Source organism: Lycium ferocissimum, chromosome 11 (assembly GCF_029784015.1).
Source record: "Lycium ferocissimum isolate CSIRO_LF1 chromosome 11, AGI_CSIRO_Lferr_CH_V1, whole genome shotgun sequence".
Lineage (NCBI taxonomy): Eukaryota > Viridiplantae > Streptophyta > Magnoliopsida > Solanales > Solanaceae > Lycium > Lycium ferocissimum.
The window spans coordinates 31,299,033-31,358,218 of record NC_081352.1 but is presented as its reverse complement, the minus strand read 5'-3'; the positions used below and the strand labels follow the sequence as shown (position 1 = coordinate 31,358,218).

The 59,186-nt window shown below is 34.3% G+C and overlaps 3 protein-coding genes and 1 pseudogene across 5 annotated transcripts; all 4 read left to right on the top strand.

The window, feature by feature from the left end:
• The first annotated feature begins 8,330 nt into the window (after positions 1-8,330).
• On the top strand, positions 8,331-14,419 carry LOC132038237 (protein NRT1/ PTR FAMILY 4.5-like; annotated as a pseudogene).
• A 3,632-nt stretch (positions 14,420-18,051) lies between these two features.
• LOC132037301 (oil body-associated protein 2A-like) lies at positions 18,052-20,723 on the top strand. Its single transcript, XM_059427796.1, has 4 exons — positions 18,052-18,397; positions 18,965-19,047; positions 19,543-19,657; positions 20,024-20,723. Exons 1-4 carry the CDS (start codon positions 18,130-18,132, stop codon positions 20,278-20,280), a joined length of 723 nt encoding a protein of 240 aa, XP_059283779.1. The 5' UTR covers positions 18,052-18,129; the 3' UTR covers positions 20,281-20,723.
• Positions 20,724-22,267: 1,544 nt separating this feature from the next.
• On the top strand, positions 22,268-27,191 carry LOC132037305 (cyclic phosphodiesterase-like). Its single transcript, XM_059427799.1, has 3 exons — positions 22,268-22,874; positions 25,678-25,732; positions 26,830-27,191. Exons 1-3 carry the CDS (start codon positions 22,473-22,475, stop codon positions 27,033-27,035), a joined length of 663 nt encoding a protein of 220 aa, XP_059283782.1. The 5' UTR covers positions 22,268-22,472; the 3' UTR covers positions 27,036-27,191.
• A 3,747-nt stretch (positions 27,192-30,938) lies between these two features.
• Positions 30,939-43,503, top strand: LOC132036329 (integrin-linked protein kinase 1-like). Of its 3 annotated transcripts, none has more exons than XM_059426649.1 (12): positions 30,944-32,400; positions 36,045-36,119; positions 36,710-36,805; positions 37,423-37,508; positions 37,643-37,763; positions 38,477-38,556; positions 38,762-38,821; positions 38,943-39,061; positions 39,745-39,830; positions 40,123-40,244; positions 41,295-41,406; positions 43,095-43,503. In XM_059426649.1, the coding sequence occupies exons 1-12, from the start codon at positions 32,086-32,088 to the stop codon at positions 43,200-43,202; spliced, it is 1,380 nt and encodes a 459-aa protein (XP_059282632.1). In that variant the 5' UTR covers positions 30,944-32,085; the 3' UTR covers positions 43,203-43,503. The 3 variants fall into 3 exon arrangements, 2 of the variants coding, with proteins under 2 accessions (XP_059282632.1, XP_059282633.1); XM_059426650.1 differs by lacking the exon at positions 30,944-32,400 and adding an exon at positions 33,976-34,037; XR_009409562.1 differs by lacking the exon at positions 40,123-40,244 and having other exon boundaries at positions 30,939-32,400; positions 43,095-43,123.
• Positions 43,504-59,186: the final 15,683 nt, after the last annotated feature.

Sequence of the window (59,186 nt, the reverse complement as noted above, 5' to 3'; positions counted from 1 at the left end):
CAAATACTTAATAATTAAGGCAGAAAATCGCAAAAAAAAATATATGATACTTTAGGCGTGTTTTTGACAATTGTCTCATTTTTAATTGAAATTTACCTGCCATGTTAGCTACAACAATAGTACTTCTCCCTCCTTTTTGCATTTTAAAATTATTGCAATTGCAACTATGCATATCTGAACCAGAAGAAGGTGAGAGACAAGAAAAACTAGCTCTGTGAATTTACTTGAATCAATTTTATTTTAACAAAAAACTGGAATATGACAATTGTTAGGAATATAGTATACCATTCAACTTTCGCGCTATTTTCTTATTCATAAAAATTGAGTGGGATGGTGGCTTTTTGGACTCTTTGTTAATACTTGTCACACCTCTTTTTCCAACCCCCGCGCAATAATCACACAAGGTTTTATTTATAAAGGGTTTTTTCAATTGAAGTGACGGTTTTGAGTGAGAATTGTTTATTTACAGAGTTCTCACTTAGAATTGAGTTTTGGTGTTCCAAGTCACCTTATGAATCCCTAATCAAAAGCAAATGACTTTTATTATTGGTCCGCAAAAATAAAAGACCCGGTAAGGAATTTTGTTGACCGGGGAGAAGGTGTTAGGCATTCCCCGAGTCCTGTGGTTCTAGCACGGTCGCTTTATCGACTTAGCTTAATCTAATTTTGGATGAATTATGCTCCCGATCCTTGATTTGCTGGTACTTTTATTGTTGAACTTTTATTAGTCTTAACACGGATGCGTAACCACATTCCGGATCTTTTAAGTGTCTCAAAATAAGATGCGTAAATGCATTCTCAATAGAAACACAATTAATTATTAAAACAAGTTTGGCCAAAGTTCATAACCGCATCCTTGAGTGGTTTAAGGCGTCTCGAAATAAGATGCGCAACCGCATTCTTAATCGAAATGAACATCTTCAAGTATGCCTAAAGCTCATCTAGCGTTCAAAGTCGCCCACCTTTTCAAGCAAAGGGAAAAACTTAAAGACCACAAATCTAAGGGCAAAAATTTAAAGAGCACAAATATAAGGGCCAAAATTTAAAGACCACCCCAAAAGAAGGGCAATCTGCGCAAAAAAAATGTTATTAATTTTCACTTTTTTGACACCGGGCTTCGAAACATGTTACCAACCCATCTCGCTCCTTTACAATTGGTTTTATTACTCTTTTCTTTTATATTTGACAACGAGGTTTCAAATAATTCGCACCTCATCGCGCTCATCTCACAAGTAATTAATTAGTTAGGCCTTGAAAATCAATCTACGCCCAATCTATTTATCGGAACAATTGAAGCAAGTGAAACTTACATAAATAGCTACCTTTTATTGGCTTCTAACTAAATATAACTATAAAATGCAAAATTACCAAGCGTAACTACTTTTCTTTAAAAAACGCGTGTATTTCTATTTTTTTGAAATATAGAGAAATGCAGTAACAAAGAAACACACCTCCCGTTGAAATCAGGAGCTATTTATGGAATAGTTTTTTTGAAATACAGTGAAATACACAGAAATACAAAATCTGGTTGAGTAAAAATAGGCTATATTTTTTTTAACATATTTTTTTCTTTTTAAATGGCAAGTTAAATTAAATCAACCATATTTCACGCATTCCATAACAGCTGACGAATCTCTCTCAACTTTTATCACAATCAAAACTTTTTGAATTAAAAAACCACTAAAGATCTGAAAACTTCCAAATATTGTAAAATATACGCTATGAAATATGGTTGATTGTTTAAGAAATATAAAGTTGTAATATGCGTATATATAATGGAATACAATGAAATATATCAGAAACTATTTCATAAATTAGAAATACAAAATGCAGAAATACATTGAAATACAGTGAAATACAAAACTCGTGAAAACAAAGTGGAGTAAAAATAGGCTCTATACCAAAAAAAAATATATAAATACATTTAAATACAGCGAAATAATACACTGAAAAATTAGATATACTGTTTGTTGATACACAGAAATATACTGAAACATTTTATCCAATACTTGGTGGGCATGAAGCTCCACAACTCTCATCAATGGTGTTTCTACAACAACAACCTATTCTTGCTCCTAGATGATGCTACAATATCATATTGCTATAATCAATACTATTCTTCATCACTCATATGATAAACAACACCACATGATTAGCAAACATAAGAAGGATTTTCCTCTTATTTCGGCCTATGCATGGAGATTTAGCAAACGAATTGTTATGGCTGACCTTTGGCCATTGGCTGGAGATCCTCCACTTCTTTTCTTGTTGCCACTGGTGTATTTTTGCTTGGAGTATCAATATAGTGAAGGTAAAGACGATGAAATTTATGAACAATTGAAGAGAAATACAACAAATAACATAACGAAAATTAGTTACCTGTAGAGATTGGTAACTGATAAAGAAGAACAAGAAATCGTGCTAATTATGGTGAAGAATAATGAGAGTAAAATACGGTTATGAATCGAAGATGTGAGAGAAAAATATTTTAAAAAAAATGGAGATTGTGGGTAAGTGGGAGAGATGTACCTAATTTTTAGGGAAATACACTGCAGTTACAAAAACAAGTTATAGATGGTAATTTGATAAATAATTAAGCTATCAAAAATAATTAAAAAAAAGATAGCCATTACTAATAAATAAGTCTTAGAGGTAGTTATGGGCTATAAATTTTCCTTCAAGCAATTCTCGTATGGCTCAATATCGTATGGTCAGCTACTAGAAACAAAAGCTCAAAAAGAAACATTACTGTAAACTAGATCTATGCTAACTTTATTATAAAGGTCCAAACTTTACATCAAAATATGTACTTAATTATTCTCTTGAAAATATGCCTAAAAGAAACCAACTTAAACTCTATTAGAGATGATCATTAAAGCAATTCTATTATGCATGGAAACATATAAAATCCAACTCAGCCCATTAATCCCCTCAATCAGACAAAACCAACTTTAGACCAACTTACGTAACCATTCTTTGACATTAATTGTTTTCTCATCATTTGAGTGCACTAACTTAAACATGTAATACAACTATCAAGTATCAACATGCAGCTAGTAATTTTCAAATGTAAAAATACATGTTAAAGTATTAAGACGAACGGAAACAATCAATACGGCAAACATCATTAATTATCAAAATGAAACAGGAAACAAAGAATGAACCTGGAACAAAGCCGAAATATTCTTGTGAAATTGGTTTAATAATAAACCATTATGAATACAGCAAAGTCAAGCTCTTTTGAAATCTCTTAACATGGTTTGAAAGAAATAACTATGGCATCAACCCCTTGCTAGCTGCTAAAGGTAGTAGAATCAACAAGCATCATTTTTTCTATAAAAGAAAAGCTAGCAGCTTGGTGTTGCGGCGCTGATGGTGTAGATTCTAGGTGTATTCTCTTTTTCTTTGAATAAATTAGGTCTAAGTTGCTATTTATGTTGTGCCACTTTTAGCTTAACCTTCCCAAAATATCATTGGACATTCTTTTCTCCAAAATGAAATATGCCATGGATATGGATAGGGTTATATTTTGCCATATGGTGGGCTATCATTGGTTCAATTTTTCTTTTTTCTTTTGATTAAATAAAAATACCAAGATAAAATATTAATCAACCTCTTTTAAATCATAAAAAGAAAAAAAAAAACTTAAATCATTGCACTAAGGAAAAAATTAAAAGATAATTAACTAAAAAAACTAGATTAAAAGAAACTTATTTTTTGTTATTTTTCTTTCGTTAAAACACAAAACTTGTACTTTAACAATAGTGAATATTTTTGTTCTTTTTTTTTTTGGTATATAAACTTACTAAATAAAATAGAATAAAATCGACACATCAAAATTAAAATTAAAAGAAATGTTTAGACACTAGAAGGTGAAACACCCTGGAGAGGGTAAAAAATCACGTGTCTACAATACTTGGCCGGGTTAATAATTTTTTTGGTCCATCAATTATTGATAAATTCTAATTTTAATCCTTGTGATAACTGACTATGCACATTTTGCCTCAATTAATTGAAATTTAGTTCCTCATAAAAAATTATTGACTGACGAGATATAGTAATATGGAGAAGAATACACTTTTGATCCCTTTGCTCGAGAGTATTCAAGAATTTAGATAAGATCACCAAAACATTTATCCTCACCATATCTCATCATCTTTAATAGATGCAACAAGGTTCTAACTCAATTAGGCAACACAACCATAAATTTTACATAACCTGGCAAACCCCTTAAAAATCGAATCCTGATGAATAGTGAGTACTAGCACACTAGTCAAGCATAGAGGCGGATCTACGATTCACATTTTATGAGTTTTGAATTTCACAATAACAAATTCAAGTGCTAATAATTGGACCCCAAATTCAAACTTTGTACATATTTAGTGAATTTTACACCACAAATACAACATTTAGGATAGACCTTCTGCGTTCAGCCGAACGTGTAACGCGTAAGTCTCCTTCTAGCTCCACCCCTGAATGGTTTTGATTGAGCGCTCTTTCTTAAGAATCCTCACGATTGTAGACATGGTCGGTCTGAACGGCGGTGAATCTATGCATTGGATTGCTAATTTTAGAATCATCTCCGCTTCTTCCCAGTCATAATTCAGATTATGATCGACTAGTTCCATTAGAGTTCCCATCCTATCCTTCTTTTGTGCCTATAGTAGTCCATAAAAGCCAATAACTTTGTTTAGTTTTGCTGGATTTCAACCGTAAAATGTTTATTCACGTATATGTTATGAGCTGAGCAATTAAATGGAAATACAAGAGTATCGAGAATATTAATACACGTGTAAGGTCAGATCTTCGGGAATTAATGAACTGGAATGGTGGAGATTTAATTCGAAGCTCTCTTTTCTGCTACTCTTCTTCTTCCTCTCAACCACTAACCTGGCAGTGCTACAGTAATAACTAATTTGTTTATCCCTCTTTCCTCAGTTAATATAAAACCTGGGAAAATTTCCCCAGCTCTCTTTTCTCACCACCTGCCCTTCTTTCTTCCACTGATAAGTATAAGTGTGAGACAAAGCTAACCATTCTTCTTCTTCTCTTACGCAGGTATTAGTCAACAATGTATTAATTTATTTAACTTCCAGATTATCTTGTTTAGTTACACTAATATCCTATTTAGTTGTAATTGTATAGTTACAAATATTATGACATTCAGTTAATATAAAACCTAATTTTTTTAAACATGAAAATTGTCCAAACAAATTAAAATAAAACTCTTTGTTTTAATTATTATTTCATTAGCTTGTTGTAGTACATAACTAGCAGTTAGTTGAGTTTCACTCACCTCATCCACGAGGTATTCAGTTTCACCACCTGCCCTCAGGGTCATGACTTTCCTTCCACTGATAAGTATAGAGCCAAGGAAGTGACAACTCCAAAGCTATACACATCTGCGCTAGCTTCTAGGAGGGGTGATCTTTAACTTCAGTATTTGTGCGAAAGCTGTATATGACCTGCAAAAGGCTTCCATTAGAGAGAAGTACTCCTTCATACTACTTTGAATAGTATTAATTTATTTAACTGTTAAGGAGGATTTTTATATTTTTTTAAAATAATTTTTATTGTATTTACACAAATATTATGGCATGTTTATATTTACAAATTTCAAAAATTGTATAGTCATACAAATATTATGACATATTATGATTACAAATTTAAAATCTTCTAATTTTTTTAAACCATGTTACAAGTTATTTCATGAAACCATGTTAAATGGAAATTATGATTACCAAACAAATTAAAATAGAGGGAGTTTTACTTTCATTTGAGACTTTGGATCCTTACAAAAAAATTTCAAGGTGTTTTTGGCTGACGGTAATTAATGTTAAGGGATAATAGTATTTTTGGTCCTCCGCTTATTGCTCAATTCTAATTTTGGTCCTTAGGAATTAAGATATTTGGTTAAGCACATTTAGTTTTTAATTAATTTAAACGTGTGATTCGGAGGTTCCACGGGTTCCACATGGAGTCTATATATTTAGTGATTTTGTTCCATTTATATATATAAAAAAAAATCTTGCATATCAAATGTTTTCATAATATTTCATGCTATCAATGAATTTCAAGTCAAATTATATTTTTTGATTTATTTAAATTGATCATATAGATTATATTGATGCCCATGTTGATAAGCAAGCCATGAGGTTCGCTCGGACACGTTTTTAAGGCCGAGTGCAAATCCGAACAAATCTAATCCTAAAATAGGTATTGTATGCCGAGTAGATTTTTTTTTTTTTTTTTTTTTTAAAATAGTCCCCATTCATCTAACAAAACATTTAAATGGTTATTTTGCTTTCAAGTGTCCAAAATACATGGAGAGTTTGTTTTCTCCGTCACTAAACTGGACTAGCTTGTTTGCCATATTAGAAACACGTTGGGAAGTTGCCAAAAGAGATTAAGAAAGCAAACATATTCTATTAATTTAACATGGACCCTCAAGGAATATAATTCTTGATAGTCCATAATCATCATCGAAGGTTGTGATAGTAAATTTATGCTTAATTACATGTCTCGAGTTCTAGCTATACAAATGAAATCGTCTTTGGTATGAATCATTTTAACCCAAAATAGAATATATATTTTTGGCTCAAATTTATCGAGATTATTTGAGACCCAAAATAGAGATTGATTATGTTGCTCGGACTCTCCAGAAATGTTGTCGCATCCGTGTTGGATTCTTCAAAAATGCCCTACTTTTGGAAAATACCACATGCACCCCTCGACATTTTTGAAGAGCCGAGCGTACACCGAATTTAATTAAAAAAAAAGAAGTCACATTCTTCTAACAAAACATTTAAGTGGTTATTTTGCTTTCACGTGTCCAAAAATAGATGGAAAATAATTTAATTTGTTTTCTTCTAATTAGATATTTTTAAAATCGAAATTTGAAATTATCAAGTTGATATTTTCAAAACTACTACACCATAACGTACCAAGAAAACTGCTAACTGTAAATGTTAATTGAGGTAAACTTGACGTGAAATTAAATGCAGTGAAATATTATATAGTTTTTGTCTTAATCTAAAATGAGTAAGCTATAGCTTCTTGCTAGTGTTCATTTTCGTCATGGACAAAAAGGTCTTCTGAGATATTCGAGCCATTTGTTTTTTATTTCCTTTCAGTATTATTCGTTCCATGATTTAATTTCACTTCTAAGTATGTGCAATGAGAGAGATTCATTTAACATATTGAACAATCTGAAATTCTTTCTCTATTATTTCCAAATTAATACTCCCTTTATTTCGATATATATGACAAAATTTAATTGGATACGAAGTTTAAGAAAGAAAAGAAAATTTTAAAATATGTGATCTTAAATATTTCATAACATCTGTGTGGCTATAAGTCTTTTAAAACTTGTCTTCTTAAATATGCCATAATATTAGCATGTCGTACGTAAGATTTTTCATAAATAGTATTAGCATTCGAAGATTTGAACAGAATAACAACAACAACATATCCAGTGTAATCTCACAAGTGGGTCTGGAGACGGTAGAACGTATGCGGACCTTGCCCTACTCGTAGAGATAGAGAGATCACTATAATAACAAATAATGTCATTTTTAGATTTATATCCACTATTTTTATTTTTGACGGACTTGATTGCTTATTTCATTCCCTCTCTGCTCCTGGAAACAAATCAAGATCAAGGATGTTAAAAAGACAGAGTCAACCGATAGATCAAAGAGTCACAAACCTTGCTACCACCTAATCGATTAATCTTGTCCCCCTTTTGTGGCTTTAGCCCACTTCTTGTTACCATTCTTTCGTGTTTCAACAGTAACATATTCTTCCATGGAGCTAAGGTCCAAAATATGAAAGAAACAAGCGTTTCCATGACATTACCACCTTTTATTATCTATATATACTTAGTTTAATAAAAAATCAATGAAGTGGAACCCCATGACACTTGGAGCAAGGTATATTTGCCCTTGAATTATAAAAGCTTCTCATTAATTAGGAGTCAAATTATGAGAAGTCCAAGTTAAATTGTTGATAAATTCATAAATGCATCATTCTTTTAGTAAGACACTAATAAAGAAATAGTCTCAACAAACGATGGAGTACTTTGATATAATTAAACTTATAAATCCCTTTTAGTATCCTAGGCTTTAATTTTTATTGTGCGCCATACACAGAGGCGGATCCATGATTTAGTTTTATGGCTTTAAACTCATTATATTATTAAAAGTATGGGTTCAGATATACTATCTGTTGCAATTTTAATTAAGTTTTACACATAAATTTATACTCTGCGTCGAAGTACTAGGTTATATTTCATTTTATATTGCCAGTGTAAGTTGATAGTATGATTTAATATGTCATTTTATATTGCCAATGTAAGTTGATAGTATGATTTATTGTCACCTTCTTCTGAGCATGTATACTTTAACTTTTGCATTCACAGTTTGCATTATTTTGAATATGTCATGTACTCATGAGAATCTCTCTATCAAAGTCGGCAGCATAAGATGGTTTCTTTTGATTTTGTCTCAACTCGTTAAGTAGCAAATACCTCTCTTAATAAATAGTACTAGCATTCCTACCAATTCTTGCCACTCTAACATTTATTCCATTTTGCATGCATTAGGATATCAGAATATCTTAATAGCTATGGTACGTACTAAGTTTGCCATTTAATCCATTTCTCAGTATCTCCATAATGATTCATAGAATATGAATTTTATTTCTTCTTGTTTTCTTGATTTTTTTGTAGGAAAAGAGTCAGCTTCTTGAAGGAAAGGTTGATTGGAGAGGAAGAATAGCTACTAAGGATAAACATGGAGGACAAGGTCCTTCCTCACTCATTTTAGGTAATGAATTGACCCAATGCTTTAGCCAAAACATATACTTAACTAATTAAGTTCGCACAATTTTTTTGCAAAAGGCTTCGCATATATAATTAAGAATATTCTGACACCTTAGATGCAACTTCTTTTTCTTATCAGCTTCGAACGTAGACCGTTGTTTTTACACCCAACAATATAATCTCCCAATGGAACTAACTAACCACATAGCCAACATATTACCAAGATTTATGGGCTTATCTGGAGTTTCACTGTATATTACTCACATCATTAAGTATTTAAGACCATCAAGCCCACATACTTCTCTTTCTGTTTGTGTCTCCAGAGCAATGGTGAAATCGAGAATTTCTCTAAGGGTGTTTTCAACTTAATATATAATCTTGGGCCACAACATAAGAGCTTTTCAGCTATTTTCATATTCGTCACGTCAAACCATCAGTTTAAATACTAGTTTGATGGGTTAAGTCAGTCCAATGATATCCTTAACATAATGTGGTATTATTCACTCTGTATCAAGCTGCCTCACGGTGTTCTCCAAAAGTCCTCACCCTATCAAGAATGTTCATACGGGGGGTCTAAAATCATCACCATTAAGATCTAAATCTAAAATCATCACCATTAAGATCTAACATACCAATGCCATTATAGTTTCAAGTTACATTCTTTTAGACCCTTCATATCTTAATTCATTCATTACAGTTTTGTGTACTATATATTGAATATATATAGGTACATTTGCTTGTGAGAACCTGGCATCATTTGTGATAGGAGTAACCTTGGTGACTTATTTCAATGGAGTGATGCATTATGATGTAGCTGATGCGGCAACTCAAGTTACAAATTATTCAGGAACCAGTTATATTCTAACTGTCCTTGTGGCCGTCCTAGCAGACACTTATATTGGCAGATTCAAAGCTGTTCTTATTTCATGTTGGATTGAGTTCTTGGTAAGTACTGCATATTCAACTGATGCTTAATATACATATCAGAATGAGTTTTTAAGTACTATGCATGAACGGTGTAAAAAGTATTTGTATAATCATATTACTTATAGGGTAATTTAAGATAAATTTTTATGATTAACATCAATTGATAACTTGATAAAATTGGTACCTAACATGTAGAGTTGGAGCAGCATTTCAACATTCGGTTCATTTGAAATGATCAGTACTTCGATGCAAAACATAATTTTACATGTAAAAGTCCACTAAAATTGCAATAAATAGTATACAGTGGGTTCAAGGGCGGAGCCAGCATAGTATTTGCGGGTTCGGCCAAACCCAGTAACTTTGGTTGAACCCTGCATTTGTTTTGAAAAATTTATTGAATATGTATAAATTGTTACGTTAGAACCTAGTAACTTAAACGAATTAGAATTCCGAACCCACAAGCTTCAAATCCTGGCTCCGCCTCTGAGCGGGTTCAATGATAAGAATCTTAAATGTTGCATTGATAAAAATTAAATTCTAGGTCTGCCTCTGCTATCTTAGGTTCATTTAGTAAGAATAGCAAAAATTGAATGGATAATATTGTATCATGTTAACTATTCCAGAGCAAGACATATACAGATTTATGTAGTGTTTTTTCCTCTACATATCATTTGTGAATGGCATCTAATTATATTCTGATAAATTACGTCAAATACCCTCTTTAATATGATTCAGATACAGATACACTCCTTATAATCTAGAAACCATACACTTATATCATATGTTGCTCGGACACTTCAAAAATATCGACAAGTGTGTGTCGGATCCTCCAAAAGTAGTACATTTTTGAAAGATCCGACACGGGTGCGTCATATTTTCCGAGAATCCGAGCAACATAGCTTATACTCCTTGTGTTATGAAAATCTTACACTAATGAACTATTTGACAGGGACTAGGACTGCTAGCATTTCAAGCACACTTTCCCAAATACAAGCCACCACTTTGCAACATTCTTGATCCAACTTCAACATGTGAGAAAGTTGATGGAAAAAATGCAGCTCCTCTTTATTGCTCTCTATTTAGTAGCACTTGGCTCAGCCGGAGTTAAAGCAGCATTGCCTTCACATGGTGCTGATCAATTTGATGAAAATGATAAGAAAGAAGCAATTCAAATGTCAAGTTTCTTCAATTGGTTATTGTTAGCAATATGCATTGGTGGTTCAATTAGTACAACATTTATTGTGTGGATTCAAGAACATAAAGGATGGGATTGGGGATTTTTTGTGAGCACATTGGCTATGTTGTTTGGTGCAATAATATTTTGTGTTGGATTACCATGGTATAGGATATTTGTTATTAAGGGAAGCAGTGCCATCACAGAGATTTTCCAGGTATTTGTGAAATTATTTTAACATAAGTATTAGTACAACACTAATTGCGTGGATTCAACAACATAAAGGTTCTTGTGAAAGTTAAACCTAAGTCTTACTGTGTTGCTTTATCCTTCAAAAATGCTGCCTAAGATGTCTCGGATCCTCTAAAAGTTACTCGTTTTTGGAGGATCAGACACGGGTTTGGCACCATTTTTTAGAAGATCTGAGCAACATAGATTCTTGCCATCGCAAAGATTTTCCGAGTTCCTGTGAAAGTTAAACATAAGTCATAGCTACATGTTGCTCGAATCCTTCAAAAATGCAACCGGATTCTCCAAACAATATTCATTTTATGGAATCCGGCACAGGTGCAACCGCATTTTTAGAAGACGAGAGCAATATCCAGTCTTAGTACTCTTATAGTTCTCTTTCTGTGACAAATATCTTTCTAATTTTTATTTGTTTTTCTTGTGTTGTTGATAGGTGTATGTTGCAGCCATAAGAAACAGAAACCTTCAACTTCCTGAGGACTCTGCCGATCTCTATGAGATCGATGAAGACAAGGAAGCTGCAATTCCAGCAGAATTTCTAGTTCACACTGATACATACAAGTTAGTTATCATTCTGTTTCATTCAACTAAGACTCTTACTTTGAACCGTCGCAATAACAAAGGATATAGTCAATTAGTAGAAGCCTTTATCTTCTCTACAACAGATGGTGTAACAGAATTATTATACTATCTAGTCACCTGAAAGATCTGTAGATACGGACTGTAAGAAGCAGAACTAGTAACCTAGAGAATAAGACGGATGGATGATTTTTTGATTACCTTACTTACTTTCCTTTTCCTTATATCAATAACTCAATCAAAATGCATTTATCTCCAAGAATAAAAAGTTTGTTATGCTAATACTTTTAGTCTGATCGGTATCTGTCTTAATTCGATCATTAATTCGAGTAGTTTTTTCTTCAACAAGTTGCCTGAGGCCGATGCGTTTTTTAATCCAACCGTAGATATTATGCCAGTCATACATGTTTTTTTTTTTTCTTATCTTAGCCTTGTTTGGCAAGCTGTTGTAAATTATTTTGTTCGGATTCTTCAACAATGTCAACAAGTGTGTGTCGTATCCTCCAAAAGTAATGCAATTTTGAAGGATCTGACATAGATTTGGTAACATTTTCTACGAGTTGGGGCAACATAAGTTGTAAGTTTTTTATGAGATCCTTAACAATATCCTAGAAAATTCAAGATTTATTCGAGAAAATATCAGATAAGCTATACTGTTTGAAACCTCGATTCAAACATTGAAATTTTTGGATAGGCACGAGAAATCCGATATAACTGATTTCCTTATTTTTACGCTTTTAAAATACACTAATATGGAGAATCCTCATTTTATGGTAATCTTCTTCATCAGGTTCTTGGACAAAGCAGCTATTATTCAGACATCACAACAACAACAATCTTCAAAACCAATTGATCAATGGAGGCTTTGCAGAGTCACACAAGTAGAAAATGCAAAAATCCTACTAAGCATGATACCAGTCTTTTGTTGTACAATTATCATGACACTTTGCCTAGCTCAACTTCAGACATTTTCAATCCAACAAGGCTTCACCATGGACACAAGGATCACAAATTCCTTTCACATACCACCTGCATCACTACCAATCATCCCCATTGTGTTCTTGATCATCCTCATCCCCGTCTACGATCAAATCGTCGTTCCAATCTTGCGCAAGTTTACAGGCATTCCTACAGGTACGGGTCGAATGGGCAGGTTTGACTTAGTTTAGGGCGGGTCAAAACGGGTTGAGTTAATAAATGAGTGGGTGATTTACTCGACCCGCCTGCAAAGGTTACTTGGGCTGAAATGATCGGGTCAAAATGGGGAAAAAATGCGTCATAACCTAGCCCGCCCAACTCTTACCAAGTTTTAACGCATATGTTTATTTTCTTATAATTTGTTTAATTACCTAATACAACTTTTTACCATAATTATGACTTTATATAACATTTGAAATAAAATTAAAAATATTTTGACAAGATTTCTCAAAAAAAAAAAGTCGCGGGTTATCTTATTGGGATATTACTATTAACCTATACCCGCTTTTTAAAATTGTTTTGCACGCCTACTCACTTCGGAACAACTTTGGCGTGCGATATGTCTGAAATTAGACTTCATAGACAAAAGTGTCTATAGTTACATATGACTAAAGTTCAGACATTTTTGTTTGAACTTTAGACAATAATGGCTGAAGAGTCAAAAATGGCTATAGTTCAGATAAAAATAACTGAATCCAGCCACATATGGTTAAAGTTCAGACAAAAATGGATGAACTTCAAGCATAGCAAAATTGACTAAACATCAGCTAAATAAAGCTTCAGACATTTGTCTGAAGTTAGACTTGACACCGCATGTCTGAAGTTGTTTCGAAGTAGGTAAACTTGCAAATTTTTGCGCATTACAGGTATGGTTTAAATAGTAATCTCAAATTCAGGTATCTATGCACTTCTGCCAGTTTTCAAATTTGAGCTACATTGATAGCCAACTTTTAGATGAGCTGAATTGGACGGATCAAAATAGGTTGAATTAATAAACAGACAGGTCATTAATCCATCCAAACTTGAACATGTCATGTTTTATGGGCTAATTTTTTTCACCTCTACCCACAGGCATAACGTACTTACAACGAGTCGGAATTGGTTTAGTCCTCTCCGCTTTATCTATGACAGCAGCATCCATCTTAGAAGTCAAGCGCAAACAGGTAGCGCGAGAAAACAACATGCTCGACGCAATCCCGGTCTTGCAGCCATTGCCTATTAGTGTGTTCTGGCTTTCAATTCAATTCTTCATCTTTGGAATTGCAGACATGTTCACTTATGTGGGACTTCTTGAATTCTTTTACTCACAAGCACCAAAGGAATTGAAATCAGTGTCATCTTGTTTCCTTTGGACTTCAATGTCAATAGGGTACTTCTTGAGTTCAATTATTGTCAAGGTTGTGAACAAGGCAACTAAAAAAGTTACAAATAGTGGAGGTTGGCTGGCTGGGAATAATTTTAATAGGAACCATTTGAATCTATTCTACTTGTTGTTGGCTGTGTTATGCGTGTTGAATTTTGGGATTTATTTGATTGTTGCTAGTAAGTATAAGTACAGGGTACAGAAAAGTGCTAGTAATCAAGATGATAGTAGAGTGCATGCTTTAAAGGATCAGATGAAGAAGTCACAAATGGAAACTTGATGAAGATTTAAAAGTCAAGTTGTATGTTTTTTTTGTTGTTGTTGTACTTGGGAATTCAGTTGTTTGAAATATTAATTTTTAGCTAGCTTCAAGAATATTAAAATTACTGTCTATCCTAAAGTGAGCTAGAGCAGTATTGTTTGTTGTACGGCAAAAGGGGTCGAATTTCCCTCAGTACTATTCAAAATTGAGTAACTTTGCCCTCTATTAGACTTTTGATCTAATTTTATTCCTCTTGTTAGGCAAAAAAATATCGTTTTTGCCCTTTACTTCCTAGCGAAACTCCGATCCGAGTGTAATTTTAAACCACAATCAAAAGTTAAGGGGGTAAATTTGGAAATCTTTTCTCAAAGAATTTAGACACGTGGAGGTCACCCATTTCGTGCTAGAACTTCTCTAATGGAAACGGAAAATTTGATACGATTTACTAACAATAGACAATGACGAAGTCAGGAATTTCGTCGACAGTGTTTATGTTTATTATATATGTATAAAAAGTAAGATTTGCCTTACATATGCAGTATAGTTTTCCGATGAAGGGTGTTGAACTGACCTTCTTTCGATCTATGTGACTCCAACATTGATGGTAGAGATATGAATGGACCAAAAATGTGTCCATCTCGTTTTCTCTGGACTTCAATGTCAATAGGCTACTTGTTGTGTTCATTTATTGTGTTGTGAACAAGGCAACTAAAAAAGCTACAAATAGTGGAGGCTGGCTACCTGGGAATTATTTTAATAGGAACCATTTGAATTTATTCTACTTGATGTTGGCTGGTTTGTAACTACTAGAAATAGAGGTTTGTCTCACCGACATTCGGTGGGAAATTTGTGCTATTAAACATGATTTTCCCACCTCATTCCCACCGAACTAGATCACTGGGAAAATGCATGATGGGAAATAGGTTCCCATTGAAACACTAGGAAATTTTCTAATTTTTCCATGTGAAAACACTACTATTTAGATATTTCCCACCGACATTGAGTGGAAAATACCCACTGAATATTTTTCAGTAGGAAAATAGATGGTTTTTAGTATTGTGTGCTGTTTGAATTTTGGAATTAATTTGATTGTTGCTAGTAAGTATAAGTACAGGGTATAGAAAAATGCTAGTGATCAGGATGATAGCAGAGTACATGCTTTGCGGGATCAGACGAAGAAGTCACAAGTGATCTTATGAATATTTATTAGTGAAAGTTGTGTTGGTCTTTGCTAAATTAGCAAGAAACTTAATTTGCTCTTTCTTTTTTAACCTTCTTTTTTGTTCTTGGGAATTCGGTTGTTTGAAGTATTAATGAGCTAGAGCGGTGTAATTGGTTCTCTAGCAAAAAATCTTTCTATTTTATATCTTGATTTGCTCCATTCACATTTTTGGTGAATTACATCTCATGACTCTGTTCAAAAAAAAAAAAAAAAAAAAAAAGGGGGGGGGGAAAATTGGTAGGGTGTTGAACTGACCTTCTTTCTGACGAAGGGTGTTGAACTGACCTTCTTTTGATCTATGTGACTCCAACATTAATGGTAGAGATATGAATGGACCAAAAATGTGTCTATCTCGTTTCCTTTGGACTTCAATGTCAATAGGCTACTTCTTGTGTTCAATTATTGTGAAGGTTGTGAACAAGGCAACTAAAAAAGTTACAAATAGTAGAGGCTGGCTAGCTGGGAATTATTTTAATAGGAACCATTTGAACTTATTCTACGTGATGTTGGCTGTGTTGTAACTATTAGAAATAGAGGTTTTTCCCACCGACATTCGGTGGGAAATTGGTGCTATAAAATATGATTTTTCCGCCTCATTTCTATCGAACTAGATCGCTAGGAAAATGCATGGTGGGAAATAGGTTCCCATTGAATCACTGAGAAATTTCCTAATTTTTCCGTGTGAAATCACTACTATTTAGATATTTCCTACCGACATTTAATGGGAAATACCCACTGAACATTTTTCAGTGGGAAATTTAGTGAGAAAATAGATATATTTTAGTAGTGTGTGCTGTTTGAATTTTGGAATTTATTTGATTGTTGCTAGTAAGTAGAAGTACAGGGTATAGAAAAATGCTAGTGATCAGGATGATAGCAGAGTACATGCTTTGAGGGATCAGATGAAGAAGTCACAAATGGGAGTCACAAGTGATCTTATGAATATTTAGTAGTAAAAGTTGTGTTTGTCTTTGCTATGATTTGCTCTTTCTTTTTTAACCTTCTTTTTTGTTCTTGGGAATTCAGTTGTTTGAAGTATTAATGAGCGAGAGCGGTGTTATTGGCTGTCTAGCAAAAAATCTTTCTGTTTTATATCTTGATTTGCTCCATTCACATTTTTGGTGAATTACATCTCATGACTTTGTTTCTCGAAAAAAAAAAAAAAAGGGGAAAGGAAAACAGGCAGGGAGGTAAGAACGAGTAAGACTAGGTTATGTCAAGACAACAGAAATTAGATAGCCCTTACCGGAGGAAGAGGGTTCAAGTCACTCGTCCCCTTAACCCAGACATGAACTAATCCTTCTCTCTCGCGAATGTATGCCCCATTGTTGATCTTCTAGAATTGATAGGACATTGTTTATGTGTGTTGTGGTCAGCAACAAGCCTTTCAGCAACAAGCCTACAAGCAGACCATTAGAGGAATCGATACATATAACAACCCTTTCATATTGTGTCCTCTAATTTCATCTCGCGGTCTATTGCTCTCTAAAAAAAATTGAGCGAAATTCGTTATTTCGTGTTTTAAACAATTATTGATTTTATCTTTTTTTATTTAGTCATATGACCTCGACACATACTAAAATTACTACGATGAACATAATCAAAATAAACTTTTCATGAATTATCAGGTAACTGGAATACTATACCTATATAAGGCCCTCTCGAACTTTCAATACCTAAATAAGGAACAATCTGTCCAGTTTCATCCATATATAGTATTACTTTCTTCTAATGCAACTTTAACTCCTTTTTTATTTTCCTCTTCTAAATTTGGGGTTTCGTTTATCCTACAATATATATATGACTATGGTTGTTAGATTAACATAGAAAAATTAATCTTACATTTCCTAAATGTTGATTTAAAACTAAAGTAACTAACTTTATACTAATAAAAAAGTGATACGCTTATGACGGCACTTTAAGATACAGTAACCTTTAATTCTGGTTGCTTGCAAACAAGAAAATAGACTAGATATACATCTTTGTCATGTGAGTTTCTAGCTCAAACCAGTCGGTCTATAATTCCACTTCAAACTCCCAATTTGTTTGACTCTTTTCGCTTTTCGAGAGTCAAATAAGTGGTTTTTTAACCGTAATTTTTTCATGTCTTTTAAATATTTTAAATTATTAATAATGGTGACTTATAATACTTTTTACGTAATTTCTAATTAGGTAAATTTTATTTCTAAAAATTTAAACATATTATGTTCAAATACACGTCAAAATTAAGAAATTTGACTTTCGAAAAGCGAAAAGTGTCAAACAAATTGAACGGAGTATTATGAAAACGTGTCTATCAAAATAGACCAGCTTCCACATTCAACTCAACGTGTCAACATGTCCCATCCATACCAGCCACCTCAAAATTCATGCATGCTTTGTGGCTACTCCTATTCCCTCCACGTCATCCATCTCCACCGCTCCACGTCATCCATCTCCACTCATCAAAAAACCCTTCATAAAGGAGCTCAACAAAATCATCCATTTCAATTACTACTACAATTTATTTCAAGAACCACTTTTAATTTCATCAACTCAATATTTTTCTATCACTATGGCTGCAACAACAAAAACCCATGGTGGGGAGCAAGTTCCACCAGGAGCATCCATGTCAATGGGGCAACACATGATAGACCAAGGGGCACAAATGTTGCAATCTTTGACACCCATCAAGCAAATGAGCCAACATGTTTGTACTTTTGCCATGTATAGCCATGACATGCACCGTCAAATTGAGACACACCATTACATTACGCGTGTGAATCAAGATTTCCTCCAGTGTGCTGTTTACGACTCCGATGAATCCACCGGGCGCCTTATCGGTATTGTTTCCTGAACCTTGTGGCCACTTATGTATAGGCCCTATAATATACGTGTTCGGCAAAATCAATAATTTTGATTCATTTTTTGTTTATTTGAAAAATTTGCTAAATAAGTACAATTAGTCAAATTCAGTTACCAACAACTGAGGTCGTTGTCCAAATATCACTACTAAAAAATCTCTATTTCCCATCCAAAAAAATATCGGTCGCTATTTTCCAGAGTACGCCGTTGGGAAAAACTTTTATAGTACAAATTTCTCACTTGAATGTCAGTGGGAAAAATCTTTATTTCTAGTAGTTAGTAGTGTATATAAAACCCACTAATTTCCCACTGAAAAAATATACGTCGGTGGGAAAAAAATTTATAGCACAAATGAATGTAAGTGGAAAAAATCTTTAGTGGAGTAGTTAGTAGTGTATATAAATTCAAGTTCGTCGTCGAATCAAGAATTAATAAAGTTTAAACTTTAGATAGGATGTCCTTAAACTAGTAGTGTTATTTGGTAGCGTTTTCCTTAAAGAATTCATAGGGTTTATTGAAATTGTTGTTATATGGATTACGTGCAGGAGTGGAGTATATAATATCTGATCGTATCTTTGAAAGTTTGCCTCAAGAAGAACAAAAGCTTTGGCATTCTCATGCACACGAGGTTTGCTCCTTTTCACCTTTTTTCTCATTATGAGTTTATACCACTAGACTGAGTGCTCTGTCCAGTGGCCGTTTTATTAATAATAAAAATTAATCCTCAAAAGGGGGTTGGACCTTATATAACCTCACCAATCCTTTTCACCTTTTGTTGTGCACCTAGTTTAATTTTTGGTTGGACATGAAGTTTATCAAAGCAAATAAGTTTTCGTTAAATATTGTGATCTTAAATTGAAGATATATGTGATATACCAAAATTTTCTTGGAATATTGTGGTTTTGAACGTGTTAACTGGGATCTCCTAATTAAGGAGTTATTAGAAGAAGGTGATATTAATTTTGAGCCAGAGTGAGACATTAAAATTGGAGCTGATGGGGTAAACATGTGTACGATTTTTCTTTAGCTTATGTAGTATCGAAGTGGGCTGGCAAGTAATTATATTTACTTCATTAATTAGCATGTTACGGTGACGCTGATTTTTGTGAAAATATGTATCTAGATAAAATCAGGACTTTGGGTGAATCCTAGAGTTCCAGAAATGGTTGTAAGGCCTGAACTAGAAAGCCTTACCAAGACCTATGGCAAATTCTGGTGTACGTGGCAGACTGACAGAGGTAAGTCTACAATTTCAAGACCAACTTTAAATCATAATTCTAAACGGTCTAACTAAACATCTAAACACCTTTGTACTATGACTCTGTTAAGGATTAAAAATCAAACACTTATGGTCCTAAGGACTATGAAAATCCTACCGTGTAAGTGTAGGATTTTCATAATATAGGGCCCCTTCTATAAAGGGGTGTAAGTGCATTATAAAGGGATGTAACTGCAACAGTTTCATAATAAAGGGGTGTAAGTATTTGAAATTAGAGTCATAATACAAGCTAAGTGTTTGGTGTAGTTAATTTTTTTCCTTGTAAGGTTAAAAAAAATAAATCAAAGTGAGATACTAATGATTAATTGAACTTGCAATTTCAAAGGTGACAAGTTACCAATTGGGCCTCCATCACTAATGATGTCTCCACAGCCAGTGGATTTGGGCATTGTGAAAATAGGGCTAGTCAAGAAAAGAGATGACAAGTATGGCATATCGACCGATGCCATAAAAACTACGAGGGGTGATATACCCGAGCCCACGCATCTCAATCCCATGGCGGATTATTGGATGGAGCACCACAAGGGTTTCGCGATTGATGTTGAAGATGTTGAGATGAAGAAGAGAGCACCATTTCCATGAGTCTAAAAAAACTAGCACATAGTTTGCATCTATGTTTAATATTTTGCTGGTTATGTACAATATAGGCATATTGTAATGTTTATGTTGGGATGAAACAATATGTTTATGTCAAGCTTTTAGTAATATTGATAGGTTGTATCCTACGTATAATCATATTTGTGGATTATTGGATGGAGCACCACAAGGGTTTCGAGATCGATGTTGAAGATGTTGAGACGAAGAAGAGAGCACCATTTCCATGAGTCTAAAAAACTAGCACGTAGTTTGCATCTGTGTTTAATATTTTGCTGGTTATGTACAGTATAGGCATAAATGAGTGTATATATATGTAATGTTTATGTTGGGATGAAAAAATATGTTTTATGTCAAGCTTTTAGTAATATTGATAGGTTGTATCCTACGTATAATCATATTTGTATTGATAGAGGTTAAGAGAAACTGAATTTAAGTTCTACACGAGAGCAAATTTCTTTATCAAATTACTTTTGGAACAATGGTAAGTAAATGAGTTTTAATTTTATTTTTAGCAATTTATGAACATTTTAGGTCATGATTGGTAAAGGTTCGGAGAAATTGAATCTAGGTTATACACAAAGCTAATTTTTTTTAATCAAATTACTTTTGGAACAACGGTAAGTAAATGATTTTTTCATTTTTTCTTTTAGTAATTTGTGAACATTTTAGATCATGATTTAGAATCATGACTTTTGTGAGTTAACAGAAGGAATACACTTCACCATAAAACGGGGTTTCCAAACAAATATGAAGTAAAAAAAGCTTTCAAGTATTTATCTTCATGTTATTAATGATTTTGACAAGTGTATTTCTATCAAAATTCTTCCACCAAAGAACTGATACATAAATTGGATTAGAATTCTTCCAACAATATAATCGATACATAAATTGGAACAAAGATTATATTGCTTAATACAACCCATTCTATGCATGTTCTAATTGGATATTTCAACTCCTAATATACCGTCTCCTAATAAAATGTTCCAATTAAATATCACTTTCGGTTTAAATGTAACTTTTTTTGCCTGTTTTCATAATAGTTAAATTAATCACATAAAATATGTCATCTTTTTTAAATATACGCATTCAGCTCAATAAGTTGTAAAGTTCCATACATTTTCTACTTGAGATTGATATATATTTCTTGAGGTTTCATGAGGTTGATACGTATAATTACAAAAAATGACATATTTTTGTGGTTAACTTAATTACCTAGCTAGATGAATAAAAATACATGCATTTTTTTTCCCGAAAATTTGAAATGAAAATATCTAATTGAAGCATTTTATTAGATGTTGAGGTGTTTAATTGGATTAATAAAACTTAGTTGGAGTGTCCATAGGAGTATAATAAGGGACTGTCTATATATTAAGCCAAAATATATTGATCAAAATCAAGACTACTTTAATGGGTATTTACGTATTCTCCCAAAAAGAATACATCTTTTTGAGCGGATTTGCCTTCAAAGGCGTTGGTCTTTAATTTTTGGCCTTCACTTAAAAAAGTAGTCAAAAATATTTTGAGGTTCTAAATTCAAATTCCCGCTCAGTAAAAAACAAAAATCGCAAGGCAAGGCTTCACAAATATGCCTTATAAGACAGAATTTAGTTATGTCTTAAGATAAATTCTGATTTATAAGACAGAATTTCACAAGACATGTTTTTTTTTTTTAATTCGTCTGGGATTCTACAAAAGTTAGGCCAGACCTAATTTGCTACGAAATTGCGTTTTGCGATTTTTTTTTATACTCTACTAAAGTTCAAACCAAAAATCACAAGAATAGTTTTGGCCACTTAAAATGCCAAAGAACAAAAATTAAAGACCAGTAATTTCAGGAGCGAAAATTAAAGACCACCCCCGAATAAGGACATTTGTGCTAATGACCCAAAAGAATAAATACACACAATCATGCACAAATCACAATCAATATTAAAACAACCTTTGTACAACGAATCATGTTCCCCACTTCTTCAGCATATATTATAGTACCATTAATAAACTATCAAAACCCAGCTAAAACATCCCTGTAAAATTCCACCAACTTCTCAACCATTACCTCTAACAATATACTATTCAACTCAATACAAAAGATTCCACCAAATTTTATTTAGAAATATAAAAATCAAATCTTTTTTTAAAAATGGGTTCTTTACTATCCCTTAATCATCTTCATATTCATGCTCAATAACATTTTTTTCATTAGATTTCTTGGTTTTCTTGGACTCATTGGTATTTCTTTACTGTTCTATTCAATCCTCATGGAAGTACCACATTCAATGCAAGAAGTACAACTCCCTGAAGCAGAAACACAAGTTTATTCAGTGTGGGCGCTTCCATCAGAAGAAGTAACGGGTCGGGTCAAGAAATTGATGGGTGGGCTCAGATCAGAGTTTGGTGGGCCCCAATTTGAGCCTCACGTGACTGTCGTCGGAGCGATTCGGTTAAATGAGGTTGAGGCACGTGACAAGTTTAAAAAAGGATGTCAAGATGTTAACAAGTATAGTGCTACTGTTAAAAAAGTTGAGACGGGCACTTTTTTTTACCAGTGTGTTTACCTTTTGCTGGACCCCACCACTGAGGTAAAAAACCATCTTTTCTTTAAAGATTTTTATTCGTTTTGAAAATTAGTATTACTATTCTTTTGATTCATATTGATTGTTACAGAAATCGGTGAGATAGGTGGGGTAGGGGGTGGGATTAGATAGTTGGGGTTAGGCTCAGGGGTGGGTGGAGGTGAGTGGATAGTGTGGGGTGGGTTGGGGGTAGGTGGGGTCGTGGGGGTAGGGGTTGCTAGAGTAGGCACGTAGGGGGTGGGTGGATAGTATGGGTGAGATGGGATGCATTGGTGTGTTTTTATTGATCCGAAAACTATTTCACCTCAAAATTTTAAGAAAAACATTTTCCGTTATACCAAAACACACCCTTAATTATATATATTTATGCGACTATAAATTTATGAGTGGGCTCCGATCGGAGTTTGGTGGGCCCCAATTTGAGCCTCACGTGATTGTAGTCGGGGAATTGGGTTGACGGAGGATGAGGCACGTGCAAGTTTACAAAGGGATGTGATGGAGTGAAGATGGTGTATACTGTATAGTGCTACTGTTAAGAAAGTTGATAACAGGCACTTTCTTTAATCAGTGTGGTTATCTTTTGGTTCATCCAACCAGAGGCCGATGGAGCACTATAACTTGGGGTTCAATTGAATCCCAAATTTTTAATGTGGGATATAAATTTATATGTAAAAATTTATTAAAATTACAATAAATAGTAGATATGAACTCATAACTTTAGAAATATAATGGTTTAGTGCTAAAAAATTAAGATGTTGAACCCCTAAATTTTAAATCATAGATCCGCCTCTGCATCCAACCACTGAGGTAAAAAGTTGTTTTTGTTAATGCTGTTTTGTTCTTTGTTTGATTTATAAGCAAAGCTTGATACAGAAATGAGTGAGAACTAATAAGTTTTGTTGCTATATCAGTTGACTGATGCAAACTCTTTTTTACTTTTAGCTAGCTTAGTTAGTATTATTGCTGTCCTAATTTATGTGAAGGTTGTTTGACTGAGCACAGATTTTAGAATTTTTTTTGAAACTTGTGGTCTAAAACAAGTCATATTATGTGATTGTAAATCATTCCAGTAAGTGTAAAATGAGAATTTTAAAGTTAAATTGCTATGAATATTCATCCTTTTTGGGACTGACTAACAAGGAAAGAGTGTCATATAAATGGGGACAGAGGGAGTACTTAGTACCCTCGTTCTAGTTCATGTGACACTTTTCGTTCTTGATGTGTTTGACATACATTAATAGGCTTTCTCATTTTCTTAAAATTTAATTTCGAGTGATATTTAAGCATCATGTAATGGAGGTTTAGTATATTATTGATTTGGTATTCCTTGCTGCCATTTAATATTGTATTTAGTAGGCGTTTGGCTATAGATTCCAAATATTTTCACATTATTTGGAATTTACGGAGTTGGAGTTGAAAATGTAGTTGCAAAGAATATTTGGAATAATGTTCTGATTGAATTTGCTTATAACTTCAAAAGTGAAAAGTGAGTTGGAAAACAGGTTATAACTTGTTTACTTAATTTGAAATACAACTCAAGTTTGGATTTGGAATTTTCATGGCCAAAAAAGATTTTCAAATAAAGTGAAAAAATATTCTGGAAAAATGTGATCAGGGTTCTTAAACAATCCATCCGCTTTTTTTTTTTTTTTTTTTTTTTTGGATAAGTTAAGAATCCCTGTTGGAGATGGTAAGACAACAGAAGAAGTGAATTCAAGGCGAAACATTTAGAATTGAAGACAATAAGGTTGTGATAGAGCTCGAAATGCTAAAGTCCTCCTCTCTATGATGATAAGTGGAGAGTTTCATGAAGAAGATAATTATATAAATTTGATAGAGATATATGAAAAAAGAGCCAAATTACAAGGAGGGGGAAATTCTTCTATTGTTATACACTTATACTCCCTCTGTCCCACATTAGTTGTCTTGTCTCGCTTCTCGTGGGTCAAGTTGACTAATCTTCGGAGCTAAATTGAATTAGATCAACTCAAAGTTTTAAAACTAAAATTTAGATATTCAAAAACTACACGAAAAGTACTACAAGTTGCAATTCTTCTCATATCAGTATGGTGAAAGAATATATCTCAAAATGTTGTCAAAGTTTGTATACTTTGACTTTTAAAAAAGGAAAGTGGACAAGTAATATGGGAGTGAGGGAGTAATTCTTTTGTCTTTCATCTGTAATCAGGGGCGGGGCTATATAGATTCAAGGGGGTCCAATTGAATCCCCTTCTACCGTTTAAGTAGAGTATAAGTGAATGTTTTAATTATATGTAAACTGTTGAATTCCCTTGATGTAAGGTGATTCTAGTGTAGCGGCAAATGGGGTTCAAAATTTGCTTTAGGTTATAGGTCCAAATCCCAAGTATGACATTTTAGGAACTTTGAATCCTCTTACATAAATTTCTAACTTTACTGCTGTTGGTTATAGCATGCTCTATATTGAAATAGTATACAATTTTCGCTTGAAACCTGAAAACTAGAAAACATAAGAGAAGTACCAAATAGCATGGAAAGTTGGAAACTAAGGTTGCATGGAAAAAAGTAGTAATATATCAGAGGTCAGAACTTGGAAATCTAATGTGTTTCCACTTTTGAAGGGTCTAAAATGCCAGAGTTCTTAAATTATCTGAAACCTCAGGGAAATCATGTTTAACTGGCAAAACTGTCGGTTTAAATGTCTATCGTGCAACTGGATGAACAGGGAAAGCAAAATCCATATTTAGGAATTATGAAAGTTCTACTTATTCATTAACATGATTTTCTTTTAATGTATGATAAATTAGTGATATGAAATTCTTTCTACCAGGTTGTGGAGGCTAGTGCACGCTGCTGCAGCACCTTTGGTTTCAACAGCTCAAGTCGTAAGATATAGATTCTTTCTTTGGATTTTCTCGCCTTTCGATTTTCATAATTTATTCACAAGAAGCCTTTGCCTCTTTTGTGGATACAACTGGTCTTTGTTTCTGCATCTTGTTACATTATAGAAGTGAGGATACTTCTCCAGTATACTAGTAATAGAAAAAGATAGTAGGGAGGATAACACCCCTGTTCCTTTTGCTTAGAGATAGCTCGTTTGGAACATAGAACTCCACCATTTCTTAGAGATATCAATTGGAATATTAAACTCCCCAATTCCATATACAATATGTTTGAGAACTAAATCGAAAGCTATGTTGCTCAGACTCTACAAAAATGTTACTGCATCCGTGTCTGGTCCTCCAAAAATGCACTACTTTGGGAGGATTCGACTGGCACCTAATAGCTTCTTTGAATAGTCTGAGCAACATAGATTGAAAGACTCCGCTTGCCTGAAACTTGGAATTGGTGTTGATTTGTCGGCAGTTGGCGTACACGAGGTTCTTTGTAAAAGTCGGAAAGTCTTAAATGTCTGGACCTGCTATGGTGAATGACTCATGTCTTTTCATAAGTGGTATTTGCTGGATTGTGATTATGTTATTGTTATGCTTATATGGTTCTTGAAGAAGAACAAGGAAGAGCTTATTTCTCCTGTTGGGGGGATAGGGGGTGGCAGGATACAGAGTGCGCCTAAACTCTAGGATAAAGCAAGATGCTATAGCTATTCTGAAAGCAGCAAATTCGTACAATTTGTATCAGACCTAAACTTACTCGTCGAGCTGTCAACGCTTTGTTCTCTTTCTACCAACTTTCAAGTCCTTGACCAATTTAGTGCATGAATTCTTTCTGAGGGTCATTGGCTTCTGAAGTTCCAGCTTTTACTTGCTGAAAAATAGAACCAATTCTAGTTTAAAATGTGGATGTTCACCTTCTTAGAAATCAATCTTTAATCTTTTATGTTACATATGTTTCTCGGAGTTTGTATCATGGGATTACTTGCCTGACCAGCCCTTCCCCCTTGTTTTGATCTTCCTATGCTATTGTTCTTCCTATCATGAGCTAGGTTCTCTATTGCCGATGTTTAGTTTTTGTGATCATGCAGCGTATATGCCTCATCTGAGCCTGCTTTATGCCGATTTGACCGATGAAGAAAAGAAGAAAGCTCAAGAAAAAGCTTACACCCTTGACGAGAGCATTGGCAGCCTGAGCTTCCAAATAACTCGCCTTGCATTGTACAAAACAGACACTGAAGACAAAAGCCTCAAATCGTGGGAGAAGATCGAAGAGTACAATCTCAGCACTAACTAGTTTTAACAACACTGTTAACTCGAGTAAATGTACTGGTTTTAACGACACTGTTAACTCGAGAAAATGCTTACTTTATCTTTACCTTAATTTTGCATTGCCTGTAATTTTTGAGTATTTTGGATTTGCCATACATAAGAACTGTGCTGTTGTGGCCTCCCTTTTCTGTATACTTTTTGGGGTTTTTGCAGAACTTCCGGAAGTTAATAATACAAGCATATAAAGCTTTGTAATTACCATACTTTGATCTTTGCTTACTCTGCCAAGAATCTCAGAGTCAAGTCCAGCTCCATGGAGTAGCAATCAACATGTTCTCTTTGATTCTTAATATTTAAGGAGGGAAAACACTAGGCGATTCCTTACCATCTGTTGCAAGCTGGATGAGCTTATTCGATACATGTCTTGTTGGAGAGTAGAGGTATCCGTCGAATTACCAAGCGTGCGCGGCAAAAGCTGCCCGTACACTATGGTTATTGAAAATAAAAGACACTAGCTAATAGTGGAGTCCTCTTTGAACCTAATGAGATAGTTACAACACCATAGGTACGACTCAAACCTACTTGTCAATGTGAACTCTTGGGCTCGCTAACTTCACCTGCCTCTACCGGAGGCTCTTTCCATGCGGTTCTGGATCACTTGCAATATACAGGCTCTACGAAGGAAGGGGCTGGCTTAATAGCTTCTTCAATATGAATTTGTCAGTATTTGTTTGATGAGGAATGCGGATCTGCTTGCCTAATCAGAGCACAACACGTGCAGTGTGAGTTAGGTGTACACAAACCCAAAGCTAAATGGCCAAATCAACCTAAACCAGAAGTTCCAGTATTCTAACTCATGCCCTACAACTTTGGTTCGGTGGTAATTAAGTACACGCAACATGTGATTTGTGGATTAAGCACACCATACAGTCATGAGTTAAATAAAGATCAAGTTGACGTAACGAAAAACTAAATGAAAAAAGAAGAGAATATTCATGAATACATTGCTTTGACCTTACATATACATTAGAAATAGCCCAACATTATTATCCATTTAGTACCTACAGAAGAACAAGTCTAAGTGCCTATAATTAGTTGCATCCTCTTTAAGTCTTATCCATGTTCCTTTGGAGTAGTTTATAGTTAATCGATGCAACTATACAAGTTGGAAGACCTAAAAACTGGTTGACTCCTAATAAAATGAGTGCATGTTGATTATCTACCTACCTTTGACTCAGCATTGATTGCCAATTGGAGGAAAGCAAGAATAATTTCTTATTCTCTCGGTCATTTATCACACTGATGGTAATCTTTTCTTGTTTGTGAAGTTTCTATCAGAGCATTGACTACTTTTAATAGGTCATGAATTAGATCAATATCATTCTCAATGAGTCTATAAGAAGTGATCCCATTTTTTCTATAGATCAGGGCAAAGAGCAAAGATTTTGAGCGACCAATGCAGTAGAATAACTAAAAAATTAAAGAAGTATCATTAATCTCTTCATGCTCGTTCTAAGCTACAAGTACTATTCTGTACAAATAAGAATCCCTTCACTACCTGATTTCTTCACCATATAGATAAGATAAAAGATCAGTGGGCCAATCAATTAGAAGTACATTTTGTGCTACAATCCTTCTTATATTATGGAAAATGATCTTATGATCTTAAGGGGTCGTTTGGTAGCTGGTTTTGGAGGTTAGTTACGCAGGTATTAAATCGTGCATAAGTAATATCATATTTGGTAGGTGGTTAATAGGAGGTAAGATATTCATATATAAAATTAATTCGATGTTTGGATTGCAATTTAGAAAGATGCATAAGTAATAGGAATAGCACATGTATAAGTTATAAGAAAGTTTATTATTTTATGCGGCATAGAAGGTGAAATAACTAAATCCCGAATAACTAATCCCTACATAAGATAATACATAAATTCCTTCAAAACTAATACATTATACGTATATTACTAATATCTGCATAACTATAATCGGCTACTAAACTATCCCTAAGTGGAGTAAAAAACCAATTTGCGCCATCACAACTAATGAAATTTTCCTCCATGTAGGGGTAGTTTAGTAGTCGATTATACTTACGCAGATATTACTACTATGTATAAGAGCAAACTTAGGGACTTTTGTAGTCCTCACAAGAATTTCCAATTTTTTTTAAAACTTTTTAATTAATTACTTTTAGGTCCTAATCTTATTTATTTAAGTCAAATTTTGTTTTTTTTTGTTTTTAAGGTCTACTTTTCAAAAGCTATCGAACCTCCTACCTCATTTTTCATTTTCTTTGGTTTTCTGTTTGGTGCTCGATATCCGTATTTGAACCCAATTAATCCAGATGATTCGCACCGTATAGCGCCCATTCTGGGAAGCGTTCCTCCAAAGATTTTTTTCATATCCATGTTCGAACCCCTAATCCCTAATTAAGGGAGGAAATGCCTCCATCCGCTGCACAAGTTAAATTATGTATTTGTCATAAAAGTTTATTAACTATGTATAGATTATTTATTTAGAACTAAATAACTTCAAAAAATTAGGATACATAACTTATAAATGTCAAACTCTGGCTCCGCATTTGATTTGAAGTAAATAATTTCATCAAAATGGAAGTTGAAATATTAAAGGAGTGGAATGAAAGTTTTGCTTTCATCTATTAAAAATATACTTACATGAAATTTAATTATTACTAACGTAATTATCACTAGTGGGACTACACCGGTATATATTCGTCTTTTATTATTATTAGACACTTATACTAACACAAATTATATTTCTTTAATTAAAATATCTACTTTTATATCTTGAGTTTGGGCCTGGGCTTAGCACAGGCCTCACATAACTAGTTAGTAATATATGTATGATGTATTAGTTATGAGAGAATATTTATTCCTCCGTTTCAATTTATATGAACTCATTTGACTGGACATAACATTTAAGAAAGAGGGAAGACTTTTGAAACTTGTGGTTCAAAATAAGCCTCAAAAATTTGCAGAACAGAATCATTCATAAAAGATTTGTTTTCAAATTTAAAAAAAATTCATTCATTTCGACACCTGATTAAAAAGTTTAAATAGGTTCAAACAATGAAACAGAGGGAGTATTATTTTATACAAGGACTAATGAAATTATTCTCCACTTGCATCACTTAGCGCGTGCCTCTACACTCCTTCAATCCAAAAATGTCAACATCTCCTAAAGTACCCAACCCCTAAATCCCTCATATATATTTACATAGTATGTATATACACACACACAATAGTACTTCCTCTATTCATTTTTATTTATCCACTTTAGACTTTTCATGCTATTTAAAAAATAATAAATGGAGTACTTAATTTACTAATATACCCATATTAATTGATGTATAATTTACCAACATACTCGTATTAATTGATGTATATTTTTATTGGATTTAAAAAATGATTTGAAGTGAGTAATTAATACTATGAGTAAAACAGAAAAAAATAAATTATTTTCTCTTGATATGCTAAAAGTGATAAGTAAAGTGAAAATCTATTTTTAGAATATTGGATAAGTAAAAGTAAACGGAGGGAGTATATTTTTGTTGCTTCTAGAGTTTCTTTCTTAGGCCCCGTTTGTCCATAGAAACCAAAAAACATTTCACTTTTTTTTGGAATTTTGGAGTTGGAAATGGGTTAAGGTGTGTTTACCATAGTTTTTGAAATTATAGTTTTTGGTGAAATGTAATTGTAAAAAAGTGAATTTTTAAAAAAAATAAGTTTTTGGGGTTTTTGGAATTTCCGAACATAACTTCGAAGTTCTTATGACCAAATGCTGAAAAGTGAAAAAAAAATCCGGAATAACGTGAACAATTCTTATGGCCGGACCCTACTTATATTCCTCATTCCTAATTTTTGTCTTTCATTCCAACAGTCCATCTGTTTCTGACAACAGCACACTTTTTTCATTTCCCAAATTTAAAGTTACTTTTTTTTTTCTTAATTTAGCAAATTCTTACATTAAAAAGTGGACCCTACCCCCTTATTTGTAAAGAGGTTCTTGTTTAAACCTTTAAATTCTCAAAATTTACTATTTTTGGCTAATACCCTTTTTCAATTATGGATTCTTGAAGCAGTTTTTTGGTACTTTTGCCTAGTTTTGAGCTTTTTTTTGTCGTTATTTACTCAATTTTATGTTTCAAAAAACCCTCTTTAAGAACAATTCTTGCAGATTTAATTGTTAGGGTAGTGTAATTTGTTGTCATTTTCTAAAAAAGAACACTTTTTTTTTTCTTTTTTCATTTCCCAAATTGAAAGTTCACTTTTTTTCTTAATATAGCAAATTACCTGTAAAGGGTTCTTGTTTAAACCTTTAAATTCCTCAAAATTTACTATTTTAGCTAATACCCTTTTTCAATAATGGATTCTTGATTTTATTTTTGGTAGTTTTGTCTAGTTTTGAGCTTCTTTGTTATTCAGTCAATTTTACGTTTCAAAAGCTACCCTTAAGTTAATTATTTTTTCAGATTTAATTTAAAGTTCACTTTTTTTTTTCTTAATTTAGCAAATTACCGATAAAGGGTTCTTGTTTAAACCTTTAAATTCTCAAAATTTACTATTTTTGGCTAATACCCTTTTGCAATTATGGATTCTTGATTTTTTTTTGTTTGTTTGTTACTTTTGCGTAGTTTGAGCTTTTTTGTTGTTATTTAGTCAATTTGATGTTTCAAAAAGCTCTCTTTTAGTTCATTATTTTTAGATTGTTAGGGTAGTGTATTTTGTTGTCATTTTCTCGAAAAGAACACTTTTTTTTTTCATTTCCCAAATTAGAAAGTTCACTTTTTTTCTTAATTTAGCATATTTCCTATAAAGGTTTCTTGTTTAAATCTTTAAATTCCTTCAAAAATTTAGGGTTAGTGTAATTTGTGTTCATTTTCTTGAAAATGGAACCCAAATTTGTTTTCATTTCCCAAATTTAAAGTTCACTTTTTTTTACTTCTTAATTTAGCAATTATACTTACCCTTTAATCTGTAAAGGGTTCTTGTTTAAGTACATTTTTTGCAGATTTAATTGTTAGGGGTAGTGTAATTTGTGTGATTTTATCGAAAATGGAACCGAATTCACCGGTTAGATTCAAATTAGGTAAACAATCATCATTAGCACCAGAAAGGGAAGTAATTGGAGGTGAAAAAGATGATAGTGAATTTGTTATTGATCCGAGGGTAAGGTTGATGTATTCGGCGAATGAGGGTGATATAGAAGGTATAAAGGAGATTTTGGAATGTGGTACTGATGTGAATTTTAGAGATATTGATAAGAGGACTGCACTTCATGTTGCTGCTTGTCAAGGTTCAAGTGATGTTGTGCAGTTGTTGCTGGATAATGGGGCTGAAGTCGATCCGAAAGATCGATGGGGAAGCACGGTATGATGGCCCATTCACTTTCTTTAATTACATGTCTATTGGTTGGCGTGTTTTTGTTGCTGTTTGATTATTACTATTGAGCTTCTGTTGGTTTGTTGTTAGAGGTCTTTTGGTTCGAAGACAAGTATGATAATCAATTTGGTTTTTGAAGTTTGATTATTGCTACGATCTACTGTTGGTTTGCTGTTGTTGGTACATTTAGGGGCAGAGGCGAATCTAGGATTTCTGGAATATGGGTGCACCACTAAAAAAAAAAGAATGAAAAAACGTATTAAGTGGGAATTGATCCCTAGTCCTCTAGGTAATAACTCAACCTTCAACCAAGTGCACCATTTGGCCCTTTTGCAGCATTGGTTCAGCAGATAATATTATCCCAATTTTAGAAAATATATTCATAAAATACACCATGGGTCATGTGCCCCAAATTTAGTTTGTAAATTCGCCCCTGTTTAAGGGTTTTTTGGTGTGAATACAAGTTATGCTGGGATTAGTTATGCTTGCATTATTTCTTATCGACTTTTGGTTTGTTGTATTAAAAATAACATGCATTGCATTATCAAGAATAGTAGTACTGAATAGGGTGTATAAGTATAAGAACAGTACTGGTCTTGAAAAAATACCATGGTTTACTATGTGTAAGATTGATACTGAATAGGGGTGGGAGGTGATAGGGTATCCCGTGGAACTAGTCGAGGTGCGCGCAAGCTGGCCTGGACACCACGGTTATAAAAAAAAACAGTACTGAATAGGGTGTATCAATAGTACTAGTAGTAGTTTTACATAGAACAGATGAGATATGCAACCAGACATTGTACTAAAATTTTATACCAGCATTATTCTACCTAATACACCCTTACCAAGCGACCCTTACTTCTTGGTATCTAGCTTATGAAATAAATACAAAAAAGGTTCTTTTTTGGGTATGTAGTTGGTTATTTAGAGTAGTTTACTGTTGTTGGTACAGTTACTTGTTATCTAGCTTATCAAATAAGAAAAAAAAGTTCTTTTTGGGTGATGTAGCTTGTTGTTGAGAGTAGTTTGCTGATGTTGGTACAGTTACTTCTTGGTTTCTAGCTATGAAATTTAAAAAAAAAAAAAAAGTAGTTCTTTTTTGGGTATGTAGCTGGTTATTGAGAGTAGTTTGCTTTTGTTGGTACAGTTACTTCTTATTATCTAGCTTATGAAACAAAAAACAAAAAAGGTTTTTTCTTTGGGTATCTAGCTGGTTAGTTAGAGTAGTTTGCTGTTGTTGGTATGGTTAGTACTTGGTATCTAGCTTATGAAATGAACAAAAAGGTTATTATTTGGTTACCTAGCTGGTTACTGAGAGTAGTTTGCTGTTGTTGGTACATTTACTTCTTGGTGTATAGCTTATGAAACAGAAAAAAAGGTTCTTTTTTGGTATGCAGCTGGTTATTGAGAGTAGTATTGCTCAATTGACAGCTATTTCTCTTCACTTAGGTCATCTTACCTTTGCGGTTATTATTTTGTGTCAGGTTAGATTTGTTGGCACTGTACTTATCCATGGGTATTTCTTTATCTTCTACTAGCATAGGTATTGGGTAAGGGTAACTCTACGTAGCAATTTAGGCATATAGATGACAATCAAAGATCCCAAAGATCGTTGGGGAAGCACGGTATGGATGTGGTTTCTTGATGTTTGATTATCACTATGATCTTCTGTTTGTTTGCTGTTGTTGGTACATTTACTTCTGGGTATCTAGCTTATGAAATGAAAAAAAGGTTCTTTTTTGGGCATGTTGCTAGTTATTGAGATTAGTTTGCTTTTGTTGGTACAGTTACTTCTTGCTGTCTAGCTTATGAACTTAAATAAAAGTTCTTTTTGGGTATGTAGCGGTTATTGAGAGTAGTATTGTTCAATTGGCAACTATTTCTTCCTTTAGCCCATCTTATCTTTACGATTATTATTTGATGTCTGGGTCAGTTTGTGGACACACTACTAATCCATCGGGTATTTGCTACCTTCTACAAGCATAGGTACGGTAATGGTAGCTCTGCCTAGCAATCTTTAGGTGGATAGAAAGAATTTACTGAGTGTTCCCTCTAGTAGGATTTGAACCTTAGTTCCCAGGATTATCACTCTAGCACTTCAATTTTTAGGCCACCCTTGGGGCCTTACTGTGATATGGTGACAATCCCATTTGGTTTGTTGATGTTTGATTATCGATCTTCTGTTGGTTTGCTGTAGTTAGTACATTTGTCTTAACTAGCTTATGAATTTAAAAAAAGTTATCTTTTGTGTATGTAGCTGGTTATTGAGAGTATTATTGCTCAATTGACAGCTATTCCCTTCCTTTAGCCTATTTGGTTTATTGATGCTTGATTGTCACTATTGATCTTCTATTGGTTTGCTGTTGGTGCATTTACTTCTTGGTATCTTGCTTCTGAAATTTAACAAAAAAAGGTTCTTTTGGGTAGCTGGTTATTTGAGAATAGTATTGCTCAATTGATAACTATTTCCCTTCCTTTATCCCACTTGGTTTGTTGATGTTTGATTATCAGTTTATCACTATGATCTTCTGTTGGTTTGCTGTTTTTAGTACAGTTACTTCTTGGTATATAGCTTATAAAATAGAAAAGGGTTCTTTTTAGGGTATGTAGCTGGTTATTGAGAATAGTATTGCTCAATTGATAACTATTTCCCTTTCTTTAGCGCATTTGATTTGTTGATGTTAGATTATCACTATGATCTTCTGTTGGTTTACTGTTGTTGGTACAGTTACTTCTTGGTATCTTGCTTATGAAATAAAAAAAAAAGGGTTCTTTTATGTAGCTGGTTACTGAGAGTAGTTTGCTGTTGTTGGTACAGTTACTTCTTGGTATCTAGCTATGGAAGTTAAAAAAAGAAGGTTTCTTTTTTGGGTATGTAGCTGGTTAGTGAGAGTAGTTTGCTTCTGTTGGTACAGTTACTTCTTGGCATCTAGCTTATGAAATCACAAAGAAAAGGTTCTTTTTTGGGTATGTAGTTGGTTAATGAGAGTAGTTTGCTGTTGTTGCTACAGTTACTTCTTGGTATCTAGCTATGGAAGTTAAAAAAAGAAGGTTTTTTTTTTTTTTTTTTTTTTTTTTTTTTTGGGTATGTAGCTAGTTATTGAGGGTAATTTTTCCGAATTGACAGCTATTTCCCTTCCTTTAGCTCGTCTTACCTTTACGGTTATTATTTGGACACGCTACTAATCCATCAGGTACTTGCTACCTACTACCAGTATAGACATTGGGTAAGGGTAACTCTGCAAAGCTATTTTAGGCAGATAGAAAGAATTCACTTTTGGTTTTATTCGGTAGAACGCAGGTTTAAGTCACTTTTGGTTCATAATAATGCTTTGCAATCTCATGCTCTTGATTATTGCACCTCGGAGTTATTTATAAAGGAAATTTTCCTTCATGTATCATTGAAAATCTAAAGAATGTAGAAATGACAATGTTATTATCGTGAATCACCAAAAAAGGGTAATTTGATTTCTCAAAAGTATCATAAAAGGAATCACCAAATAAAAGGATAATTTGATTTCTGAAAGTATTAAGGACACACTTTTAGTTGAATGTTATCTGAAAAGTTTGAGTGTCCTGTTTTTCCCTATGGGTTTACATTTTTGGCAACAATCTAATCTTTGCTTGAACAGCCCCTGGCAGATGCGATACACTATAAAAATCATGCGGTGATTAAGCTACTGGAGAAACATGGTGCCAAGCCTCCAGTAAGTTTGCTATTCCGTTCTAGCTACTGATCAGGAAAAAGCTTTTATTTCATGTTGTGACTTGGCTCGAGAGAAAATGACAAAAATGGTCTGTTATGCTTGAGGTAGGTTCAAGACAGTCCTTTAAGTTTGCCAAAAGTAACACTTTTAGTCTCTGTAAAATATTTACCGAACTCTGTTTGTTAGATTTGACGGAAACAATAGAAAAGAAAGATTTAACTGTAAACACCAAGAAAGTCTCATGAAATCCTAAAATATGCAACACAAAAAGTTGCACTGGACACTAAAAAGATATAAAAAATAGCAGAAATTACAGCTCAATAAGCTGCACCAAACTCTGGAAATAAATTAAAAAAAGGCAGAAACTACAAAAATGATACCTCTAAATGTGAGTTCCCGCTTATTTTTTGCCATAGTTCCTGTTAAATCTAACAGGCAGAGTTCGGTAAATGACTAAAGGTGTTATGTTTTGGCAAACTTAAAGGACTAAAACTGTTAAGTGCATACTTAAGGAACTATTTTGAACCTACCCTCAAACATAAGGGACTATTTTTGTCATTTTTGATTGTCTAAACTAATTTTTCCTCCAGATGGCTCTCATGCATGTTAACACCTGCCCTGAAGTTCCAGAATATGAGATTGATGCTAAAGAACTTGATTTCACTAATAGCGTTGAGTTGAGCAAGGTAATATATTTTGTTTCCACTCTTGTGTCTTGTAGAGATTTATGCATGCTATTTTCAGTTGATTCGCTAATCCTTATTTTCCCTATGGAATTATACATCAAAATCCATTGTCCATCTCTCCCATCATTGTTAGTTTCATTCTCCAACCTGAGACTTTGTACTGACTTTTTCTTTTTCCTAGTCTTATCTATTTAATTGTACTGTTGTCATATTTCTCATCCATTTGCAGTCATAAATGCTTTTTCTTTGGTGATACTTTGCCTTTACGATATCTGGTTTTAGTTTTTGGTAGTCATTAATACTGATGAATTGATAAGGGATATGTTAATACTTGCTGGGGTTTTCTGTTGATGATTTATAATAGAAACATCTGTCCAGGATAGAATTTTGGCTCCTGTTCTGAATATTTATATGATTCAAGTTATATATTTTCTCTTTACTTATATTTACATCTAATGATGAAAATTTGTCCTGCAAGCTTAGTAAGTTATAAGGGTCAAGTCTCCTGTTAGGGAACACATTTTATTGCTTACTTAAATGCCCTAGTATATCTTTTTTTATCCAATATAGAATTTGTTTTTCTCTATACTTCTCTGCTGATCCCAAATATATTGTAGGGAACGTTCCATATTGCCTTATGGCGTGGAATACAAGTCGCTGTAAAAAAGTTTGGGGAGGATGTGATTGCTGATGAGGATAAAGTGTGAGTAAATTAAAACTGATATTGCTTCTATTTTTCTATTAAAAAAAGCCTTAGTTGCTACTTCACATTGTTTAGCTCTTCTCATTTATTTATTTATTTTTGATTTATGTTCTCTAATATTAGAGCTTCTGCAGGAGCGCATTTCGAGATGAGCTTGCGTTGCTCCAGAAGATACGACATCCTAATGTGGTCCAATTTCTTGGTGCTGTAACACAAAGTAGTCCTATGATGATAGTGACCGAATACTTACCAAAGGTCTTACTTATTAACTACACCAATATGCATAATTATATGTGACAGCATTTCTATACAGTGGTTGAACTTTATAGTTCAATCCATGTCTCCCTGTTCTGTTTCTCTGTTTTCTCCTTTTATTTTTCTTTCTTCTTTTTGAATAAGTAGAGAAATTGTGGTCCCTTGTGCTTGAAGTAAGTTCAAAATAGTCCCTTAAGTATACACTTAACAGTTTTGGAACTTTGGTCCTTTAAGTTTGCCAAAAGTTAACACTTTAGTCTCCGTTAAGTATTTACCAAACTCTGTTGGATTTGATGGGAACTATGAAAAACTATAAACACTAAGAAAGTCCCATCAAATCCTGAAATATGCGACTGAAAAAACTACACTAAACACTAAAAAAATATATAAAAAGCAAAAATTACATCTCAAAAAGCTGCACCAGACTCTATAAATAATCTAAAAATAGCAGAAACTACAAAAATTGTACCTCTAAATATGAGTTCCCTCTAATTTCCCTTTTTTTTTTTTCATGGTTCCTGTCAAATTTAACAGACAGAGTTCGGTAATATTTGACGGAAACTAAAAGTGTTAACTTTTGGCAAACTTAAAGGACCAAAATTTTTAAGTACATATGACCATTTTTGTCATTTTCTCGAATAAGTAATATGTTTGAAACTTTTTCAAGAAAGCTATCACTACGAAATGACTTTTCCATTGCCGTATGTTTCCAGGGTGATCTCCGTGAGTATTTGAATAGAAAAGGAGCTCTTAAACCAACTAAAGCTCTCAGATTTGCAATGGATATCGCAAGGTTCACATCCACTCTGTGCTATTGATCAATATTATAAACTCCTTATAAATTTGCAAAACTAATGGTTTAAATTTTTGAAATAAACTTTTCATTATGCATTACTTATAAAACTTTTCTGGGAAAGTAAAATTTCAATGTATTTATTCCTTTGATTATAGTATTACTACTGAGCATAAGAATTCTCATATATTATATTTGGTTGTAGGGGAATGAACTATCTACATGAAACTGAAGAAGCAATTATTCATCGTGATCTTGAGCCTTCGTAAGTTTCCCTTCTACATTTGTCTATACTAACGAGTAGAATCAATTACCATAAAGCTTTCATATTGTGATTTGAGTTTCTTCATGTAGTAATAGTTTATTATTTTTGAGTAAGATAACAGAAATATTTTGCGGGATGATACCGGACATCTGAAGGTGGCTGACTTTGGAGTAAGCAAGCTACTTAAAGTTACAAAAAGGGTCAAAGAAGACAAACCTCTGACATACGAAGACAGTTATCGTGAGTATTGCTTCTTTTGGATATTCAATCATCCTCTATTCCTTGAGAAATTGACAAAAATGGCCCCTTATGTTTGAGAGTAGATACAAAATAGTCCTGAACAGTTTTGTTCCTTTAAGTTTGTCAAAAGTCACTTTTAGTCTCTATCAAATATTTACCGAACTCTATCTGTTAGATTTGACAGAAACAGTGGCGAAAAAGATCTAACTATAAACACCAAGAATGTCCCATCAAATCTTAAAATATGCAACGCAAAAAACTTACACCTCAAAAAGTTGCATCAGACTCTAATACTAAATAAAAAGTAGCAGAAATTACGAAAATTGTACCTCTAAATATGAGTTCCTGCTAATTTCCCCTTTTTCATTGTTTCATCAAATCTAACAGACAAAGCAGGTAAATATTTGAAGGAGGCTAAAAGTATTAAATTTTGACAAACTTAAAGGACCAAAATTGTTTAGTGCATACTTAAGGGACTATTTTGAACCTACCCTTAAACATAAGGGACCGTTTTTGTCATTTTCTCGTCTATCGGAATGTTTTCAAGTTTGCTAATAGCTCCAGCAAAAAGCTTTCTTTATTTGAGATGTTGTGATCTGACCATTTTGATTGATGTTTGAGAAAAAATATTTGGATTTCTTCTAACATTTTCATTTTCTTTTCAATTATTGTGCAATGAATAGGCAGATATGTAGCTCCAGAGGTTTTCAAGAACGAGGAATATGATACCAAAGTTGATGTCTTTTCATTTGCTTTAATTTTACAAGAGGTAATACTTTGTCTTATCTGGTTAATGTTTAAAATTTGAGGAACTACAGTTCATTTGCATCTTGCACACTTGTGGGACCATATTGTATATAAATATCTTATTTGATGTTCAAGTGAAGCTAACAATGATTATGTTAGGCATTATATACTTCAAGTTTCATTTTCTACCATCCCAATACATCAATTATTTGCAACTCACATTTATCATTTACTTAAATCCTGATCCGATCTACTACATTGTTTACCTGCAAAAGTTTTAAAGTAATTTTATTTTATGATGTGTTGCATTTCAGATGATTGAAGGCTACCCCCCTTTCCATGCGAAGGAAGAAAATGATATACCTAAATTATATGCTGCTAAAGAGCGCCCTCCTTTTAAAGCCCCCCCAAAGTTTTATGCCCATGGACTGAAAGAGTAAGTTCTATTTTTACCTCTCAGTTGCTACTATAAATCATGATACCTTACTACTATAATAAACCATGCAATTCTCAGGTAAATATCAATTCTTATAATCTGAAACATGAAAATGCATGTCGATTAGGAGTAGTAAATGTACCTAAAAAAAATGAACTTTGGGCATGACTCAGACCAAAAGTTAGATCATGAGGTGAAAATTGCCGAAGATAATATGAGGAGACAGTAGCCCATTACCTCAATCAATGTGGACCACTTAACATGCTCATTCAACCGTGAAAAGAGTTGTTCTGATCTTTGTGTTCGTCTTCGACTGCTTTGTGATGAAACTCCAGATATGTTCAACTTGTTTGTGACGAGCACAAACTTCAAGACAATAATGGAATCACTTCTCATGTTTATGCTATGTTTGGTCATTGTCTCAATGATTTTAGCTGTTTATGACTTGAGCGAAGTCATTTTTGTATAGCATGACCTTTGTCAAGATAAACTTGCCAAAATTCACCAAAATTTTTGGTTTCCCATCAGGTGTCCGGTACCCGCATTGGGGCCCTGACTAATCTGGATTTGCGCCGTGTAATGCCTATTTAAGGGGGAAGCGCTCCCTAACAAGATTTTGTCTCTCTTCACATGATATCAAAGCCAACGAGAGAAAGACATTCAAGTCTAGGTCAATATTCTCAGTGGAAAACTTTTCCCGTCAAACTTGAGAAAGTGATTTCATTATTGTCTCACAGTTTGTGTCACTCTTGTCATATACACCATGTTGTATTGTCCCATATCCTTGGTAAAATTGAAGTGTCAAAAATAGAATTGTTTAAAAATAAAAAACAAGTGTGTGGGTATCAATCTTGATTCTGCTAAAATACAGATTAGTAGTGTTATGACTGATCAGCTGGGGTCTTTACTTAATAGATTGTAGCATTCTAACAAACTCGGATCTTGGTAAATGTCCTCATTTTCCCCTTTCCTAATAGAAGTTTTAGAAACGGGTCATCATTTGCTGCTGTTGCCGATGTGGTAATGTTTTGGGGTGATTTTGGTTTTCAGGTTGATTGAAGAATGTTGGAATGAAAAGCCAGCCAAGCGCCCAAGTTTCAAGCAAATTATCCCAAGGCTCGAGTCCATCTATAAAAAGTTTAACTACAACAAGCGTTGGAAGGTAAAATTTCCATCATCGTTCCCCTGTCGACTGTTTCTGTGCATTTTTTTATTATGTGATTGGTGTTTATATGTTTGAGCTTTTCACATTTTGGTCATCAATGAATCAAACTATTTGCCATTTGTTTCATCAGAGATGTATTAGCTAAATCAGTCGAGTTGTGTGCTTTGTGAAATCTAAACTTCTAGTGAAAATGATATCCAGGCTCTGATTTGGTAAGTAGCTCATGTGAATCAGATAAAAATCACCTAGATTTCCAGCATAAGTATTGCTCCCTCGATTGAAGAAATAAAGAGAAACTATTGAAACTTGTGGTCTAAAATAAGCTATAGATATTTGTGTGGGTCATTTGGAAAGAGAGAAATAGGAGGGCTTTTGAAGGGGTGGAACAAGATTTTGTAAAATTGCAAAGTAGTGTTTTGTCATTAGTTTCTTTTTGGTGTACTTGTAAGGTCCCTATTTGTATATAGGATTGGATCTCTTTTGTTGAGAACCATATTTTGGTGTAGGTTCTCTTCTTCCGGTATACGGAACATTCCCAATTGTTAATAAACTTATTTACCTTTATTTAAAAAAATCATCTCATTAAGGGTAGAATAGGTATGTTGAAGTTTACTAAATATAGAAAGATGTCATTCTTTTTGGGACTGACTAAACAGGGAAGAGTCACATAAATTGGGTCAAAGGGAGTATGCCGTTTTGAGCTAGGCTCGCTCTCTCTCTCTCTCTCTCTCTTTTTTTTTTTCTTCCCAAATAAACATGGTGTCCAAGCTATAGCTGGCTGCCGCATAGTTTCAGTTTGTTCTTTTTCCTTGATTCTTGGAGTTATTTCCATTTTCCAGTAGTATGGGTGGAACTGTCATAATCCTTCACTGGAAATATGGCATGTAATTTTGTATTTGAATTGTCGGTACAACAACAACAACAAGTACTATTATGCCTTATTGTTATGGCTTGGCCTTTTAAAGTGGATTTTGGTGCACAGACCCCTTTCCTGTAGATGTTTCTAGAAGGAGAATTGATATAATATAACCTCTTCGAAGCTGCCACTGGCATGCAAATGAGTAAACTGTAAAAGGGTCTTGCTTGGTATAATATAAGTGGATACGTTAGTTATAATTAGCTCAGATATGCACCCAAGGGTGTGGTCTAGTCATCAATGAAGTGGGTTGAGAATCATGAGATCTCAGGTTCAATTCCCACCAGAGGAAAAAACACTAGATGATTTCTTTCCATCTGCCCATGGATAGAGTTACCTAGTACTTGTGCTGGGGGAGGTAGCAGGTGCCCCGTTGTATTAGTCGAGATGCGCACAAGCTGGCCCAGACACCACGATTATAAATTTTGCTTTTAGCTCATGTGTGATTTCTTTGCTTGGTTTTGGTTGCTTGACTCAATAACGGCCCTTTAGTCCCTAACAAGTTTATCATTAATCATGTTAGGTTCCCTATTTAAATTTATCTCAAGCCAACAATATACAGAACTTATTCTCACAATCATTAATCATGTTAGGTTCCCTATTTAAATTTATCTCAAGCCAACACTATACAGAACTTAGTCTCACAATGGCCTTAGTCTCACAATGGCCTTAGTTTTATGGCCATGACTTTTACTGCAGTTAGCATAACATATTATTCTGTTGATACTTAACTGTCTTATTTTCATCCTGAATATTTTGTTACATGCAGGTAATTAGACCTTTGAGATGCTTTCAGCATTTAGAGGCAATGTGGAAGAAAGATAGTTCAGATTTAAGTAGCCGGAATCGTTCATCTCGGTCTACGCGTCACATCTAGCAAGTTCTAAAAATAAGCAAAAGTTCATTTCCTCAATCGCCTGTGCATAAAGAGTGATAAAGTTTATCTAGTTCTCCACATGTCTGCAGATTTTTTTCAGTTGCTTTTAGTATTAGGCTGTTGGATTATTTTCTAGTTTCAAAATCTTCTATTCTTGTCATTGGGATAATACTTTCCCTAAGTTTTATATATATATTTTTTGGAATATTAAATTTGACTTTTTGATCTGAATGGGTCGATGCGACATTATTTTCCTTGGTCTTTTTAAGAAATCAAACGAGGTTGAAGTTTGTAAGCCTTCTTATATTTGATTATTTTCTGTGTAATTCGTATTCTTAAAGATAATTTTTTTTATCAGACACTAAGCTACTGTTTACGTTCAATCATATAAGAATGTTTTTGTTAGTTCTCTTTTTAATTTATTTTTTGTAAAATTATAATAGTAATTTTATAGAAAAGAGTTTCTAGCTTAAATTTTTAGTTTCTTTATGAGACATGGAAGTGTTCCATCAGGGACATCACTTTCTTATAATATTGTTGAGTTATAATTGTTTCATAGAATTTGCGTTTTACTCCGACAGGTATTCTTCTTAAATATAAACTACTCCAAAGGAACATGGACAAGATTTCAAGAGGATGCAACTAATTATAGGCCCTTGGACTTTTTCTTCTTTAGGTACGAAATGGATAATAATGTTGGGCTATTTTTAATGTGTATAAGGTCAAAGAAATAAATTCATGAATATTCTTTCTTTTTTCATTTATTTTTTTGCTACGTCAACTTGAGCTTTATTTAACTCTTGACTGTGCGGTGCGCTTAATCCACAAATCACATGTTGCACATCCTTAATTACCACTCAACCAAAGTCATAGGGCATGAGTTAGAGCCCGTTTGGATTGACTTATAAGTTGATCAACCCAGCTTATAAGTAATTTTTTAATTTTTTTCGGTGTTTGGCAAAATAGAGAAGTGCTTAAAATAAGCGAAAAACAAGAAGTTGAGGAACCCCAACTTTATTGTTTTTGGGCTTAAATGCCTTTTTGGTTTGACTAATAATTTTACTCTTTTATCTTTTATATTTTCTTTTAATTTCAATATTACCCTCACTACTAAAAACCCTAAATTATCATCTTTCCCTCTCAACAACTTATTTTCAGCTTCACTACTTTTATTCAAATACGTTACTGCTTATTTATAAAATAACTTTTAGTACTGAAAACCACTTTTTTTTCAACTAATCCAAACGGGCTCTTAACCTACTGGAACTTCTAGTTTAGGTTGATTTGGCTATTTAGCTTTGGGTTTATGTACCTCCGATTCACCGTTTACATGTTCCACTCTAGTATGAGGTAACGAGCCTCAACATCAAGAGAAAATTGGACACACATGGATTTAGACCTTATAAAGGCTATATGGATTTGGACCTATTACAAAAAGATATCTTGGACACATGCAATCTTGTCAAATAGTAAAAAATTACTTACTATAAAACTAGACCTTTGTGGGCATGAGTATTACTTTTTTTCTTTTAAGAGCCCCCTTGTAGAATTTCTCCTTTTTAGGGGTGTACTAGTGCTTTCTTTCTTCTCTAGTTCAAGAGCAAGATTGACAGATGGAATCAATTTGCCAATTTCAGATCACTCCCCTATGCATTGTTGGAAAAGAAGTGGACAAAGCAGACTCGCATTTCTCATGGAACAAATACAGGAAAAAAAAGTCATATTGAAAAAGCTCTTAAACAAACCCCTTACTTCGTAGATCTCGTATATTGTTAGTGATCCATAACTGCATGGAACGTGCATTCAATAGAGGCAAACGAAGTTGGTGACTAGAGCTCACATCCACAGAAAAGCTTGAGTCATATGTATGATGCATAACTATCTCCTACGGTTCAATAACCGTAGTGTACCAGCTTGCACCCATCTCGACTAATTTCACAGGGTACCCGCTACCTCTCACTAGCACAATGTCACATGCCAAGTCATGGCCTGGGCATAACACGGCACTAGGTGCCTTACGCATGTGACCGAGCGAACCACATGGCTTGCTGAATCATCATGAGGCATAACATGAGCGGAATATAACATAGATGCGATAAGCCTGAATAAACATGAGTATCATAATAGTAAATAGAATACTTAGATTTAAAACGTGAATACGGATTGTCATAATTAATGAGCCAAAGATGACTATACGACTCTGAATATCTGACATGACATGACCGAACTAACTAGTCTATAAAACCTCTAATATGAGTCTGAACTACTAAACATAACTGTTGGGACAAGTCTCCTAGCATACCTTAAATGCATAACTAATCATAAAGTAGATAATCACTAAAACTCGAAGGAGATAAGGCTCACCAACAAGCGTATACGTGTGTAGTCCTACCGAGCGTAGATGTGTCTTATTTCTATAAATCCGTACCTCCATCGTGAAATGCAGGCCCCGGACAATAAAAAGGGGACGCCAGCAAATTAAATGTACTAGTATGTAAAACAACTGAATGAAATAAGCAAGGCACATGAAATAACACGATAAGAGCTTAAAATGAAACTGAAATCTGGACATGAGCGCGCGCGCACACACACACACAACACACACACACACACACACATATATAATATGAGTCTTCTCGGTAATTTGTGCAACTCCCAAAAACATGAACATGAACATAGGTGGTGGCATCTAAGCCCATCATTTTCATAAAACATGACTTTATAGTTACATAATACGTGTAAACATGTAGAGTATTTCATGAAAATGAACATAGTAATTAATAACCTGCATATAAGAACCCATGGAGTGAAAAGGATGAGTTTTTCATGGATTACGGACAGATTCTCAATAACCAAAATGGAATACCAAGAACATAAGAATGAACTAAATACAGAAATATGGTACATCATGGTATATAGACTTAGGGTTATCATGAACATATCTAAAATCCTAGTTTTCGAAGAACGTTCGTATAATCATGGAAGAACGTGGCGTGGGGAATGATGTTATCATACGTAGATAGAAACCTTACATACCTGGTAATGCTCCAAACTTGTAACAATAAACTTGAAGAAGAATCCCTAAAGCCTTAGCCTTGAATCCTTTAAATGGATTTTCTTGAAAATCCTAGGTTAAGAACATTGAATTCTCATTTAATATTCTGAAATATATGTTGCAATTCACTTGGAATGATCATAATAGACTTAGCTTGGTGAATTCTAATGGTTGGGAGAGAAGAACTTTGTTCTAGGGCTTGGAGAATGCAAAGGTGGAAAATAAAACTAAAGCCCCGTATTTATACTTTCTGACTGAAGAAGGTGATGTACGACCTCTATGTACGGCACACACTTTAAAGTACGACACATACTTTATGGCCATACATTGGGTTAAATTTTCAATGAGCACATGTTTTTTTACGGGGGAAGTACGGGCTTATTTTACGTCTCGTGCATTGATGAACGGGTGTACTTGGTTGCCCGTACATCGATAGTAATTTCCAGTGATCATCTAAATTTTCTATTAAAATGTACGGCTCCAAGGATACGGGCTGTACAATGATGTACGTCTCGTACAATGGTCGCAAGCCCGCACAATTACCGTTCCAAGGGGATTTCTCCATTCAACGAACTCTGTCTTGGTTTCTAAGTCCCAAATCATAAATGTAGCCTAGTTTAAATGGATGAGGTGTTACAATGTCTCCCCATTGGGATCATTCGACCTCGAATGATGGGTCATGGTTAAGATTGGGACTGGATATGGCTTGAATATATGAACTTGAAAAAAACATGACATGGAACATGAAGACTAATTGTCAAGGCATGGTTACATGGAAACATGAATGCTAAGACATGGAACATGAGCACTGGATACATGAGCGTGAAACATGAGACTATGACATGTACTATAGAAGGGTTACCTTGAGCGTTCTCTGCTTGTTCTTCAAACGAGTGTGGATACTTGGTTTTCATGTCTTCTTCGGCTTCCCATGTAGTCTCTTCAACTTTCTGACTCCTCCATAAAACTTTAACTGAGGCAATTTTTTTAGTTCTCAACTTACGAACCTGACGATCAAGAATGGCGATGGGGATCTCTTCATAGGATAAACCATCCTTAACCGTGATAGTGTCAGTAGGAACAACCAATGACGGGTCTCCCACACACTTTCTCAACATGGATACATGAAACACTGGGTGTACAACGGCTAAATCTTATGTCAATTCAAGTTCATAGGCCACTTGACAAACCCTTCACAGGATGTTATAAGGTCCGATATATCTGGGGCTAAGTTTTCCTTTCTTACCAAATCTCATGACACCTTTCATAAGTGAAACCTTTAGGAAAACCCAATCATCAACTTGAAGCTCTAAGTCGCTTCTCCTCACATCTGTATAAGACTTCTGGTGACTTTGAGCCGTTCTCTAACATTCTTGGATCAGCTTGACTTTCTCCATAGCCTGATAGACCAAATCTGGTCCTAACAATTCTACTTCACCAACTTCAAACCAACCAATTGGTGACCTACACATTCACCTATATAAAGCCTCAAATGGTGCCATCTTGATATTAGCATGATAACTATTATTATAAGCAAACTTAATGAGACGTAACTGATCATTCCAATTACCTTTAAAATCAAGGACACAAGCTCTCAACATGTCCTCAAGGGTCTGAATGATACACTCTGCCTGGCCATCTGTCCGTGAATGAAAAGTTGTGCTGAGGTTTACCTTGGTACCCAATCCTTTTTGAAAGGATTTTTAAAAGTTTATTCTGAACTGAGCAACACGGTCTGAAATAATAGATAAAGGAGTCCTATGCAATCTGACAATTTCCTGAATATACAACTTAGCATAATCTTCTGCTGAATCTATAGTCTTGACTGGCAAAAGTGCGCTGACTTAGTAAGTCGATCTACAATCACCCAAATTGAGTCATGCCTCCTGGTTGAACGAGGTAGACCTGTTATGAAGTCCATATTTATCATCTCCCATTTCCAAACGGGAATATCAATATTCTGGACCAAGCCACCAGGCCTCTGGTGGTCGGCTTTCACTTGGTGACAATTTGGACACTTAGCCACAAAATCTGCTACATTCCTTTTCATATTGTTCTACCAATAAATCTTCTTAAGATCATGATACATCTTAGTGGAACCTGGGTGAATGGAATACCTGAAGTTGTGAGCTTCTTAAATGATTCGCTCTCTGAGCCCATCTACATCTGGAACACATGATCGGCATCGATACCTCAAGGTACCGTCATCTCCCCCTTGTTCGAAAGTCATTGTCTTATGCTTGTGAATCCTCTCTTTTAGCTGCAACAAGTAGGGATCATTAAACTACTTCTCCTTTACTTTGGCTACTAAGGAGGAATGAGCCTTGTTCTGAACAACAACACCACCATCTTCGGAGTCCAAAAGTAAAACTCCAAGACTAGCTAAATGGTGAACTTCCCTCATCATAATTATCTTATCTTCCCCAACATGAGCTAAACTTCTCATGGAATGCCGACTGAGAGCATCGGCTACAACATTCGCCTGCCCTGGATGATAGAGAATATCTACATCATAGTCTTTAAGTAACTCAAGCCACCTCCTCTGTCTAAGATTCAATTTACCTTGCTTGAAAAAATATTGCAGGCTTTTGTGATCAGTGAAAATATCAACATGCACTCCATACAAATAGTAATGTCAAATCTTAAGTGCAAAAACCACAGCTGTCAATTCTAAGTCATGAGTCGGATAATTCTTTTCATGAGCCATAAGTTGTCTGGATGCATAAGCTATAACCTTGCCATGCTGCATGAGGACACATCTAAGACCAATTCCCGAAGCATCACAATATTCCCTCTGGTAACGTCAAAAGTAGAGCAGAAGTCAACTTCTTCTTCAACACCTCAAAACTTTCGTCACATGCATCTAACCATTGAAACTTAACCTTTTTCTGAGTCAACTTAGTCAACTGAGCTGAGATAGAGGAAAATACCTCTACGAAACGCTTATAATATCCTGTCAAACCCAAGACACTTCTTATATTAGATACTGAGGTGGGTCTGGGCCACCTTCTCATGGCATCAATTTTCTGAGAATCAACCTTAATACCTTCACCTGAGATGACATGGCCTAAAAATGCCACTGACTTGAGCTGAAATTCATACTTAAAAAATTTAACATAAAGTTTTCAATTCTCAGGTGTCTGCAACACTATTATAAGATGCTCTATATGATCAGTCTCACTACGGGAATACACTAAAATATCATCAATAAACACAATGACAAATAAATCGAGATACGACTTGAAGACCCTGTTCATAAGATCCATGAAAGCTGCTAGTGTATTTGTCAACCCAAATGTCATGAGAAGAAATTTGAAATGACCATAACTGGTTCTAAAGGCGATCTTAGTAATATCAACTTCCTTCACCTTTAAATGATGGTAATTTGATCTGAGGTCAATCTTGGAATAACAATGGGCACCCTGAAGTTGGTCAAATAAGTCATCTATTCTGGGGAGAGGGTACTTGTTCTTAATGGTGACTTTATTTTACTGACTGTAGTCAATACACTTGCACAAGGAACTATCCTTCTTTAGAACAAACAATGCTGGCGCGCCCCAAGGTGAGACACTCAGACTAATAAATCCCTTGTCAAGAAGATCTTTTAACTGGGCTTTTAATTCTTTCAACTCTGCTGGAGCCATTAACAATGGTTAGCAGAGCCGGACTTTTAAAATTAATTAGGCTAAGGAATAGATATCGGAAAAATAACTTAGTGTCGAGTTTTAAAGTAAAGTAGATCAATTCCAAAGTTGATCCCCCTGTCAGGAGGGACTCCTGGAAGATCTTTTGGGAAGACACAAAGGGAAACTCATTAATGACCATCGTTGAATAAGTCCGAGGTCTAGGCGTCCAAAATATGTAATCCCTGACTCGAACTAGGTGATAGATAAATCCTTTGGAAATCATTTTTCTAGCTTTTAAATAGGAAATAAATCTACCCCTGAGTACTTCTAAATTACCTTTCCACTCTATAACTAGTTCATTAGGAAACTCAAATTTTAATATTTTGGTTCTTTAAGATACCGTGGCATAACATGAATATAACCAATCCATACTCATGATTACATCAAAGTCTACAATCTCTAATTCTGCTAGGTCGTCTATGGTTCTGCGGTGATAGATTAAAATCGGACAACCCCTATAAATACGTCTAGCTATAACTGACTCACCAACGGGAGTGGACACTTCAAAGGGTTCATGGAACTTTTCTAGTTCGATCCCAAATTTCTTAGCAATAAATGGGATTACATAAGATAAGGTGGATCCTGGGTCAATAACGGCATAAACGTTAAAAGAGAAAAATCATTAATGTACTATCGTGACAACATCTCAAACCCGTACGAGCCTCAAAGATTCGTATCTTTCAATTAAACTACAATCAAAATAGCATGAGCATACAACACTTTTGACCTCCACTTGTATTTTCAGACTTAGTTGCACCATGGCCTTACTGGACAGATTCGAGCTTAAACTTACGGATGAAAGACAATTATGGAAATGGTTCGGACCTTTTGACCGAGCGGATATATACTTTCGGCCATACCTATATTCTATGTATATTCCGTACCTATAGATTCTAAATCCGGGATACCTCTCTAAAAATGACCTAACGGCCACAACTATAGCACACATCTGTACCTATACGACACTCACCTGGGTGTCTCTTACCACACTTATTGCAAACTGGAATAGTATAAGTCGGCTAACCCACACTAGTACGGGTTAGGGTTCTTCGAGACTTGGCCTTTCTTGTGGAATGAATTCCTATCCTTCGCTTCGACCATTCCGCTTTTTTTGAAGATTTGCTTCTTCTTTCCTTTAGTTCAAATGGTTACGTTTGCTTGCACAAAGAGCCGCGCTTAGAAATAGTCATCTTGTCATTTTGAGCAACAATATTAGTATCGCTGTGCAATTTGAGTCTTAGCCAAGTACAAATCTTCTAACCATAGACCCTCGATATATATTCGGGAAAAATAAAGACGATAAAGGATAATTATCCGGACAATGACACAAACTTGAGATAATAATCCTGGACGAAATATGTTAGTGTTTTCGTCGATAAATTTAGAAGCGAGGAAATCTCGAACTCCAGAGGGACAAAATTTTCCTAGCCCCCGACCTCAATAGGCATGAAATGGTTAAGGAAACATCAGCACAATCATCCAAGTAGCAGGAGGTTCATCTTCCCCTCGGGATTGTTCTCATGTCTCGGATCAAATATGGGCTACATCTTGTAACTAAAAAGCACCAAACTCTCCTGCCTCTATCTCAGTGACATGTATAATGCAGAACGCCTTCTGCAGCCTGTCAATAGAGTTTTGCTGATTCTCCTCTGCCTTAGTCCCTGTGAATATTGGAGGTTTCATCCGCAAGAATTCCTGAGTCCTGGAACTAGTAGATCCTTCACTAGCACTGGCGCTAGGAGCCATTTCCTGACGCTGCACTTGATTCAGCCACAATCTGGGTGAGCAGCCGGATAACTCTCCTGATATTCGTATCCAAGCACTGGGAGGCGTAGTTGTAGTGCGAACCTCCGCAGGACTCTCATTAGCACAGTGGGGGCTGCGATTGCCTGAGTCTGAATATTTTCTTCCTGAGCCGAATCAGCAATAGCCTTATGGCTAGTAGCTGTATTCCTCTTGGTGTACTTTCTTTTCGCATGTATTTTTTGAAATACGTAATTTCGTACGAGTTAAAAGAATTCCTGAAAGTACAGCTCAAATTGCACGATCTAGAGTTTGAAAGAAGTGAGACAATCCTAAATGTCTTGGTGGTCAACTATCTATATGTATAGGGACCTCACACATATAAAAGTAACCCTACTGGACACAGTTTCATAGACTCCGTAAGATATTTGAACCTAATGCTCTGATACCAAGCTTTGTGACGCCTCAAGGGCGTAACACGGCACTCGATGCTTTACTGCATGTGACCGAGCGAACTACATAGCTTGTTGAATTATCGTGAGGCGTAACATGAGTAGAATATAACATATATGTGATGAGCCTGAATAAACATGAGATGTCATAATAGTAAATAGAATACTTGATTTAATACGTGAATACGGATTGTCATAATTAATAAGCCAAAGATGGCTATATGACTCTGAATATCTGACTTGACATGACTGAACTGACTAGTCTATGCAATCTCTAATATGAGTCTGAGCTGCTAAACATAACTATTGGGACAAGTCCCCCAGCATACCTTAAATGCATAACTAATCATAAAGTAGATAATGACTAAAACCCGAAGGAGATGGGGCTCACCAACAAGCTGATACGTGTAGAGTCCTACTGTGTAGATGTGTCATCCTGTAAATCCTTCCCTCCATCGTGAAATGAGGCTCCCGGACAATAAAAGAGGGACGTCAGCACATTGAATGGCCTGGTATATAAAGCAACTGAATGAAATAAGCATGGCACATGAAATAACATGATAAGAGCTTAAACTGAAACTGAAATAACATGAGTCAGAACATTTTAAGTGAGGAGAGCATAAATGGAACTGACAACATAAATCACCATGTGGGTACGTAGAGTCTGGTACATGACCCGACCAACAGAGCTCTCATACCTTGCCAGGGCTATAAGAGAATAAACATGGCATGAAAGGATCCAATCAATAATACATGAAGGAATCGTCCTAACTGGGCGGAGCGATCCTTATCCTACGGTGCTAACATAGTTTTAGGCTACCCGAGCCTTCTCAGTAATTCGTGCTACTCCCGAAAACATGAACATGAACATAGGTGGCATTTGAGCCCATGATTTTCATAAAACATGACTTGCATTATACATGGATATAGTTACATAATATACTTGCATGAAAACGTGTAAGCATGTAGAGTATTTCATGAAAATAAATATAGTAATTAATAACTTGTATATAGGAACCCATGGAATGCAAAGGATGGGTTTTTCATGAATTACGGAAAGATTATCAATAACCAAAATGGAATATCAAGAACACAATAACGAACTACATATAGAAACATGGTACATTATCATGGTATATAGAATTAGGGTTATCATGAACATATCTAAAATCCTAGTTTTCGGAGAATTTTCATATAATAATGGAAGAACGTCTTTGTGGGGAAGAACAATATGATGCTTCCACACGTAGATAGAAACCCTACATACCTGGTAATGCTCCAAACTTGTAACAATAATCTGAACTTGAAGAAGAATCCTTAAAGCCTTAGCCCTTTAAATGGGTTTTCTTGAAAACCCTAGGTTAAGAACATTGAATTCTCATTTAGTATTTATGAATATATGTTGCAATTCACTTGGAATGATCAGAATAGACTTACCTTGGTGTACTCTAATGGTTGGGTGAGAAGAACTTCGTTCTAGGGCTTGAACGATGCAAAAGGTGGAAAATAAAATTGAAGCCCCGTATTTATCCTTTCTGGCTGAACCAGGTGATGTATGGCCCGTGCTTCATGGCTGTACATTGGGTTAAATTTCCAGTAAGCACATGTTTTTCGACAGGGGAAGTATGGGCTTATTGTACGTCCCGTGCATTGATGAACAGGCCGTACTTGGTTGCCCGTACTTCGATGGTAATTTCCAATGATCATCTAAATTTTTCCTAAAATGTACGGCTCCAAGGGTACGGGCCGTACAATGATGTACGTCCCGTACAACGGTCGTAAGCCCGTATAATTACCTTTCCAAGGGTATTTCTCAATTCAACGAACTTCGTCTTGGTTTCTAAGTCCCGAATCATGAACGTAGCCTAGTTCAAAGGTAGGAGGTGTTACACACAAATACCGAATAACTATGTCAACTTGCGCTTGGACAGATGGAAAAAGATCACCTATTATTATTGCTACCTTAAATGTCAAGAATCAAAGAGAACCTGTTGCTTGCTACTCCATAGAGCTTTCTTGGCAGAGTAAATAAAAGACCAAAATATGGCAATTACAACACTTTAAGGAAAGAAATTCACTGTTTTATCTACAAAGGAAACGTTGAAGAGAGATCTTATCTTTAAGATATTCTAAGAAAGTTTGCAAAATGTTTGAGGGTATAAGATGCCACAACAATTTGGAAATCTTTCTTATTCTTTCTTGAGCATCAAATATTATAAATTCACCTTATTTTTTAAAAATATTTTATGGGACCGTACTCAAAGTTATCTATTCATTTCATATTTGAAGTAGCAATATTGTTATATTTAATACAGTATTATATTCATGTTTTAGTCTGGCTTGAAGAAGAAGAAGGCTTTTGAATGGTGATCGACTTATGGTAATAAATATCGACAAGAGTTTAGGAAATTATGTATTAATTCCGTAGTTTTTTCCTTTTATTATTAATGATTAAAGTAGTAAGAATGATGTGTGTATTGTATTATTTTCTTCTTTATTTAATTTTTGGTATGTTATCTTTAGGATCCTCTATATGAATTTCGAATTATTGTAAGTCTATAAATCTTTTGGTTCAAAATAGCAACCTATGATTTTTTGGAAGTCTGCTAACTAATAACCAAAAAAAAAAAAAAAAAATCTTTATGAAGTCGATTGTACATTTGTGTATTTTTATAGAAATGGTCAAGTGGGTGTATTTTTGTTCTTTCTTTTTTATATAACGAGAAACTCTCGAAAAATATTTAAAACACTAACTTAGATACGTATATATTAAATATATATTAGATAAAGACATTATTATTTATATTAAAAAGGATATATTCTTCTTCAAACTTTTACATTTTAAGAAACTGAGGAGATAATTAATTGAAAAATATATATTGACTTTTACAAATATAATTCATTTTTAAAAGTCGGGCCATCTGCATTTTTTAATGGACAACTTTTAACATGTAATATTGCTTGAAGCATGAAAATTGTCACCAAGTTACCTACTTTTTAATATAGATATATATTAAAAATACCTCTTCTTTCTATATTATATAGTAAATTATAGGTGTTCTTTATGACTGCACGAAGCGCAGATAAATTCACTAGTAAATATGAAAGCTAAAATTATATAATATGAATTGGAGGAAGTAAGATGCAAAAAAAGATTCAACAAAAGTTACTCCGTTTCAAAAAGTTTGTCTGGTTTTGAATTGGTAAGAAGTTTAAAAAAGTCAATAAATTTTTTGAATCTTGTGATCTTAAATTAAAGATGTGTAAAATATATCAAAATGTCCTTTAATTTTATGGTCTTAAACATGTCATGTGAAAAATTAAAATTAAAAAATTACCGAAAAAAAGACATTCTTTTGTAAACGTACTAAAAATAAAAGTATAACTGATATTTTAAAACGGAGGGAGTACTATAAGGGGTCGTTTGGTATGCGGGATAAGGTGGGATATTCGGGGATTAAGTTTTGGGATAAATTTTATGACTTGTTTGGTTGAAGGTATAAATTTATCCCGGTATAAATTTATCCCTTCAACAAAACAAGGTATAAAATTTATCCCAAACTTGGTCTTGGATATACCATCGTATCCCATTAAGGTTGGTACTCCCTCCGGATCAAAATAAGTGTCTACTTAGCCTTTTTATTTTGGTTCAAAATAAGTGTGTACTTATATAATCAAGTATGAATTAACTTTTATGAATTAACTTTACTTTTTCGGATTTACCCCTATTTACTCAAGACAATAAAGAGGCAAGAGTCTTATTAACTAAGGGTAATTTAGTCAAAATATCTATTTTTTCTAGGAGAGTGTTTTCTTATAGAAGTTAGCGTTTTCTTAAAGGATGTGGAAAATGTTGAGCGAATATTTATTTTGATCCGGGAGGGAGTATTATTAGGTTCACGTACCAAACGAGCCCTTAATATTAGTATGAGTGAACAGCCAAGAAAAATCAAAAGGCACGTGTCATAGCATCAGTGTTTTAAAAGGTAGTTTCAGGACTTGCCCTAGGGAGAGGCACTGGCAAAACACTCTGAGGCTCACGTTCGGGGCTTAGTTCTTGTGGGCTTACGCCCTAAGCACCCAACTGTATGACCTAAACATGCCTAATGTCCAATGCTCGAGGCTCGCCTAACAGTTCTTACACAAATTATATGTTAAATTCCTTAATTAAAATCGTTGAACCTCATAATTCTTTAACCAATGAATGATACTTAATAGTTTTTCATCTATATAAATAAGAAGATTGGGTGTAACTCAAATAACAAGTCGTAGTATTGCATATTTACTATTTGAGAACATCGTGACTTCATATTTCTTTTAAAAATACCATAGCCGTTTTGTACATTTTCACTTGTCTTTGGTGTTTTTTCCCACATATCAAATTTATCATATTTTATTATTTCGCTATTTGAAAGTAATTCTAATTTTATTCATGAAGGAGTTACGTACGTTTTAATTATACTACTGATAAAGTTTGTTGATATAAAATGAACAGTATGATAGTAATATTGTTTTAAGAAATTGTGATTTTTTTCATTTTTTGAAAGTTAAGATGATAGAGTTGATATGTATTTATTTTTTATATTTGTAAAATTATGTTATATATAATTACAAGCTATAAGCAAGGGTGGCTAGAGGGTGAGGCTAGTAAAACTTTTGCTTTAGGCCCCAAAAATTTTACCGATTAATTTTATGGTTTAAAATTCTCTTAGTTAATATTGAAGATTGTAAAAGGAAGTACAAAATATAAATAACAAAAGAAAGAAAAATACTATCTATGTATTAAGAGCAATATTTTAAAACTTTGAACTAAACTACTCAAATCTTCATATTATTAAATAAAGTTTTTACAATAACATCATAGGTAATGTCTTTAAAACATATGACTAATAGCTTATTGACTTGAATTGATCCTCACTAATATAAGTACTAATGTTACTATATGAAGTAAAAGACAACAATTATGAAAAATAAAAAAGGGTTATGTAAGTTTACCTATTTAAAAATATTTATTATAATTATATTATTTTATGAAATACAAAAAAAAATTAAATATCCATGGGGCTTATGCCCCGTGCCTCGAGGCTTAAATCTTTTGCATAGCATCGGACCATCAAGTACAAAAAAATTAGATCTTAATTTGTAAAGTGAAGTGTCATTTTTTTTTTTGGCCGTGTGGAATTAGAAAACCCTAATTTGTAATCTTTGTTTCGAAGGTCTTGTCCAATTTGGAACCTTTTAGAACCATAGCATTTAACCTCCTCAGTTAGAAAACCCTAGTTTGTAATCTTTGTTCTTGTCCAAATTGGAACCTTCTAGAACCATAACAATGCTAGTTTTCACCTCCTCACTTAGAAAACCCTAATTTGTAACTTTGTTTCGAAGGTCTTGTCCCATTTGGAACCTTCTAGAAGCATAGCGATGCAAGATCTCATCTCCTCGGTTAGATTTCCCTCGTAGTTAGCCCAGTCCCCTCTAATTTTTGCTTCCAGACGGTAATACTTGTCTTTCATTTCTACAATCGCAGCTATTGCAGCAATTTCACGGTGACGGTATAGACTTCTTTTTCGCCACCCTAAAACACAGCGCTATGTATGGTGACTGTTCGAGTCACATAGACAGATAAAGAGACGCGAAAATCCACCTATTGAATCTAAAAGCTACCAGAGCTCTGGCGATTGGTCGCGCAAGGCTCAGGGCCAGCCAAAGTGGCCATAGAGGGAACGTAATGAAGAGTGGTGGTGATTGAGCGAGTGTACTTGCCAGCCACAAAGTCAATGAGAGATAGACACTAACATATACAGAGTAGGTCGGATCTCCGTCGATAGAAAGTGACATCCACAGAGCTCAAAGCTGAGGAGAGCGGAAGTAGAATAGTGAAAGGAAGTGGAAGATAACACGTAAAAGCTGCCATTTTTGAGAGATGAGAGATATTTTTGAGTGATGAGAGATTTGTATAGAGAGAAGAAGATGATGATGATTTTATAGAGAAGAAGAACAGTTGAGACTCACTAAGTTACTCTCTCTGTCCTGAACCCTAACACTTCAGTCTTGGCAATCATCTTTCTCTCTTCTGTTTGCCTCAACATGTCTTGTGGAGTAACATTTAACAACTTAATGTTATACAACTTTCCTCGACTGTTTAATTGAGAGGCTTGTGGGATTTGGGATTGGAGGAATCTGCAATGCTAGTGTAGTAAGATCAACGCTACTTTTGGAATTTATGTTGATTCCACGATTTATGTTGAAAGTGCTCCCCGAATCTTAAATCCTCCTAATATTTCTCATTCTTGTTCTGTTTCAATCTTTGATTTCTGCTTTGTTTATTGCTGCATAGTTTTACTTTCATCTTGCTTAAAGTTCAAGATTTCAGCTCTGTTTCTCTTTTTCTATTGGTTATTGTTTCTCTTTTAAGTCTCTGTCCAGATCGTCTGTTTTTAACATTAGGTGGTCAATTCAGTTTTATGTTTCTCCTGGTTTTGTTCTATTTTTTGCTTCTTGTTTGAGTATAGAACTGATTAGTACATATCAATGATAGAGGTAGGGAAAATTTGGTTGAATACTAGACAAAGGCGAAGTTAATCTCTTCCCAAATTACTTCTTCCCCTATCTTTTGAGATTGTTTGCTTAATTTCTGTCCAGTTTGTTTCAACTTGTTCAAGCATGTGGAAAGCAGTTTCTGTTTTCTTTCTCTGTTACCGATTGTTTTCCTTCTATAAAAATTGTTAGACGTCTTTGGTGGAGGGAATTAGACTTGGTTTGAGTATTCGACGAAGATGAAGTTGATTTCTTCTCTTTGAAAATCAATTGAACTCCCAAAGTTTCATCCTCCCATCTCAAAAAAAAAAAAAAAAAATGGCCATGACTTTTACTGCAGTTAGCCTAATATATTATTTTGTTGATACTTAAGTGCCTTATTTTCATCATGAATATTTTGTTACATGCAGGTAATTAGACCTTTGAGATCCATTCAGCATTTAGAGGCAATGTGGAAGAAAGATAGATCAGATTTAAACAGCCCGAATCGTTCATCTCGGTCTACGCATCA

Excerpts from the sequence above, each read along its gene's own strand:
- LOC132037301 (XM_059427796.1), top strand. The coding sequence starts at position 18,130 with ATGGCTGCAACAACAAAAACCCATGGTGGGGAGCAAGTTCCACCAGGA. Across the intron at positions 18,398-18,964 it reads ATCCACCGGGCGCCTTATCG|GAGTGGAGTATATAATATCT; the intron begins GTATTGTTTCCT and ends GATTACGTGCAG. Across the intron at positions 19,658-20,023 it reads TACGTGGCAGACTGACAGAG|GTGACAAGTTACCAATTGGG; the intron begins GTAAGTCTACAA and ends GCAATTTCAAAG.
- LOC132037305 (XM_059427799.1), top strand. The coding sequence starts at position 22,473 with ATGCTCAATAACATTTTTTTCATTAGATTTCTTGGTTTTCTTGGACTC. Across the intron at positions 22,875-25,677 it reads TGCTGGACCCCACCACTGAG|GTTGTGGAGGCTAGTGCACG; the intron begins GTAAAAAACCAT and ends TCTTTCTACCAG. Across the intron at positions 25,733-26,829 it reads TGGTTTCAACAGCTCAAGTC|CGTATATGCCTCATCTGAGC; the intron begins GTAAGATATAGA and ends GTGATCATGCAG.
- LOC132036329 (XM_059426649.1), top strand. The coding sequence starts at position 32,086 with ATGGAACCGAATTCACCGGTTAGATTCAAATTAGGTAAACAATCATCA. Across the intron at positions 39,831-40,122 it reads TTGCTTTAATTTTACAAGAG|ATGATTGAAGGCTACCCCCC; the intron begins GTAATACTTTGT and ends GTTGCATTTCAG. Across the intron at positions 41,407-43,094 it reads ACTACAACAAGCGTTGGAAG|GTAATTAGACCTTTGAGATG; the intron begins GTAAAATTTCCA and ends TGTTACATGCAG.